The sequence below is a fragment of the Peromyscus maniculatus genome, chromosome 10 (genome assembly GCF_049852395.1).
Source record: "Peromyscus maniculatus bairdii isolate BWxNUB_F1_BW_parent chromosome 10, HU_Pman_BW_mat_3.1, whole genome shotgun sequence".
In the NCBI taxonomy this organism is placed as follows: Eukaryota; Metazoa; Chordata; class Mammalia; order Rodentia; family Cricetidae; genus Peromyscus; species Peromyscus maniculatus.
The window spans coordinates 10976283-11048371 of record NC_134861.1 but is presented as its reverse complement, the minus strand read 5'-3'; positions in this window follow the sequence as shown (position 1 = coordinate 11048371).

The window sequence follows — 72089 nt, the reverse complement described above, 5'->3', positions numbered from 1 at the left end:
ACTGCCCTAATAATTCCACAATCTGTTGATCCAAGTTTACTTTTATTTAATTTATTTTTCACAAATTTCAAATATTAAATTAGAAAAAGCAAAGAGTGAAAGATCTCTAAATTGGCCCATATTCTCATTACTCCACCAGAGATCATGACTGGGATCATGCATAATGTCTCCAGAGCCATATCATTAGCTCAGGTATCTCTGTACACAGTCTAAAACAGTTAATCAGCCAATGCCATGTCTATGTCCCTGTGTTTTCTTTCATTCATTATTCAAACATCTACCTTCTCTCTGTAATGTAAAATGAAAGCTGGAATCCATGTACTTCCATCTATAAACACACTTAGCTAGTAACATTTATCCAGAGGACTTTCTTTTCTCTGGTGGCTTGATTTGGTATGTTCATCAAAATTAAGTTGATTGCTTTGATTTCAGCTGAGACAGGAACAGGAAAGAAAAAAATAAAATTGAAACTATTCAAGCAAAAAAACAAAGAAAAAACAAAACAAACTGTTGCTAGAGGGCAGTCGGTAGAGCATGAGACTCTTAATCTCAGGGTCATGGGTTCGAGCCCCACGTTGGGCGCCACTTGTTGCTGGAGGGCTTCTCTCCAGCTTCCACCAAGCCCCACAGTCCCACAATCTACATATAAAATAATCACTCAGATGCTTATAATACTTATAATCTGTATGGCCATGGCAGGCTTCTTGCTAACTGTTCTTTTATCTTAAATTAACCCATTTCTATAAATCTATACCTTGCCATGTGGCTGGTGGCTTACCGGCATCTTTACATGCTGCTTGTCCTGTCGGTGGCTGCAGTGTCTCTCCCCCTTCTTCCTGTTTCCCCAATTCTTCTCTCTCCTTGTCCCGCCTATACTTCCTGTCTGGTCACTGGCCATCAGTGTTTTATTTATATAGAATGATATCCACAGCAACAAACAGAACATCTGAGCACCATAGTAAAGTATTTAAAGGATCATCATACATGCATTAAAAGACAAGGAAGAATAACTAAACTCAAAGCAAGTCAACAGAAACTATCCAAACAAAAATGCAGAGAAACAAGAACAGAATGCCCAAGCGCTGAGACAAAGCCTTAGAATGACCAATACACACTCAACAGAAATGTAAGGATGGAGCAAAAGAGAAAACAGGACAAAAGACAGATTGGAAAATAATAATGACCACAATGTTTCTTGTATTACTGACAAACACCAGACTGCATATTCAAAAAGTTTACTAAGAGAAATGAAAAGTAAATAAATAAATGAACAAATGTTAAAATTGGTGGGTAAAACAATCAGAAGAAATGTAGTACTTTTATGGTCTCTCCTGTATGCCCCAAATTTTTATGAATATGAAGTGGGAGACTAAAACTTTACAATAAGGTTTATACAAGTACTTCTATATCCCACCTCACCTCAATGATTAATGCTCTCAGTCCCAATCATGAGACATATAACCAATGTATATCCTCATGTGAGACACAGGTAAAGATACACTATTCCCATGCTAATCTCCCACAAATGGACGCTTTAGTCTGAGGAATGACTATGGTAAAGAGAGCAAATCAAACACAGTGTGGTTATCAGCTGGGTTATAGTGAGACATGCCTGGGAGATGGGCCAAGCTCACTTAGAGTGTGTCTTTGAAGATGTTTCCAGAAAGGACTATCTAAAGAAAAAAGATCTACCTTGGATGTTGGCTGCACCAACCACAGGCTATAGGGCTCAGAGAGAATAAAAGGGTAGATAGAATAAAGTCCACTAAAGAGGCACACTTTTCTCTGCTTCCTGACTATCATGGGGTGAGCTGCTGTACTCTGCCATGAATTCTCACCTCAAGGAACTACAACTCAGAGTCAAGATAAACCATCCCTCCTTTGACTCTTTCTGTTAGATGTTGGAAGTGATGGGAACTGAGGAACACCTCCAGAATGCAGAGCACATAACACATAACATGTTGCAAAGGTCATAGAAGACAAGAAAAGTATCAGAAGCCTTTCCAGGAAGCAAGAGAGTCAGGAGGCCAGAGCACTAAATGCAGCCTTGGAACCTGAACAAGACCCTGAGCCAGAAAAGGGCTATTCGTAGAAAAGTCACAGAAATTCTCAAGATGAAAAAAATCTGCATCTGGTTAATGATATTGAATGAGCATTAATGTCTTCATTTTGAACTGTGTTAAGGACATACACATTATTAGCAGCTGGTGGAATGTGCACACCACATCTTGTGGTCAACTTTTAGGTAAGTCAACTTTGGCCAAAATAACGATAATAAAATATTTCCTTTGTAAACACTAAAATGACTTGATGAAAGGAAGAAATAAAAGAAGAAAGGACAGGAGTGACATAGGAAAGGAGGGAGAGTAAAACAAAGAAGAGAGGAGGAGAAGAGAAGAAGGAAGAGAAAAGGGAGCATGGAGGAGAGAAGGAAATAAATAAAACAGTTCTTACATATTGCACAGAAACTAACTCAGAAAGAATAGCAGTAAGAAATACAAAATGCAGCAGTACAACTTCCAGAAGTTAATGTAAGCAAAACCAACGTGAACTTCAATGATTTTTTTTTTGGACACAAAACCAAAAGAACATTCATTCCCTGAAATAAAACCTGATTAGTTCATCTTCAGTTAGTTTTAAAAGAGCAGAAGACACTATTATGAGAATAAGAAGACCACATGCCGAATAAAGGACTTGTATCCAAACCATGGAAATAATTTTTAAAGCATAGCACTAAGGGAGCAGCTCAATTAGGAAGAATATCAACCAAAGATTTGAACAAACATCTCAGCAAAGAAAATCTACAGGTAGTAAATGAAACTACATTTAACATTACACAGCCTGAGAGAATTTCAGATGAAAACAAGGAACTCCCTCTCCTCTGCTCGGAACACTATCTTAGTCAGAGTTTTTGTTGCTGTGATGAAACACCATGACCAAAAGCAATTTGGAGAGGAAATGGCCTGTTTCATCTTACAGCTTGGAGTCAGTCTTTCTAACTTCTAAAGTTAGAGCAGAAACTCAAGGCAGGAGCTGATGCACAGACCATGGTGGAGTGTTGGTTCCCCACAACTTGCTCAGCATATTTTCTTGTAGCACCCAGGACCAAAAGCCTGGGGGTAGCACCAACCTCAGTGAGGGGCCCCTCCCACATTAATCTTCAATGGAGAAAATATATCACAGGCCAATCTGATGGAGACAATTTCTTAGCTAAGGTTCCCTCTTCAAATATCTTTAGCTTGTGTCAAGTTTATATACAACTAGCCAGCACAATTACTAAAACCCAACACATCAGTGATAACTAATGACAGACAGGATGTAGAGCAACGAGGACTCTCATTCACTGGGCATACAAAATGTTGCAGCTACTTGGGAAGACATCCAGACAGTTCCTCCTAAACTAAGCATGCAATTATCACAAAATCCAACAGTCACACTCTTGTATTAATACAAATGTGTTCAAAATGTATGTACACACAAAAACTTGTGTATAAATATTTATTACAGATTTCATGCACAAACTCCAAAGTTGAAATCAACCAAGATATCTTTCAACAAATGAATAAACAGTGGTGTAGTCAAGTTATGTGACAGTATGCAATGATGAAAAGAAGACCCATACTTGGATAGGAAAAGGGATGAAGGCTATCTGAATGCATAGCACTAAGTGAAATAAACCAGTCTGGAAAATGCTGTTGACTGAAAAGAGCCTAACTACATAATGTTCTGTAGGGGACAGCAGAAAGAGTTTGGGTCTATGACATCTAAGATGCATCTTCTTGCCAGTGGTTCTGGAGAAGGTCTTCTCATTGTGTCAACACGGCCTAAGAAGCTGAGTTTTCTGATATCTCTTATTGTAAAGACACTAATAATATTGGATCAAGGTCCCACCCTTAAGACTTCATCTTTCTAGAAATATCTCCGTACTCCAAATGCAGTCACACAAGGCAGTAGGGCTTCGATGTAAAAATATTGGAGGATGGGCAAAATTCAGGCTATTGTACTTGAATGCCTACTCTATCATTTTATTGAAAGTAAATTATGCCAAGATGAGGTCCAGAGAGAAAAGGGAAATACTGAGTAAGTGGATTCTGGCAGTCCAGGCATAAATAGCACATAGGACCATCACAGAGACTGAAGTAGCACTAAGCTGTCTTTAACTCCCAAAGGAAAAATATGGGAGATCATGAGAATAGTACGTCAATGAGCAACAAAATTATCCTCTTGACTTGGCTATTAGATTGCCACACAGTGCTGAGATGGAAGGGAGAAAACCCAACATAAAAAGGCACCACAGAAAGTAAAGTGAGACCAAGAGTCGGTGCCACAGGGTCACCAATTGTCACTTGGAAGTTTCCTCCCAGGAAGATCAGCCTGAGACCCCAGCACGGGTTCTGAAATAGTGCCATCAGAAGCCCCAGGCATGCCCAGCTACATGAACCCAGATGACACCTGGCTTGATGAACCCTGAGTTCTAGAAGTGCAGGTCAAAAGTCAAAGGGCAAAAGGCTTCAGTGAGCCTGTTCCCAAGGGCACCCATCCAAGGCTCCACTCTACTTTCCTTAAAAAAAAAAAAAAAAGAGCCACTGGACCTGGCCCAAGCTCAGAACACTTTATTATTTTATTTTGTAAATAAACCCATAATTATATCTGAATTTGAGTGGATAAACATTGTGAATTCTTTCTCTTCCTGGCTTTTTGTTGTTGTTGTTGTTATCTTTGGCTGCTGGACTGTAACTCAGCACAGATGACTATCACACTTGTAAGCGTGGGCTTCCTCCTCACCATAAGCCAGACAGCTTTAGAGTAAACACCAAGTCAGAAAAATAAGAAACGGACTTTATTTTTTTCTCTTCATAGTCCCCCAGGGGTCCATTTCCCAGTTTTACTCATCTAATGACTACATTGTAATCACTGATTTCTCAAGCTGAAAATCCATTACCTGGGACATAAGCAGAAAGACACATATGGTTTGGGGAAAAACAGAGTGTTAAAAAAAATTAAAAACAACCATTAATAAAGCACATTTGATAAGAGCCTAAGAAACTAAGCAAACTACTGTAGTGATTTTGGGTTACTAGATCCGGTTATTCCAGACCAGGTTTATCATCCCAGGAAACCCACTCTATCTCTTCTAGAAACTCTAAGTCTGAGGTCAGGGTGCTGGTGCAGTAAAGTTTAAGACAGGCTTTTCCTGGTTTATAGACATCCCTTCTTTCTCATTGTCCACATGCTATCAAGATAGTGAGCCAATGTAATACCTTATAGAAGCGGTAAGACAATAGTTCTCAATCTGTGTGTGTGTTTGTGGGGGTGACATATCAGATATTTACATTATAATTCATAACAGTAGCAAAATCACAGTTATGAAGTAGCAACAAAATAATTTCATGGTTGGGGGGTCACCACAATGTGAGGAACTGTGTTGAAGGGTCTCAGCATTAGGAAGGTTGAGAACCACTGAGGTAAGAGATCAACATCCTTCTTGTATGACACAAGACTAGAGAGTTAATATACCCTGTAAGTACAATGGTAAAGGTATACTTTTGGCCTTGCTGGATGAAAAGAAATTGTGTCCAGTGGTCGTGTGAACAGATAAAAAGAAAAATAAAACAAACATTCCCCAGATCAATGGATAGTCCATACCGTGTACCAGGAGACATGCCAATCTGTTCAAGAAAGGATGCCACATCTGGCACAACAGCTGTACATGGAGTCATTGCTTGATTCTATTTGTGAGTCAGCTGTCATTCTCCATAACTCGCCTGTCTTCTATGCAGGCCAAACAGAAGAGCTCAAGGGAGAGGGAGGAGCAGTTACCTCTGCAACTCTTCAAGTCCTTGATGGTGGCTCTGTTTCTTTAATCCCCTCAGGAATGTGACATTGTTTTAGGGTTTCAATTTTCTCTGGTAGAGGCAACTTGAATGATGTCTGTTTTACCTTTCCAATTCTGTTGCTGGAGTTTTCCTGTGCCCACCAGGCTCCTGCAGCCACTCAGACCCAAGTAAACACACAGAGGCTTATATTACTTATAAACTGTATGGCTGTGGCAGGCTTCTTGCTATGTAGTTCTTATATCTTAAATTAACCCAGTTCTATAAATCTATACCTTGTCACGTGGCTCATGGCTTACCAGTATCTTTACACCTTACCTCTTATGGAGGTAGTGGCTGGCAGTGTCTCCCTGATTCAGCCTTCCACCTCCCAGAATTCTCTTTCCTGCTTGTCCTACCTATATTATACTTCCTGCCTGGCTACCGGCCAATCAGTGTTTTATTTATCCATCAGTCAGAGCAACACATTCACAGCACACAGAAAGACATCCCCAGCACAACTCTGTAACTGTTGGATGTTTTTCAGTTTTATGCTTTAAACCAGGGCATCTCAGCCTGAGCATTACTATCATACAGGACAAATAATTCTGTCTTTACAGTAGCTATTCAATACCTTTCAAGTAACATCAAACCCCACTTCATTTTGAGCAATATCAATTTTCTTTCTCAGAGTGGAGATTGACATAATTGCATTCTCCCAGAATTTGCCACTTACCCACCTGACACATTCTCCATGACAACCATGGCTGAGGCTACATAGCCATGCTGCTTTGCTCCTTGGACCCCACCCATGTGACTCCCATTCTCTGAATCAGAGTCAGTTAACATGTTATGCATGAAGTTTTGAAACAGTCCTTTGCCAGTTTTCTATGCAATGTTACTAGGTACAGCAACAATTTTTTGGGTAAATGCAACAGAATATAGGGTCTCACAGTTCTGAGTGCTGAAACAAAGATGAAGGTTTCAGTGGGACTGATTCCTTCTGAAGGCTGTAAGTGAGAATCTGCCCAAGGTGTCTCCTTAGTTTCAGATGGTTAGCAACCTTTCTTCTGCCTTCCTTGGCCTCTCCATGTAACCTCTTGTTCTCTGTTTTTGTCTTCCCTGGTGTCTCCTCTCTCTCTCTCTCTCTCTCTCTCTCTCTCTCTCTCTCTCTCTCTCTCTCTCTCTCTCTCTCCTTTTCTGTAACAGTCATGATGAATTCAGCTCACTCTAATTCTGCATTACCTCATCCCAATTTTATTTCAACTATAAAGTCCAAATTTCGAAATAAAGTCATATTCACAGGCCATACTCTCATAAGTAGGGCTTTTCCCTCATGACAAGTTCATGAATAAGTTAAAGCCAATTTCAGATGCAAATAGATTTGCACAGCTACCCTAGTATCTCCAAACTGGCAAAGCTGACATGATGTGGTTATAACCTGGGCAGAGACCAGGCCCCACCAGCCAAAAAGAGGTCTGAAGACCTAAATGCCCATGGGATTTTGGCATAACATCAGGTGATCCAGAACACACCGTTTATTTACAGTATTTTGCATGATGGTGCTTGTGAAATATTGGCAGCCCTTCAGCATTTGCCTGTCATAATTCTAGTCAATAGTCAAGCTTTTATCCAATCCCTGCTCTCCTACTCAATATAAAATACATGAGCTATGCAGACAAGATGGATCTGTAAATACACAGGACAGCAGCCCTCAGAATGTCTCTGGAACTGGCTGATAACTAAGCATGGATTGTAGCTAAGCCTAGTCTCTAGAATGAAACTTCCCCTTGGACAAGAATCTAGGAAAATTGCACATTCAACAAAAGACCCCAAAGGGTTTTTGTGCTCTAGGGATCCAGGGACTCAAAACATTTACAGAATGCGTGGCCTATCCCAAAAATTCTGTGCTCTCCTTCGGGCCCTTCCTATGGATTACTAACTTCACCCAGATCAACTTGCTGTTTTGACAAGTAAATCCAAATGATTACTAAAGAAATTGTAGATTAGGAAGAATTTAAAAGAGAATAGCAAGCCTCTGCATATTGCAGGGTAAAATGAGAGGGACCTGCTGTCTTTTTTTTTCTTTTAAATTCTAGACATTTCCTCTTACTTTTCTGTTATTTTATTGTTTTATTTTTGCTCACCAACTTCCTAAGTGGAAGAATGTCTTTCCTTTTAAATCTTTATTATTTCAATTCACAATATGGAAGAGTCATTGTTATAATAAGTTTTGAACATTTTAATTCCTCCATTTACAAATTTATTTTGCTCATTTCCTAGTGATGGATGAAAACTTTTCAATTTCTGTAGTAATGAATTTGAACTTATTAATAAGATTGTTGAAGCTGATGCTGGAGATTTGCTCAGCAAGAGGATTTGCTGCTCTTTGAAAGGACATGGGTTTGATTCCTAGCACCCAAATGCTGGGGCTCACAACCATCTGTAACTCCATTTCTGGGAGATCTGTAACCCTCATCTGGCTTCTGAGGGCACCAGGAATGCATGTGCTGAACAAACAAAACACCCATACACAAAATATTTTTTGGAAAAAAAATTAAAGATCACTTAAGATATGGGTTTATTTTGCATCCCACAAATGAGGGCTTTTTTGTTTTGTCTTGTGGTTTTGTTTGTTTGTAACTAGATAGATGTAAGCCCAGTGGTGCTCCCTTGAGGCTTCTTGGGCACATCTTACGAATCTTCTTTTTGCATCCTCACATTCTCATGTCCCCAGAGGAAGCAGCAGATGTCGACAGTGTACAAGTTGTGATGCTAGAGTTGGAAGAGCAATAAATGCCAACTGGTCCATGGGCCAAACCCCAACCACTCCACCCCAGGGAGGCACATCCAGGCCTGCAGACAGGAGCTTGCCTTCCAGTGAACTGCTGTGTTCATGACCTCACTCTGCTTTGTCATGGCTTGCCTAGAGAAAATTCCCTAGTCACTGAATCTCATCAGTGGGCCTGAAATTAACCCTTACACACAAATGCCCCGCACATCATGACAAAAAATTAAGACATTATGCTGTTAGCAAGGAATACTCTTGCTCCCCTGAACTTACCTGAAAAATATCAGAATATATTTCAAAGTGACTGTGTGTTTATTTTAACTTAAACCAGCAGCACAAGGGACTTAAGGTTGTACTCTAACTTTTTGTCTGTTAACTTTCTTCATTTATTTATTCCTTATAGTGTGCTCTAGAAACACAGTAAAACAGAAAATGCTCACATATCTCTGCAGTTAAAGAACTTTCACTCGTATACTATTTTGGGAAGAAATAGAAACTACTGACTTTCTGTTGGTAGACATCCACTGCCCCTCTTCAGTGGAAATCAAAATTTCAGCTGTGTAGGGATTCCATTTCTGAGCCTTCTTTGTGGGCAAGTGGGGTACACTGGTCAATATGGGAAGACTGTAGGTAGTGAAGATGCTACCTAGTCTGGGCCTTTAAAGGAAAGAGAATGAAGGACTTCCATCCTACTGTCAGAGGATGGAGGACAGTAGCTGAAACAGCATCAGAGACCACAACAGATATTTGCAGAAAGAACTAAAGCCAGATACAATGGACATCTCCTGCATGGGTTCAAACCCCACTCCCAGTACCAGTAACTCTCTTAGTTGGGGTTTCTATTGACATGGTAAGACACTACAATCAAAAGCAGCTTGTGAAGGAAAAGGTTTATTTTATTTATATTTCCAGGAAATAGTCTATCACTGAGGAAAGTTAAGGCAGAACCTAGAGGCAGGAACTGAAGCAGAGGTCATGGAGGAGTGTTGCTTACTGGCTTTCTCTTCATAACTTGCTCAGCCTGCTTTCCTATAGCACCCAGAACCACCAGCCCAGTGGGATCTTGGTTCTTTTTCATCAATCATCAATCAAGAAAATGCACCACAGGCTTGCCCACAGACCAGTCTGGTAGAGGCATGTCCTCAAGTGATATTACTTCTTCCCAAATGACTCTGTATCTAGTTGACATAAAAATAGATAATCTCTGGCTGTAGCTTATACTACATGAACAGCTTCATGTTAGTTTTGGCAATATCTGAGACAACTTTATTAAATCCTGTTTCTATCACCTGCCAGCAATGTGGTCAAGGCCACCACACAACTGTGTGTGGGTCTCAAACTCTTCATAAGTTTGGACATCCACATTTGTCTCATGCTCATGTGGCATGGATTAGAGAGAATGAACCCTGAAATTTTGTTTTATATCCTTAAAGTGAACTAATAAGGATTTGACTAGGGGTGTAGTGTGAGTCATACTTTGTGACTTATTCATGTGACTGGAAATTCAAAGAGGAGCAGGAAGAGTCAGCTATGAGGCTGGGGTTCATCATCCTCTTAAGTATATGAAATTCAAAACCTCTGCATCAATTTCTACAAGTGTATATGAATTTAGAAGATGAAGTATGTTATCTTGCGACAGCTGATGTTTCTCTAGAGGATCTGAAGTGCTCTCCTTCTGGCTTCTCCAGGGCAAATGCTGGAAGTTCTTTGAAGCAGGCAGGAAAGACTTGCATGCTGTGCACTTTCTCTTCTGAGAGCCTTCATCCCACTCTCCCTGGGAACAGTCCTTAGCACAGAGCCAGGATGGGGACTCCTGAGTCAGTTTCTGGTCCCAGCAATAATTAACTCACATACTTTGAAATTTTATTTCAGTTCTGATACTTAGACTCAACTTGTTCAAGGAAAAACTGTGCAGTAGACTGTCACTTTGCAGATAATGATGAAACCTAAGCCCACCCAGTGCATTTTAGACAAGTAGGGGCATCCTCTTTGTCTCCCTCATGATTCTGCTAGGGGCACTTTGCTTTGTTCTAGCCTCCTTTCTCACCTACACTGTGGCTGGGGAGGCTCCAGCTTCCCTCAGGTGTAGCCCATTCTAAAGTCCTTCTTAGTGCTCAAGTGGCCACCAAATTGTTCCAATACTTCAGGGTACAGTCCCTCCCAGCACAGCATGACCTATATCACCTCAAAAGCTCCCCCAATTTTTTTGCAATCACTTTTATGGACCAACCTCCACCTTCCTCCAGCCACACAAATCAAACAGATGAATACAAGTTTGATGATGACCTCATTCTACAGGAATCTGGAATCCAGAGTCAGCCACATTCTCTTTCTCCTCCTTCTGCCTTCTCTCCTTTATTTTTATGCCACCTGTAGTTCATGATGCTTTGATTTCTTCTTCACGGTCCTTATCCTAATATTGTATCTGCCACTGCCATCCTAATGACTACCCAGCCATAGATGCACATAAGTCTACACCATAAGTTCTATTCCGCAGCCTGTGGGTCCCTCCAGGGAATCCAATCATTTGGCCCCAATCTTCTTGTTGGTAAGAACTTTTACCTTGTGTATCACATTGAGGTTGTTATAAAATGCCTCAGTCTTCTCTGAGTCCAGAATCCATCAGTCCATGTCTCTGACAAACAGGACACCAGGCAAGACTGTCACCGATCTGTAGTCTAGCTCTTGACCATGGAAATTCCAACAAGTTTGGGGCATGTCTTCCTAACATGGAGCTTGTCAGACTCATCCTTAACTATCCTACTCTGTGTTCCTGTAGACATAGCAAAGGGTAATGGGAAATGCCCAAAGGCCCCTAGCTTAGAGATGCTTCTTGGATTCATCTATTAACATGAAAACTGTATATTTATATATTTCTACATGTTGCTAAAGGGTGTGGCAAATCCGAGCGCATGGAAACACTTCATGAAAAGGAAAGAAGATCTCATAAATTGTTAAATTTCCTATGCTGTAACTAGTTCATTCAGGATGCCAAAGCATTAATTTTTTAATTAAAGGTATTAATTTTAAAGATCAAGCAATAAATTCAACACAAGAACTAATTGAATTGTTTTTAAAATGAACAACTGAAAAGATAAAGAGAGAGAAAGACAAGAAAGAAAGAAAGAAAGAAAGAGAGAGAGAGAGAAAAGAAAAGAAAAGAAAAGAAAAGAAAAGAAAAGAAAAGAAAAGAAAAGAAAAGAAAAGAAAAGAAAAGAAAAGCTTCTAAAGCAGCACAAAAGAAGAGAGATTCAGAGTCCATTCTGGGGACTCAGCCCCAGTCAGGGAGCACTCTGTTCCCAGTATGGCTTGCAATTAGAGGACAGGAGATAGCAGAGAAAGCATAAGAAAATTCACACCCAGTTCTTTAGGATACCAGACAAATTACAGAGGTTGGGGTAAAGATCTGGAGTAGGAAGAGGAAGGAAAATGTGAAAAATAAGGGAAAAAGCAATACTAAAAACATAAGGAACTGGACACACCACTGAGCAGACTTACAGTGTTAGCAACTAGGAATCCTGGCATGCACATGCCCCACAATCCTCTTCTTTTGAATTGGACTAGGACAATGGCAAGGGGTTATTTTAGGAAGAACCCTGCTGCTGGGTGGCCAGGTAGCTCTAAAGGCAAATTACATCTCAGTGTGGCCCATGTGGCAAACCAAAGGCAAACATCACAGGACTACTCTCCAAGTTCTGGCATGAAGAAAACCTCTAGCTAAAAAGCAAAAACTGAGTCAGAACTGTGAGTCAGTATTAAACCCAGCAGGAATCTGGTCTGAGCCACAGACATCAGTGAGACTAACTAGCCCTTCCAATGAGGGGTGAGCAGTGGCAAGAACTTGAAGGTGCCAGGTACTGAGTCATGGTGGTAGAGAGCATGCCCACAGACCTTTCCAGGACCTAGAATCTGAGAGACACCTCTAGTTATTGTACACACTGCCTGGCCTACAAACCACACCCACTGTTCACAGGGAAAAAAATTCAGAGGTCATCCCAAACAGGTTATTCTCTCATTGGAAGACACCAACTCAAATAGCCAGAGAAGGAAAACCAAGATGTTTTAGAGACAGGATATGATTGCTTCAAAAATTAGTAATTTCATAATAATGAATTCCAATGAGCATGAATTAGGTTAAATCCTAGACAAAGAAGTCAAAAGAATGACCATAAGAATATTCAGTATGATCAAAAGGGGACAGAAAGAAACTACTAAATGAATTCAAAGAGAATAAAAATTCAAAGCTGGATGAAATAATGAAGTCAATACAGTATATAAAAGAGAAATTCGCTGAAGAGTAATTTTAAAAAATCAGATTTAAAATTTTGAAATGTAAAATTCAAGAAATGAAATAATAAGCTCAATTCAAAGCCTTACTAGTAGAATAGATCAAGTAAAGATGGAATATCAAAACTAAAAGACAAGGTAGAAGAATTGCAACATTCATACACTAACACATAAAATCTTAAAATATGAACAGAATGTGGAATCTAATGGACTTTATGAAAAGAACAGATTTATAAATCATAGACATAGAAGAAAGGAAGAACAAGACAAAGTTATAGAATATGTATTTAATAAAATAATGGCAGAAATTTACCAAATCTAGGGTAAGAGATGATTGATTATCCAGATAAGAGGCATTCAGCAAGACAAGACCAGAGAAGAAACTTCCATCCCACTCTACAGTCAAAGCATGGAGCAGACATAATAAAACCATACTGAAAGCTGCAAGAGAGAAGTACCAGGTCACATACAAAGGCAAACCCACCAAAATTACAGCAGATTTCTAAAAAGAAATTGAAAGCTAGAAGGCCATGGAGTAATGAACTTAAAATTATAAAAAACAACTGTCAAACCATAGTACAATATTCAGCAAAGCTAGCTTTCATAATTGAGGAAAAGGAAAACAGGTTTCCATGACACATAAACCAAAGAAGGCATGGCTGTGAACCCACAACATATATGAAGAAGTTTTACATACTAAAAGAGAGGAAACACATCCATGAGGTCACAGGAAAAATTAAACTGCGTCTGGGAGTAGGTCATCAGCTATATTATATTTTGTCATTCATTGTTTTTAAGTATATAAGCAAATAGAATGAGGGAAATAAAAACATAACAAAACCAAAAATTGGCAGGAATGAGTGTATGGCTTGTACTAACTCTTAATGGTGAGAGACACAATTCTTCAATCAGATGACATAAATGAGAAGATTGGATTTCAAACACAAGGTGCATCTATTTGTTGCCTACAAGCAACACTGCTTGCTGAAGAAAAGCACAACCCTTGTATAAACAGATAAAGAAAGATTTTCCATGCAAATAGAACTAGAAAACTAGCAAGCATAGCAATCTTGATATCTAAAAATAATACATTTCAAACCAAAATTAGTTAGGAAACATAAAAGAGAGTTCACTTCATATTAATTAAGGGAATAATCTAACAAGTATGTATATACACATCAACTATCAACACATAAAATTTTATAAAACAGCATTAATGGATATATATATATATATATATATATATATATATATATATATATATATATCCCAAGATAGTAACAATGGGTGACTTAAAAATCCTGTCCTCACTGATATATAGATCACCCAGATAAAAAATAAAGAAATATCAGAATTAAATGACATTAGAGATAAATAAACTTAACAGGCATCTACAGAATATTCCACACAAACACTTCATTGTTTAAATTCTCCTCAACAGTCCATATAACTTTCTCTAAATTAAGGCTCATTTTAGGACAGAAGGTTTAACAAGTATGAAAAAGTAAAAATAATTTCTTAAGTTCTACTCATTAAAATGGAATAAAAGTAGAAATCAAGAGCTGGAGAAATTCCAGAATATATACAAACTCATGGATATGACTAGCACACTATTATATAATGGTTGTAGAAGAAATCAGAAGAGAAATGTAAAATTTTCTGAAATTTAATGTAAATAAAAACACAACATACCAGAATGTGGGATAAAATGAAAGCAATTTTAATCAGGAAATTTTATAGTTATAAAAGCCAAATCAGAGAGATCTTCAATAAATGACTTAATGGTGTACTTCAGAAAATCAGTAGAAGCAAAGGAACAGAAATGACTGAGGCTCAAATAAAATAGAACATCACAAAGAGTTAGTGAAACAAAGAGTTTGTTCTTTGAAAAGATAAGAATGACAAAACTTTGGCCAAACTAACCAATAGAAAGAACAAATACCCTAATAAAAAACTAGAGATGAAAAGGAAAACATCAGATACCAATGAAATTCAAAGGAAAATTAGGCCATATTTTGAAAAACCTATATGATGTAATTCTTTGTTTAGGGCTGAGACCCTATGAGACTTTCAGCCTTCCCATGTTAACATGTCTTTTGCTATTGTCCTTATTTGGGTCTTAGGTAGCTATGTTGATGAGATATCACAAGTGCAGTGTCTCTGGAAATTCTAGGAGACAAAATCTCACAGCAAACTTTCTGTTCTTCGGGCTCTTGCAATCTTTCTTACCCTCTTCTGCTATGATCCTTTAGCTTTAGGTGGAAGAGTTGGGTTGTAGGTATATTAGTTGGAGCTGTGCACCACATAGTTTCTAGTTTTCTGCATTTTTATCAGTTTTCTATAATAGTCTCATTCAGTTGCAAAGAGACATATTGACTTGGTGAGGGGTGAGACCTATACTTACCTGTAGGTATAAAGAAAAATATTGAGAACATAGTAATTATGCTGATTAAGTAAAGTGTTAGTTGCAGGTTCTCCTCCAAATCCCATGACTTCAGTACTCCTGGGTAGTTGTTTTAGTTTCCAGTACCAGGCATGATTTCCCTCTTGTTGAATGGACCTTATGTCCAATTAGAGAGCTATTGGTTACCACTAAACTATCAAGCAGTAAACTAATGCTGATAGTTCAAGAAACAGTCTTCCCCAGAGAAGAGCTCTCAAGTTGGTTATCTAATACCAAGTGGTCAGCCCTAAAATTATATACATACAAGTAACACTATACAGACTAAGCAGGTTGCATTTATATGTTTAGGTGCACACATGCATGCACACATGCACATACACCAAAACTAATTCCTGAGGACATAAAAACTTAAAGTTATAAAAGCAGCATACTGAAAAGGTAATAACTTCTCCTAAGGTGGAAGATGCCAGGCCCAGTTAGACAGACTATGGAATTCTATCAGACCATTAAAGAAGAATCAATATCAGTGCTCCTCAAACATAAAACAGAAAGGGCAGGCACTCTACCATGCTAATTCTATAAAGTCAGACACAGAAACTTGGTAGGGACAAAACAACAAAGAACATTGTAGACCCATCTCTTTGACAAGCATGGACATAGAAATACTCAGTAAAATTCTTATAAATAAAATTACACAATGCATTAAAATTGTAATTCATCATAATCAAGTTGGTTTCTTTATAGGAATTAGAGATGGTCCAAAATTTTAAAATTAATACATGTTACATAGAATATGAATCATTCAGAACAGAAGTCACATGGTTATCTCAATAGATGCAAGAAAGTTCTCTAGAAATGCCCAACATGTCTTCATGATGGGAACCCTGAAGAAATTGGGTATGTTTGGAAGAAATATTAACATAATGCTACCTGTGACAAACCAATGCCCAACAGTGTCTAAAAGGAGAAAAACTAAGAGTGTTTTCATTACAATCAGGAATAAGGCAAAGGTGTTCAGTTTCTCAGCTCATGTTCTATGTAGTGTATGAAACCTTAACTAGATCAACAGGGTAATAGAAAGAAATGCAATCAATACCAATAGGAAAGAAAAGTTAAGCTATTCCTACTGCAGACAATATGTTCTTATATATAAGATCCTGAAGACTTCGCCAGAAAAGTCATGGAGTTGATAACTATTTTCACTTTCAGCAAAGTAGCAGGATAAAATAATTAATATAAAAAACCAAAAAAAAAAACCCAAAAGACCACAATCAAACAAACAAAAATCTACTTCATTCCGAGTCCCTCTCAAGTCACTCAGAATGACTGACTCAAGTAAACAACAACAAATGCTAACCAGAATGCAGGGTGAAGGGAGGAGGTGAGTAGACCCTTTTACACTGATGGTGGACACGTAAATTGGTTCAGCCACAGTGTGAAGGTTCCTCAAAAATACTAACAGAGCACTACCATATATCATTTCTGAGTATAAACCGAAGGACTGTATATCAACATACCACAAACATATTTATACAGGCATGCCTGCTGAAGCATGTTTAGTCATTATGGTTATACTATATCATACTATATGTGTTTTAGAACATAGGGGGAAGCAAATGGAGCAGAGTGAAGTCCCATCAAATCCTACTCGTCTGGGAAATTATTCAAAGTAGCTCATTCCCTTCACTTCCATACTATGGTCTACTTTCCAGGGAGATCTTGAACCCCCCATACTCCTAGGCCAGAAAGTAGGGTGTGTTACTCAGAACAGAGCAGAGAGTGTGGGAATTGCTGCACTTGCATTGGATTCCAGGCCCCACATCCCAGGGCAAGATGTGGGCTCTCTCCATTGCTGCCCTGATGTACTACCTCTCTCCTTATCACCCCTGGCACACTGCCTCTCTCCATTACTGCCCCTGGTGCACTGTCTCTCTGGAAGCCACTGCTCTGAAAGTGAGAATGTGCATCAGATGAAGCACCTGGCTGTGGGATGTCCTCCTGCTTTCTCACCCTTGAAGGAACCAACTTCAGGGGCTCAGGGCAAAGAACTGAAAAGCCAGGGCACCTCTGGCTCACTTGGCAAGACATACAAGGTGCAAGGGGTCTCTGCAGGGAGCCCTCTGACCTGGCTTGGGAAATTTTTCAGGTAATTTGTCTTCAGGTATCATGATTGTGTTCATTTTGTGAGATAGTTGTTCTTTCACTTGTTCTGAGTAAGACACCATTGTCTGGCTTCTCTGACTGCTGACCTCTACTCCTTTGACAAACAAGCTTCAGTCCTTCCAGATACGGTGGAGCTGAGTAGTATCTAGTCTCTGTCTCTCCCTAGACTCTACTCACAGCCATGCAGGAACCAGGAAAGCACCACTGAGCAGAGCAGAGCAGAAGGAAGGAAAAGTGGTGGCATCAGACAGGGGGGACACATTACTGAGCTGAAAATGCAAACACAATTCACATGGCTTCAGAAAAGGGCAGGGCAACACAAACTTTGTTATTTTCTTTTGTTGTTGTTTTTTTCTGGTTTTTTTTTTTTTTTTTTTTTTTTTTTGAGACACAGGGTTTCACTGTGTAGCCCTTGCTGTCCTGGAACTGTCTCTACAGACCAGCCTGGCCTCGAACCCACAGAGATTCATCTGCCTCTGTCTCCTGAGTGCTGGGATTAAAGGCGTGTGCCACCATCACCTTTCTTGGGTTTTTTGTTTGTTTGTTTTTTTGTTCATTTTATTTATTCATTTTATTTATATATTTATTCCTGGGTTTTTTTGAGACAGGATTTCTCTGTGTAGTTTTGGTGCCTGTCCTGGATCTCACTCTGTAGATCAGGCTGAACTTGAACTCACAGAGATCCACCTGGCTCTGCCTCCTGAGTGCTGGGATTAAAGGTGTGCATTACCACCGCCTGGCCATTTTTATTTTTATGTGCATTGATTGGTGTTTTGTTGGCATGAATATCTGTGGGGGTATCAGATCCTATGGAGACAGAGTTACAGACATTTGTGAGCTGCCATGTGGGGGCTGGGAATTGAAACTGGGTCCTCTTGAAAAACAGTCAATGCTCTTAACTGCTAAGCCGTCTCTCTGGTCCCTATTTTCTTGTTTTTAATCCTTAAGGATGTTTTAGATGAGGAAACCAAGGGCCAGAAACATGGCTTCACTTGGGATTACAGTCTGCAAACCAAGCATAGAACCCTTTTAGAAAGCCCAGAAGGGACATCTTTGTGTTCTAGCCAACTTTGTGATCACTGGGAAAATTGACCATGGAAAGACTTAGCTCCTGGAGGCCTCTAATCATGTGACAACCAGCTTTGAGCCCAAGGAAGTGCATGGCCAAGACACTAAACAGACCCAATCACCTATAGTTTACCATCAGCTTCCTCATGTTTAACTTAAGTATCCATTCTTCCTTCAGATGAGCTAAACACACATAACCGTTGGGAAGTGGGAGACAGGTAACTGGCCTTCTCACTATGTATTTCCCCTGTAATATCATCCTCTTACTCAGCTCCCTCTCTCCCACATCCTTGCAGCTAAGTTCTGATTGTGTTTAGTCTTTGCAGTCAACAATTCTGCTCCTCAGAAATCTCTTAGGACAAATGACAAACACTTCCACTCTGAGGAGGAAAGCCAGTACACATATTACAGAGGAACTGCTTTAATGTGTTTATTTGGTGTTGCTGACTTTCTTTCCTATCTGAAACACTTCCTTACAATACAGGCTACTCAATGGAGTTCAAGGGGCTAAGTAATCATGAAAGGGTGATGATACAACACTGAACCACAATAAGGGTCTTGCTAAGAACAACAGCTTCTTGGGAATACCGTGGTCTGGGCTGAGGTGGTAAGTACACTTGAACAGGCAGTGTTTCACTAAAGACTCACAGATGCTGATGCAAGCCTGCGTGAACTATAGCTACACACCATGTATTTTACTATGGAAGAAACTAAATCTCGATAAGTAAATAAGCTTTGCAGCTGCATAAAGCCACTGACTAGTCCATAAACTAGGAGCAGAATGCAGGGCTCATCCAAATGTGATCTTGGGATTCTGACAAAGGATCCATGTGGTAGCTAGGCAGGCCATGAATTCTCATGATTCCCCAGAGTTCTCAGTGTTCAGCTATCCCTCTACCCCCTAAAATGGTCTGCATATTAATCACACCATTACCCATAGTTTTAATCCCATTAAGAACATCTGTGGCAGAGGAATCAAGGAATGAAACCCCATTCTTTACAAATGTCCTGTTAAGCTCAGGATAATTTCACAGGACACAGATAAGGGCTAAGTACCCTATGCTGAAGATCTCAGTACAAACTTCCCAATGGAAGAAAAATAACGCTTGTTCACCCAGGAGGGACACTGGAAATAAATTAGTTAGTTATGTTGTATCATGTTGTCCTTTCCTATAAGATCAAACTCAGGTATGATCCTTTGGGGAGACAATTTGTGATATTAAATTTCACTAACTCCCTACTGGTGTGAGGGAAAAAGCTACTCACTGATTCTTTACTAATATTCATCATTCATTCACTTGTGCATTCACAAACCCTTACTGAGTAGATGGGAGCAGGGTTCTCTAGCCTTCATCAGGCTCAGTTTCTTAACTAGCACTGGAATGTACTCTGGCAGTTGATTGCTGCCAGTGTGGGGGATGACAGCCCATCATATGCTTTCCATATGGCAATATTCCATCAGTTCAGTTCTGCTGGAGAAATGCATGCTAAGGTCCTTTGTTAGAAAAATATATGCAAATGGCCTTTGAGACAAGTTATAAACCTGAACAATAGACATGCAGATGTTGTCCAACTATGATGCTTTCCACAGTCAACTAAACCCTGGTCCCTACAGTCATTATTCCACTTCATTTTACTCTAAGCATTTCCATATGTCAGTGATGGTCCATCCAAACCTCGCTGTCACTCTGGTGGGAGATCTGGAATCTTGCTTCAAAAAGAAAATAGAAGTTACAGAAATAAATTGAATAAGCAAACTGATCTACATATAGGGAAATATTAAGATTCCCTCAAGAATTGTGTCATTGAGGAACATGCTAATGGAATAATAAACAAGGAAGACTCAAAATGCTTACTTAGGTGGGTGGTAACAACTTAAGAATGAGATTTACTTCATGTGTGCATACAGTTTCCCTAGTTCATCTTCTGAATCATATCTATCAGCACTAGAGGCCTGGAGTAAGAGAGCATATCTAGTGTTTAGATTGAAGAAAAATAGCTGATCCTGTGTCTGGGGAGAGAAAAGTTCAGGTCAAGGCAAAAAGCATCCTATACAGAAAGGGAAGGAAATGCCCAAAGAAACAGGGGCCTTTGAAGTGGGCTCCCCTGCTGCCCATAAGAAAATTGTAAGAGAAATAATGACTGTAAGGAAAATCTGAGTTTTATAAAAGTAGACTCCACAGTGAAAATTAACAGAGGAGGAGAAAGACCCTCTCTAATGCATGGATGTCAGGTGATAAACATAATAGAAAGGTACATCTTGAAAATCAGAACTGTGGACCATGAGTGGAGTGATTGGTCAAAGGAAGAGTTTTTCAACTTACACTGAAAATCACCCTAGGGGTTTTGGGGAAAGACAGTCTGCATTCTCTCAGAATCAAGGGGCACACTAAGTATCACAAGCCATCAAAAGGGAACAGAACTGTCTCATGATATGAGGCAAGGAGGGGCAGTGCTAGATCATTTACGTAAGAAATGTAACTGTGATTCAATATTGATTGGGGAGAATGGACACATCCAGATGTTAACACGTTCTGCAGAATACCTGACCTAAATGAAACACGAGGTGACATTCTTGATCTAATTCTGGTGAAATAATTGGTGACAATTAATGGATGTTTTCCTTCTTTTTCTTCTCTTCCTCTCTACTTCTCCCTTTCTTGGGCAGCCCAGGCTAGCCTTGAACTCACAGAGTACTCTTCCTGCATAGCCTTCCAAGTGCTGGGATTACAGGTGTGGCTAATTAGTAGCTCAGGACTGGGCGCATATAAGCAGGTATTCTGGCAGTCTTTGGAGTCTTCTGAAGAACATGTGTTTCTTAAATAAAATTTAGATGGAGGGAAGGGTGAAATCAAAGACAAGGAACACAATTTTCCACTGAGTGCCAGCTTTTGAGAGATTAAAATAGGCACCAAGCATAGACGTATTAAGTCAGTGAAAACAAGAAAAATTGAGTGCTTTACCAGATGTTACTTAGTTGGGGGAGGGTGTAGAATACCAAGGAAGGCTAAGAAAGTACCTTGCTTTTCTTTGGAATTCTGCCTTTGCTTCCTTCTGGCTAGATGATCCTGTGAGAGCTGTTCTGCTTTCATTTAGCCTTGCCTACTCCCTGACAATATCAACCATTTGAAGTTCAGGGACGACCATGATTAAAGCACAGAGATTTGTAAGAGTGTTGAGACATTCCAGTGTGTAAAGTTCAAACTTAGTGGACCAGTGGTGCAGGGGCGAGGTGGTGAGATAAGATGGTAGACTATTACCAATGGACAGATCACTGGCTTTCCATACCTAATCATGCTATTACTTTATATCAGCATTTGGGGAATCCAAGCATTTATGTAGTGGTTATAAACAGAAATATAAAAATATTTGTCAACCTGTCTCTATATAAAAAAGAAAGATGGTAGACTAAGAAAAGCAGCACAGATTTAGCCAGGGTCAAAGTTGCGAGGAATGAAGGCCATTTGGACAACTGTCAAATTATCTTTTGTTTATTCCATGTTCCTGACTACTCATCTTTACTCCTCTTCAGTTGATATGTAATTGGATAAATTTATTGTGGATAAATTGTTGAGCCTTGGCTCTTCAAATGAGAGTGCCCAATGGACTCATACACATATTAAATAGGTACAGTTCCTTTATCAACCCAGAAAATCAGCTCAGAACCACACATATCTAAAGATCCAGCATGAAAAAGGCAGACGACACAAGAACTGAAGACATGGATTAAGAAGGGCTATGAAGACCATGGGTGGGCATGTGATGGCCACGGCAGTTGTATGTTACCTATTTGGCTTGAATATACACAAATTCTGTGCTCAAGCCTCTGGCTTTAGTTGTATACCTAATGGAAATGCAATTTCTATGAACAAAAGATGTACTCCGTGAATTCTCAAGGCTGCCATCAATGTAAACAACCCACATGTCCAGAGAAGGCAGAATAGACAAGGGAATATAGTATTTTGAACCCCACACTGGAATCCCGTAAGAGGATAAAAGTGTGTGAAATAGAGTTTTCATAGTTCTGATGTACTTTGGAGACATGGTACCAAGTGAAAGATGCTACAGAGAACACACCGGAGGACTTGATCCATGGAAAGCTTCTAAATAAGCAAACTCATAGAAAGAATAGCTATCTATGATGTTGGAGGCAAAGGTCCTTATACACTCAGATCACTATGTAAACCAGGGATGTTAGACACACAGGCCTTTTCCCAACGGAGAAGATAAAATACCTGTTTCCCTGCCCAGAAGGCTGGGAGTGGATATTGTCAATGACCTTGTGATCCTTTTGCTATCCGTGGAAGCAGACCTCACCACCTTTTGTTATACAGACAAACCTCACCCAAATCCCCTAGAATGTTTATCCCAGACTCTCTAAGTTCTGTGGAGAGGGAATTACAGAGTGACAAGGGAACCAGCAAAGTTATTGCAGGGTAGTGTCAGCTAGTCACAGAGGAGATGTCAAGGGAGCTGTGAGCAGTGCATACATGGAAGTAGCATTCCAGAGGCAGGATTAATAAAGATGTCAGCCATGGAATGGAAGGTAGTGCCAGACACCCACCACCTCCTTACCTGGGTGCTCACACAAAACTCTCAGGGCACCTGCCAGGTGCACCCTCATAGAAGTACAGACCCAATCCTGAAAATGGCAATGCACAGTCAGTCCTGGACCCCACCCAGACCCCACCCAATCCACCCCTTCCTTGAGTTATCTCGAGTCACCTTGTCAGCAGCATCCACTGTACTGCACTGGACTGGAGAGAAAAGCAGGAGGACACATGTCCCTTATGTCCCTACTGAATAGGACACTACATAAGGCCCCCTGGAACTGTACACTTGCAATGAGAAACCACCACACAGCTTTCCATTGATCTCCTCTCCCTGGCGACCCACCCAAATCTCCATGAATCTGCTCCCCACGTGTATTACCAGGTGGTTTCAAAGACAACATCAAGTACCTGGCTTTTTCTTAAGGATAACATCATTGCTTCAGAAGGAAGCTAGCCATGCCTTTCCCAGTTCTAGGACTCTCTTCCATGTAGACACAGGAGCCCTGTTCTTAGACCCAGTGGAAGTAGATGTGGCTTCTCCCTGTCTCTTCAAGACAACTTTGCCCGCACTGTCTCAGCACTGTCATGACCATCCAGCAGATCACCTTCCTAGCTTGGTTGCCCTCTGTAACTGTTTAATTGCCTTCTGCATTTCTATGACTTAAGAAGAAGCTACCCTCCTGTTCACACTATACCCCTAGCTCCACAACCTCTAACTCACAACAGCCAGGACATCCTTACATGGCTTCCCTGGAACCATCTCTGGCTATTCTTCGCAGCTCAGGGTGTTCACTCTCGTGAACAAAGCTTGCTTGGGTCACCTCTTTCACCCACAGCCCATCATTGTTCCCAGAACTAGATTGATCTTTCTAGGAAACACTGTTATGACAGCACATGGCCCTTCCCCAACAGACAACATTCTCTCGAGTTAGGAGCAGTATTTCATGTCATCAGACTTGCATTCACAGGATCTGATCACAAGACAGATGTTGGATGTTGCTGTTCCCAGAACCAGAAGTGCCAAATGGAGTCTCTCTTCCCATACAGGAGAAGTCATCATGGAGGCAGAGGAGTCTGGGAAAATTGAGAGGTCGACAGACTCAGGAGTGCCTTAGTAACCATACTTGTGCTGGCTGCCACACCTCCTACCCAACCTGGGGCCCTTCCCACTTCATTCACTCCCACCCACTACAAGGTGTTCCCATGCATTTCCTGAACCACAGTTGGTAAAAGTGACCCGAGGCTCCTTCCAGGAGCCTCTAATATTCTCTGACTCGGAGGCTGTAATCCTCTAACAGCCTCCATTCTTGCTCCCCCTTTCACCTGCCCATCCACATTGAGCGGGTTTGGTTTGAATTTTGGAATGTTTGGAGTTTTTTGTTTGTTTATAAGGGAGGTTAATTGGAAATCTCCATTTATTCCAGGCTGGGCTGGAACTCATAATCCTCCTGCTTCGGCCTCTCTAGTGCTGGGAGTACATGAGTGAAATAAGTTACATGAATCAGTTCGATCAACCATTTGCAACCCAATCGGGGTTTCTCTCTGACGTTCAGAGGGTTGTTTCTGCATTTCTTACCCACAGCTGTATGCTTGCTTCTTAAGGATAGAGGCATGCTATTAGACTCACTTCTGCTGGGGGACTGCATACAACCAGCTAGTCTGCTTCTTTCCCACCTCGGGCACCTCACCTAGGAACCAGGGAATCATTCACATTTCCACTTTGTAGTTTGTATTTGTAATTGTGTGTGTATGTATGTGTGTGTGCACATGATGTGTGTGTATGGGAGGGAGGCAAGCATGCCGCATGTTGGGTAAGCATGCCGCACTGTATATGTGGAGTTCAGAAAACAACTTTGTCCAGCTGATTCTTTCTAGTCACCTTCATGTGGGTTCTGGGGATCAAACTCAGGTCACCAGGCTTGAACAAGTGTCTTGGCCTCCTGAGTTACCCTACCAGCTATGGTTTATACTTCTAAACATATGGATGAAGAAATGAAAGTCCCTTCTGCTCAACTAGGTCATACTTTTCTCTAAGATGGTGAATAGATGTTGCTTGCTTGATTTTGAGTTTTTCTTGTCCTGTTTTTTGAGCATATTAGACAGGATGACTTTGACCATTGATGGAGTCATTGGACTTTTTTCTATGATCAACCACTCTGCAAAAGCTAATACTTATAAACTGGTACTTGTGTTCTTATGAGGCAGTGTAGCATATGTGCTGCTCTCCTACCATTTTGAGAACTTGTGCAATTAAAACGCATCCTATCAATGCAGTCCACCAAGGCCTGAAGTTTGGGTGATGCATCTATTCGGCTTTGCACTCTTGCATGAGTCTGCAACCAGCAATATTTCCTTTGGGGACACGTGCCACTAGGTGCCAGTGTTGTTCTACCAAAATGACCCTCCAAAGCACCGGTGGTCCCCACTTTTAGATGTCCACTCTTCTTCAAAGATCTGGCTTTAGAAAGATATTAGAGGATCAGGCCCTATGGGGGAATAGATGATTGTAACTTCCTTACGCACAGGTGTTTGCAAAAGTCGAGGAAGGGAAGTACAGTGCTTGTCAGCCTGGATTAAATCAACTCAGAGGCAAGGAAAGAGATGCTCTGGATGTTGCAGACTAGGTACTATCAGTTGTTCATTGCCAAGTGAGCTAAAAGTTAACGTCCAGTAATCTCGCTGTAAAAACACCGTGCTCTCCCCCATCTCTCCCCTTCTTCACTCATCCTTTCCTCCCTCCCTTCCATCCTCTTTCTGTGCCTCCCACACTTCTCCCTCTTTATTCCTCTTTCTCTCGCTCCTTCATTTCTCTCTTTCTTGTTTATATTCCATTTTGAGCTTTCCAGTAAAAATGTCCATATATGGCAACTTAGAGTGCAAGTGTGCTTGTTTCAACATATCTTGTACCTGAATGCACACATTAAAACGCATGGTCCAATTATAATCAATTAGAGGCAAGTTGATACCAAACTTACTTGTGTTTCTAATAAATTCTTTGGCTGTGTGTCAAGCTTGTGTTGTGGTATGTATGGGACAGCATGTGATCACAGCCTCAGAACATTCAGTAACAGTATTGGTCACAGGAGATTTATAGCTCATGATCAGTGCTATATGATGCCTTCCAGAAGAGGTGAATGAAGATTTCACACATAGCACAAAAAAAGAGACCAGACAACACATACCAAAATGATTTTGCATATGTATGTGAGCATATGTATAAGAAACTACATGTCCTCAGTATTGTCCCCCTGGCTGGGAGATGAGACAGCAACTATCCTCTTCCTCATAAGGTCCCAATGGCAAGTGAAAGCTGGATTCCACCAAAGTTCATCCTGGGGAACTAATGAGTTTATTAACTTACTTGAAGAGTGTGGGTGAGTGGTTACAGTCATGGGTGTCTCTAAAGCAATGACCCAGAATGGATAATGGCTTCCCCATATACTCCTATATATACTCTAGCCTCTCTCCAAGGTGGCCCTGTGTAGTCAGAGAAGAACTGCATGCAACTGGTTGGGAGGAGTGACTGGATACACAGGTGAGGTTCCCACGGCCCTCCCCAGCCCTCCTTTGCTAAGGGAACACTAACAGTTGACAAGCCTAGATGAGATGATCTTCTGCAAGCAGCCACAGCTGACCTCATGAAGATGGTGGTAGTTTGGCTCGGAGCACACTCCGACACACTGCTGCCGTTCTTTCAGAAAAGCAGAACAGCAGGTGAGTGTGGGTTCTATAGAGAGTTAGGTGCCAGGGAATGCTACAGGACAGAATGGCTGTTCGTAGACACCGTTGCTCCTCACGAGGCCAAATGCAGCAACTGACGAGGACTTTGCTTCCGTGGCAACAGCGAGGCATCTGGCTTTGGACGCTCAGGGAGATCATGTTTCTTGTACTGAAGAACAGCAACAATGAAGAGTAAGAAACTGTTCAGTCTCCTAGGTGAATAGACCCTGAAGAGCAGAGCTGTTTGGGTGGTGTCTCTTCCCAAGAAGCAAAGGCTTAGGGGCTACAAAACAGAAAGGAGCCACTTTTTCCAACAGCTCAGTGGAAGACTTAAATTCCTGGTTGTGAATTTTGTCAATTAAGGAAAACTACATTTAAAACAGTTATCTCTACCAAACCCCTTTATTTACTTCGGTATAATAAAATTAAATGTATATTAAATGCCTTCCTTTTATCCTTTCTTTGTGCTCTTTCCCTTAACAATATTAAACTATTTTTGCTTATTCTATAGGTGAGTATAGATAAAAATTGTATACTTATGTCAGAACTTTATTGAAGTTTTCTGTATAAATAAAATCACCAGTGATTACAATGACTAAGTTTGTGGAGAGCACAGTGAGAAAGCAGAGTTAGGATGCAGCTTAGTGGAGGGACATTTGCTTAGCACACAGGAGCCCCTTGTCTTGAGTGCGAGGAATACAAGATGAGGGGGGAGAAGCAGAAGGGGAGGAAGGAAAGAAGAAACAGAGAAAGGAAAGAAAAATGTTGAACTAAGAGGGTGTGAGAGAAGTGAGAATTGCAACCCACAGCCTCACTGGTCTGAGCTGTGACATAGGCCAGCAGTGTAAGTGACTTGGAACACCATATTGTCTCTTCATGAATGCACCAACTTGCTTAGCTGTTCAATTAGGTGTTGAAGGTCATGTCAGCATTTTCCAGTTTGAGATGGGGTCCTTTGGGACATACCCCCCTATAACTCCAGGTCTCTGTATTTAGAAAGAGTCTCTCAGTGGCTGGCCTCTGTGCTGAGCTTCCCAACAGCCCCCTCATTTCTGGACCTAAGGGGGAGATCTAAAGGATGGGCAGTAAACTTCATAAGCTGTGTCCTCCTGTTGGAATCCTTCTCTTATCTTCTCTGTTGTTACCATGGCATTCCTTGATGCCAATCATCCATCAGTAACAGAACCAGAGGAGGAGAGCAAGTCCCTGGCTGCTGCTGTGAGTGGGGTCCTCTCAGCAGAAGTTTCAATGACCTCAGTTTACTGGAAGGGCAGGGTGGAGACTTGAGTCGCCTTCTGTACAGAACCGGGGTCTGAAAACACAGTTTTGGGAGTGCTTGCTGATACTGGATTCAAAGAATGATTGGCTTCTGGTGGCTGGCTTTCTCTGCTTAGGCCCAGAGAATGGTAAGTGTTCTGGCCAGGGTTTACAATTGCATGAAAGAAGATAGTTAGCTTTATTTTGTTTTTAATTGACAGAGTAGTTGTACAAGTTTGCTGGTCTAGTGTGATGTTTGGATATGTTTATGAAATGTATAATGACACCATTGCATTTGGCAGGGAGGAGCATGGAGGAAAATGATTCTGCTTTCTTCTTTAAACTAATGACAGCCACTAATGCATTTTCAACAAATAAATTAGACAATTTCCCTGAAAAAGCACCACTTTCCAAAACTCATTAGAAGACACATTAAACCTCCATAGACCCTTGGCCACTATGATGTTAACTAAAATAATGCTTAAGATATCTATGCAAAACAAGGAGGCTTGCATTTACTAGGTGATTTGTGAATAGCAGGGGGACATAGACATGTAATCTTTTAAGCCTTCTGAAGAGAATGGAAAACAAGGAATTTGAGCAATTTAAAAAATGAAGCAATCAGAACACAAGCTCCAAATTTAGTGAAAAGACAAACTCCAGACGAAAATTACTTATGGGAATGAGGATAAATATCCTAATAGAATTGTAGAAATCCCAACCACAAACATTAAAAAAAAAAAAAAAAGGAAGATGCAAGTTGAGTTCTTGCTGAGAATGTAAGGTTGATTCCAGAGCACTCTCTTCACGTGATTCACTATCCTAAAAATTCAGGTGGAAACACACTTGACTGTTACACTCCATGCCAAAAGGTGCTTTCTCTATAATTACAGAAAGCAACATAAGATGTCATCATGGGTCATAAGATATCAGCTCGTGGAGCTTCTTCATTTCAAGGTGGAAACGAAGCCACGGGTGAGTTTTTCAAGGAGCACTCATGATAGTGACAGCAGTCTCCAGTGTCTCCATCCACAACGGGTGAAAACAGAGGTCCAGAGTGCAGCCCTCCATGTGCCCAGAACAGAGGGAAAGCAGTCTCTTCTACTCATACGACTAATCTTGGTAATAATTCAGAAGCAGGAATTCTGACCTCATGTGACACTACTTCATAACACGAAAGCCAAAGTAAGAAATTCTTCAAGAAGAAACAGCTCTAACACAAAGCAAGGAAATAGTAACACTGCAGACAGTTCTGGAAGCTGAAGAAGAATGTAATAGAACTCATTAAGTCAGAAAATACACCTTTGATTCAACCCAGCAATTTCACTCACCAACACTATCCCAGCACAGTATCTGAAGAAAAGTTTAGCAAATGAGCATGCTTTCCTTCTGGGAACACTATAAGCAGGAAAAATTAGTGTCCTCAAAATCCATATATTCATACGAAAAGGAATGAAAACATGAGAAAACTAGAAAGAAGTTAGAAAACAATTCATACAGTAAGCTGAAAGAATGTGTGGACCTCAGGATGGAGAGAATAATGACAGAAACAAAACTTACAAAAGCATATGTAGATCACACTATTGAACAAATACAAAAGCATGCAAAATGTTTGCTTGTGTTTACAGATTCACATGTACAGCATGTCTGCATCCCCTCCAGACTTGGCTACTAACCATGTCTACAGGGCATGCTTCAGGCTTCCTGCACCACAGCTGGACACCCTCCACTTGTAAGGACACCTTCTGACCCTGTATAAGGACGCACATAGAACACACACATCAGTTCAGAGCAGGGGCTTCCACTAGAAAAGAAGGATGCAGCAGGTTTTAGCCACACAGTGCAAACTGTTTGTCACGTTTTAGTTTGTAAGGAGTTACAGGGAGGGATGATATTTATAATAGGATGTCTTTTAACAATATGTCTTCATTTGAAATAGGATTCTCTCAGCAGTCATTAGCTGCCTATAGCTGTCTAGGGGCTGGACCCCCTTGAGATTTTACCCCCTTCTGCATCAGCACATCTGTTGATATTCCCATTGTTCTGGTCTTGTTTATGAAGCCATTTCTAGGTGAGATTATTTCACAGCAGACTTCCTAGTATTCTAGCTCTTATGATCTTTCTGACCCTTCTTCCTAAATATTCCCTGAGCCATAGATGTAGGAACCATTGCAATATAGATGCACCCATTGGATTTGGGCTCACCGTGATATCTGAAGTATTTCATAATGTATATACTGTAATTGTCAGTCTTCAGCTGACATTAAATTCATAGTTCTCTTGCCTATGCTCTATCTGCAATTCTCAGTGGGCTGTCTTGACACATACATCCTCAGACAGTTCCATTAACTTGACATTCTAGCTCTACCTTTACCATGACTTAGCCTTATTCTTATCTGCCACTGACTCTTGCTCTTTTTTCATACTTAAAAATATTTTGGAGAGGGGACTGGAGAGCCGGAGTTATGCTCTCAGCACCTATTTTCTACCGGCTCACAACTTCAAGTGACCCAACACCATCTTCTGGCCGCTGAGGGTCTCACACACATATATTATATATACCCACACAGATACTCACACACACACACACACACACACACACACACACACACACACACACACACACTGCTACAAGCAAATCTAAATACATATGTGAATATGTGTGTGTGATCCATTCTAGATGATGCTTTAGCAAACATTTAAACAATTCCTCAGTATTGTTCCTCTGCCAGCTCATGTCCACACGTTTCATTCTTGCTAATATTTTCATGGGCTGTCATAGATGTTATAGACATTCCTCCCTCCCACTGTTTCCTGAAAAAGTAACTATTATCCTGAACATGTGACCATGTATTTTACCTGAAGGTGGGTAACGGATATCAGTTACAAAAAAGGATAAAAGGCTAGTGGATTTTCTATTCTAACTGTGTCATAGGTTTTTCATTTTCAGTGTTTGGTATGTGCATAAAAAGACACTTGAAAATTAAAGTATAAAATCCAATGTAAAGTTACCCAGTTTAAATTCTAAATGGATATTTGAACTGGCTAGAAGTTCATTGAGATGAATGGTCTTTGGGTCTGGTTAATTTGGGCATGTAATTTCAGTGGAGGTGTATTTTCTTGTAAGTTTTATTCTAATACTCTCATGAAAGTGGGTCTCATGCTTAGTTAGGAGAAAGTATGAAGGCTGCCAGTGTGGTCTTGAGAATGTGGTTCCTGCCATTACTCATTTACTTGTACACAGCCAAGCAGGTCATTACTCCACTTCCCTACAGACATTGTGTTTTCCTCCCACTCAGCAGACTGAGCTTTTCTAGAATAAACTACAGCCTAACTTTCAGGACCAGTGCTGGCTCTCTCCCCTGCTCTTGGTTTTCTTCTCACTCGCAAGTGCATTTCTGAAGGAAAGGCTCATGGCCTGCTCATCTCTGACAGATACACACAGCCACCACAAGAGATACCCAGTGCAGGACATTCCAGTATCGCGTGTTCCACAAAAGAAGACTAGCAGTTAACCCCTGCCTTACTGTTCCTCAGTTAAAGACAAATACTTTCAAGGTTCACGCAGTAATAGAGAAAAAGTTAGGAGAGCAATACCATCAGCATATGCCATCTCTACCATCAGAGAATATAGACAAGGTGGAAAATTTACTCTGGACTTGACAGACGAGCGTTGCATCTGTCCTAAAAGTTCATTTTCATCTCTCTCACCGGGGTTTAGCCCACTGTGCAGGCCTCACCACCCGTTTTCTTCCTGGATGACCTCAGACATTACTCAATGCTTCTTGAGTCTATAATTCTCTGCGGAAGATCTAGACTTTTTTTTTTTTTTTTTTTTTTTTTGGTTTTTTGAGACAGGGTTTCTCTGTGTAGCTTTGTGCCTTTCCTGTAACTCACTCTGCGGTGGTGTTACACGCCTTTAATCCCAGCCTCAGGAAGCAGAGCCAGGCAGATCTCTGCGAGATCTAGATGTTCTTGTAAAGATGCAGCATATATTTTGGGGGCACATCTTAAGGACTCAGAGCATGTTTGCTAACTAATATTTTTTAAATTAGTATTGAATTAAAGACTTTTGTACAATGCTGATGAGGCATTATACTTTGCTGCTCAGAACTCAGTACCAAAGCAAGTGGTTGATATTTTAATCATCTTGACTCAAACATCCCACACTATATGTATACATCACAATATTATATTATAAATAATAGTTATACAAATATGTTTACCCAATTAAAAAAATCTCATGTTTTTACTTCACTGCCTAGGAATAATCTAAGCTCTTTGGTCTATCACACACACACACACACACACACACACACACACACACACACACACAATTTCATTATTCGATAATCTGTTGAATGAATTCAGCCCAATTAATTTTTCCTGACTGTTATATTGCTAGTGGTAAATCCATATAAAATTCTGCAATCTAGAACACCATAGTGGTATTATCTTAAGACTGTGGTGCATCCAGAATCCAGGTACAGTTTAACCAGGTTCTCTGTATGTGAACAATTCATTTCAATCTAGGACTTTTCCTTTTTTTAACACAGGAAAACCTTCCCGCGAGGAAATTCCTCAAGTCCTAGGATAGCTTCAGTCCAGAGCCCACAAGGATGTTGAGATACCCACTCAATGCCACCCGCAGAGCTGATGTTGTAAGAGGGCATCCCAGAGAAGTGTCTGTATCCCAGGCAGCACACTGGGTCTGAGATTCATTTCTGATGGCTCTTGACTACACTCAGGATGTAAGCTCCTCTAGTACAGCAATTGCTTCATCAAATCACTAACTGAGAAGACCATAGAGAGCCTGGAGCAGGACAGAGCCATCATCTACACACTATAACTTTGCCAATATAATGTTAGTTGGATATGTAAGTCATTAGGGAGCAAACCCCAGAGGATGAATGAGAATCAAGAGGTAGGAATCTTTGGAGAAATTTTTAAAAGACTACCTGAGACAGCCCTCCACTAGGACCTCCATTACAGATCTTCACTGTGACATGAATCTCCCCAGAAGCCTCTTAGAATTTTTAGTATGTTGATTCTCTACTGATTCCAATAACCTCTTTCATTCTCCATATCTACTCAAAATATAGCTTTCCCAAGTAATCAGATCCAGTTTTAGCTCCACTTGTAAATATTCATAATGTATTAGTCACTTTGCTTATGCTTTAATAAAACACCATGATCAAAGGCAACTCAAGGAAGAGAGCATTTACAGTTCTAGGGGGATAAGAGTCCATGGAGCTCAGGCGAACTAGCAAGGAACAGCCTTGACAGCTGGAGCAGGGAGCTGAGTCCTCACATCTTAAGCCATAGGCGAAGTGAAGCAGAGGGAAAAGGAGGGAGGGGAGAGAGAGAAGGAGAGGGAGAGGGAAACTGGAACTGGCAGAGTCATTAAACTCTCAAAGCCTACCCTGAGTTACATCCTTTCTCCAACAAGGCTGCATGCATCTCCTAAACCTCCCCCAAGAGCACCACCAAGTATTCAAACAGCTGAGCCTGTGGTGAACATTCTCATTCAACCCACTATACCTGATCTTGTTTTCTTTCTGTCTGTTCTCTATCCATCATTCATTATCTGACCCCTTTGTGCCCATTCCATTGGAGATACCAATTTAGTGTTTGTTATACATGATAATTGTTTAGAGATTTTTCTTCTCTAGATGGTCAAGTCTCCAAGGAACAGTCTTTGTTTTGTTTTGTTTTGTTTTAAAAGAAATCTGTGTCCAGAACACTTTTTCACATCATGCCTAGTCCATAAGCACTCCCCACAAACCTGCAAACAAAACACAGGGCCTTGATTGCCATGTATCCTGTATCCTGCTGACATGTTAGGTCAGGAGTGTCTTCTGGGATTGCTCCCTTAGAGGCATACATAATTTAGAGGACCTCTCAGAAGTCGGAGGATTACGTCAGAGCAGGTGATTTAACGCTGAGTCATCTGTGCTGACAGACTGTCACACCCTACTAGTTCACCTGCTCTCAAAGTTCCTGGGGGGAAATCTCGAGAACTGGTATAGCCCGGAGAATGTTTCTGAGTAACTCATCACCACAGCTAGACTCACCACTGGCAGGGTGGGGAGCTTGGCTGGTCCTGATGGGATATTTGTCAATCAACATGTCCATTACTTGTGGCTTTGTTGAAACCTGCAGGGGACTCACAGAAGCACAGAAAGACTTGAAAGTAATGGTGCTGGGCTGGGGCGGGGGTGAGGGTTGTGTGTTTTGTTTTTCTTACTGAAGATAGGACGCCACGACTGTCTAATTAAAGAAATATATTGTCTATCTGCAAACATATCATAGACTAAGATCCATAAAGACCTAGAGTCTCACAGCAAACTCCCATTTGAGAGTGTTTATTTCTTAACAGTTAGCCCTAATGAAGGTATAAAGATAGTGATCATCTTTCTTGCTATCTCTGGATGCATGAGAGAATATGCCACTTTTGTGAATTGGTAATTATCATACAAAAGTGTATATAGTTATTACATTTGTATGTAGAAGCTGTATTTGAGAAGCTTATTAGCAACGAAGCATTAAAAATAAGATTCTCTAATTATAACTTAAAGCCCATTTTCTGTCTGGTCAGTGGACTATGATATATTGAGAGATGCCAAAGCAAGTAGGTGCACCATCTGGGTATTCATGGGAACTGTGAAGACTCAACTGTGATCTTTTGTGTGTCTTCTAAAGGCCTTCCTGATGGAGGCTTGTCAGATGCCTTTCTGTACAGGGAATACCAGCTTCACTTTCAAAGGCAACGTAGGGTGGCTGACTTGATGTTCCGATGTGGTTTCATGTGAGAAAATGGAGAGATTTGCCAAACACACACTCCTTGCTTGCCAATGTACCATCAGGCTGGATGAAGTCACCCAACTAAGACTAATACCTTCTGTGTGGGGGAGGTGGTACCGACTTTAGAGAGATTTAGGAACATCAGAAAATACACAAAGCATATCTCCTTGACATGTTAAGTTGGTCAAAGTTGAACATCACCAATTGGAACAAGAGTTATACTTCCACCAAGTGAGTTGAGGGAGAGTGCTCTCCACATGGGTTCTTCCTGAAGGAAGACCCCAGTCTCCTGAAGACACTGCTGATATTGACAGTGTGCAAATGCGGACTCTGTGACTTTATGCTCTGAACTTAATCCTGAGACACCAGAGAGAATGTGTATGGAGCTGATCAGTTTACTCACACTCAAGTATCCTATTTGCACAAATACATCATGGGAAACCAAGAAACTACTGAAAAACAGTGAAGAAGGGCTAGCAAGGTACATGCAAGGCTCTGGCTTCTATCCCCAGCATGAAAGAAGGGGGGCAGAGAGAAAAAGACAGGGAGAGGAGAGGGGGGATTTCTCTAATATAATGAGTCTATTAGCAATGCTAATGTCAAGTATTTAATGTAACATGTAGGTTCATAGTGCTGCTTTTATTTATAAATGTGTAAGGGCATTGAAACAACAGTAACTCTACAGCGTGAATTTCTACTGACATTTCTAACACCTGCCATTCACTGACATTTTAATGCTTAATTTTAACTTCTTTCCTTGCTAATGAGAAATCCGAATCTTATAATCCACCGTGTAGTTGTTTACTTAAGTATTCTACTCTAGTGCTCACGTTTAGCTGCCTCCAAACTTCTAATCCGTATTCTTATAAGGAACAAACAGGCGAAGCAAAATGTACTTATGTAGCATCTTTCTTCTTTTTCCCTCAGTATTCCATCAACACATGGTTTTGCAAAGTCACGTGGTCTTTGCTTATCAGCCAGGGCAAAATTCCAAGATCCGCAGCAGTGGTCTACAGCTCTGCATGCTACTGAACCCTGTACATTGCTTCTCTGCAATCATGCTAAGGTTGAACTAAGCACATTAAGAAGTAAACAGTGTAAGTAAAGAGAAATTTTACCAGTATTCGATAATCAGTGTTTGTCTTTGAGGGCCACTTGTAAGTAAAATAGGGGCTAGTTAAACATAATCAAGGAATTGACCCCTCAGTCAATTTGAAAACCTACACGGTGGCTAAGTGGCTAATGGGCCAGTACCACATACACTACAGATACATTGAACAAATGTTCAATTCTCTTCCAGTTGAAGTGGAGAACAACAGTGAGAGATTTTGATCACACTTGTTGTAATAATGAATTATTTAAAATATGTAAAGTGTTTTTTGAGACTGGATTTATTAATTTTTTGGAGACAGCTCAAACTTATCATGTGGCCCAGGCTGGCTTCCAACTCACCATCCTCCCACTTCAGCCTCCTGGGCACCAAGATTTATAGGTAAGTACCATCATGTCTCAGTGTAGGCATGGTTTTTTTCTTCTTCTTTTTTGAACATCCACATAGTAATTTAGTGCTGAAATTCATAGCAAGTATGCTGGTTAGTTTGTTTTTGTTTTTGTTTTGTTGACAACTTGACACAAGCTGGGGTCATTTGAGAAGAGGGACCCTCAGATGAGAAAATCCCTCCATCTGACAGGCCTACAGACAAGTGTGTGCAGCATTTTATTGATTAAGGATTAATACAAAAGGACTGAGAGAGACTGTGAGGGGTGGGGGTGCTATCCCTGGGCAGGTGGTCCTGAAATCCAAATGTGAGCCTGACAAACAAACCAGTAAGCAGCATTCTATCATGGTCTTTGCTTCAGGTCCCACCTTCTTGAGTTCTTGTGTTCAATTCTCTTAGTGATGGGTTGTAATTAGGACATATAAGCCAAAGAAAGCCTTTTCTCCCCAAGCCTCTTGGTTATGGCCTTTATCAAACAATAGAAAGCAAAGTAAGACAGTAATTGACTCCACAGATAAGGATGGGGGAGGTTCAAGACTTATGTGAACCTTTATTTCCTACTCCATCCATTTTAGATGCAATAAAGGTTATACTTTGTCATCCATTCTGTGGAATTTAGCAAATGCCTACCATTTGTAAATATCACATCAAAGTACCCTGTAGAACACATACATCATCTCAGAACTTGCCATGGGCAGCCTTCCTTTCCATAATCCTTCCTCTCTCCCCCAAATCCTGACAACTGCTCATGTTTTTTGTCTCTTCATTGTTTTACAGGGAGTCATGTGTATAGAATTATGCAATAGTACATCCTGGTCTGGATTCTTTAATTTCAAACTCAAAATTAATGATTCATATTGTTGTGTGAATGAGGCCTTCCTTCTTTTCATGCTGAGCACCACTGTGTTGTATGAATGCACAATTGGTTAATCCCATATATTATTGGAGGACAACTTAGTTGTTTGGGCAGTTATGAATAGAGCACCGAAGAACTAATGTGTAGGACTCTGTGTGGAGAGTTTTGCTTTCTACAGGCATGAACATGTTAGGTCTCATAAGAACTGTACATACTTAACACCAGGAGACTCCCAGGTGACTATGCAGAGTAATCTATATTGCATTTCACTTGTAAAATAAGAAAATGTCACCACTCTTCTTCTTCTTAAATGGATAGTCAACTCTTAGCATTGGTTTAAAAGAATCTCTCTTCTCCATTGATCTTTACAACTTCGCAAACAGCAGGCTACTCTTTTGCCATTCATTTCTGAGCACATTGCTCTCTTTTATCTAGCTATGGCTGCATCCTTTAGGTTACTAGGAAATCAGATAATCCTCCTCTCCTTCCTCCTCCTTCCCCCTTGCACTGAACTTAACCAAAAAAAAGTTTCAAGTTTATTTCAGTCATTTTCTTGATTTGTGACACCAGAAGGGTAGGTATAATTCTGAAAAGCTTGATTCCTTCTTCAAAAAAATTCATTACGGTCTTTCAGTTGCAAGGCAGAAAGCAAGCAGAAGCTTTTCCACATTCTCCCACTCATTTGCTTCTCTACACTCCCCTAGGGTAGGGAGACCATCTAATCCTCCCATTCTGTCAGGCAGAGGTCAAGTCAGGACTCATTCCAGAAGATGAGGCTTTAGATGGAGAGACTGTTTCCAACATCCACATTCAGGCTTCCTGACTTTATAACTCAGCAGCATGTTAATTCATTGGACTTATAACAAGGAACAAATTAGTTTCTAATTTAATTTGGACATCACTTAGGAAAATTAGCCTAAGAATGGCTTCCAGACATAAAAACAGGAAGTAACACATCCACTATGAGTGCCCTAGTCTGTGTTCGGGTGTTCTACTAAACACTATGACCAAAGGCACCTGGGGGAAGAAAGGGTTTCTTTTGCTTATAGGTTACACAGTCCATCGGAGAGAGAAGGCAAGGCAGGAACTCAGGGCAGGAAAATAGAGGCAGGAACTGAAGCAGAAACCACAGAGGAAAGGGGCTTATTGTCTGGCCCCCATGTTCTTGTTCAGTTAGGTTTCATATATACCCCAGGACCACCTACCCAAAAGAGGCTTTAAACTCATATCTCACCACAGAGTATGAATTATATGTCAGAATTTAAGTGATAGTCACACAGTTGGTTAGGGGACATAAATCAATCTGGAACTATGCTGGACGCTTCCTCCCTGCTAATTATATTTCATAATAACAGAAGTAGCTGGGAGTGAAAGGTCAGCAATGGTCTTCTCTAGCTGCAGATCTTGCATTCTATAATACCAACTTGTCAGGCAAGTTGCTTGCTGATGAAGTAGTGACATGACTGTTTTAGGCATAACCCACTGATATCTGATTGGATCTAAGGCCCAATTTCTAGGAAAGAGTTCACACCTGGTACTGTAGACTTGATGGTCATTGGCACTAGAACTTTTATTTGTTGAATAAGATATATTGTCAAGTTGCCTTGTACCAGGCTTTTTCTTAAGGCCACCAACCAGCTCCCAAATCATGACACAGAGACTTTTCATTATTTTTGAGTGCTCAGCCTAGCTTAGGCTCATTTCTGACTAGCTCTTTTTAACTTAAATTAACCTGTTTCTCTTTATCTGCTTTTTGTCTCTGGGCTTATTACCTTTCTCACTTCTGTATAACCTACTTTTACTGCTTCTCTATATCTGGCTGGCTGGTGGCTGGCTGCTTGGCTTCTGGCCCCAGGCAACTTCCTCATTCTCTCCTCCTCCTTCTCTCATTCTTCTTGAGTCTAGATTTCTCCTCCTAGTTATTCTCTATGCCCTCAAGCTCTGCCTATCCTTTCTTTGCCTAGCTATTGGCCACTCAACTCTTTCTTAGACCAATCAGGTACCTTAGGCAGGCACGGTGAAACAAATGCAACACATCTTTACATAATTAAACAAATGCAGTATGCACAAAATTAACACACCTTTACACAGTTAATATACTCCTCAGCATAAACAAATGCAACATATCTTTACCCTGCTACAAGCAGGAAAATGTAATGGAATTCAGCTACTATCACAAAAGCTACCACTTGGAAAAGTCAAGGACTTTTCTGAAGGTCAAGCCATAGTTTAAGAAGTCTTGATGATATTTTAGCTTTTGTATATATGTTAACGAATTCCTGCAATGATTTCCTTATATGCTATGTACACCTCCAATAACTCATTACAGTGTGTTTTATCTGAAATACATATCAAGCATCCTAGGCCAAATGATCTCCTGAATTAAGGTAAATTAAGTTCAGATCCTCCTTTCTTGTACATCCTTATTGGTATTTATATTAACATTATAGATTCCTAGCATTTACCTAACCATCTCTAGAAATGTGGTTTGAGTACATAAATTCCCTTTTTGATATATTAACTGATCTTAGCTCTCAGTTGACCTCCTCCTTTACCACTCACCTTTTGGGTTGTAAAAAAAAGCCTGATGATCACTGCCTGAGGACAACCTTTGTCTGCCTTTATGACCCTGTAAGAATTCAAGCCTGGTGACCTTGCTTTAGCTTGGGTATTACTATTGCATGGGTGTATAACTGTAAACCTCAGAGACTTAGAGAGGATTTTGAGGAGTTTAACTGGAGAATGAGATGGAGAACTAGAAGAATGAGATGGAAGATGAGGAAGAACTAGGTGGGTAAGAACAAGATGAGAAAGACCAAGATGGGGCAGAACTAAGATGAGAGAATTAAGATAGAACTTAGAGGGGACAGCAGATAAGTGTAGAGGGAAATCAGGCAAGAAAGGAGCTAGGCATGAGAACAGAACTGAAGCTGTGCAGATAGGATTTTCATCCTAGAGGAATAAAATAGACAGACTAAGAGCTTGGTGTACTTAGATTATTTTCCCAAAAATAATTATCTGCATTTGTAGTTTCTCTTCTGGGTCCCTGGGAAGAATATTATTAAGGCTGGCCCTTAATAATATTTGAGATTACCCAGTTAAATTAAAATAATATTCCACAACATTTCCCCCTTTGTCTTAATGAAAAGAAGAGTTTTAACTTTAACATAGTAATACTATATACAATAAGAACAGTTATCAAGTAATAATTATATTTACAATATTTAGTACATTTGTATTTGACAAATTCAGAGAAAATACTCCATTGTTATTCCTATCTTGGTGTGTCCAAAAATCCGTACCTAATTTACCTTCTGTCACAACTAAGAAAAACTGCAACTATCCAGTATTCAACTCATCAAAGACCCTAGAAGGATATATTATCCAAGTAAAATGAAAGTGCAGTGCAAGCTACTTCCAAGACTATAGAATCAACAGAGATATCTGGTTGCCTGAACAGTCATCCAAAGTTCCTCTGTAACAATTGGACATCCAGCCAGGCGGTGGTGGCACACACCTTTAATCCCAGCACTTGGGAGGCAGAGGCAGGTGGATCTCTGTGAGTCTGAGGCCAGCCTGTGCTACAGAGTGAGTTCCAGGAAAGATGCAAAGCTACACAGAGAAACCGTGTCTTGAAAAACAAAAACAAAACAAAACAAAAAAATTGGGGCATCCATCTTTGGCCTACAGGCCTAAAATATCTGTCAGACTCTTCTATGGAGCAGCAATTTTGAAAGACTGTCCTGCCCATTCTTGGCAAAGTCCAGCAGTCACTTTCCTGTGTGTCCTGCAGAATGACTGGCAGACTTTTCTATGAAGCAAGAATTTTGAGGGACTGTCTAGCTTGTTTTGGCAAAGTTTGGCAGTCTTTTCTTTGTTTCCTACTTATCCAATTTGTACAGCATACTGTCAACAGTAAAGGGAAGGGCTGTTTCTTACCCAAATGGCTAGCTTTGACATAATGAAAGCAAATCCATGGAGGTTCTTCAATATCCATCATCCTTTTATGAAGTAGATTGGTGCTGCCATGAGCAGACATGTCTTGTTGTCATGAAAAGCCTCAAGTTATTAAACATCTTAATTGCTATATTCTGTAGGTCTTTGAAGTGTTTGAAGATCACCTGTCTATCTAAAATACATTTGTTTAATTTTGAAAATGTACCTAATATGACTACAAGTTTGATTATTACAGAGAACAAACTACTAACTTGCATTTCTTAATTATACATTGCATTTTTTAAATGAGCTGCACGAGCACAATACCTTAAACAAGAATAGAAATGTACATACAGTATAAAAAAATAAATTTAAATTTGTATCAATATACCAAAATCCATACCAATGTAAAATATTTGAAGTTAATAGTTGTCTTTTTATTCAATATTCCTATATTTCACTAAATGATAACAAACATCCATAACCCACCTAATGACAAAAATACCACCCACTCTACCTCTTGGGAATGTGGGTTTTGTGTTCTCCAGACTGCTTCCTGTTGCCTGGGGATGAAGACATCTTTTTAGGGAGCCTAAGAAAATTGAAATAATGGTCAAGTCCTGGGGAAGCTAGTTATAATGTGGGGCCCCACAGAGGCTTCCTAGTGAGAACTTATTCAGGGTCAGAGAATCTGAGCTTGCTTTACCCAGTAGGGCTGTGTAAGGAGATGATTTGGCCACAGGTCTGTTTGCCAGGTGTTTGGAAGGGTCTACACTTGGCTGTATGATGTGTTTTGATCTTACAAGGGGGAGGTCTTTTGCCTCTCCCACTGGCATCTTATAAAAAGCCCTTTTCAATAAAGCACAAGGCTGCTGTTAGGTATTGGTTCAGGCCTTCCCAAAGCTATCTTGTGTCTCTGTCTTTCTACTCATTGTCTCTTTCTATCTTTCTACCTAATATTTTCTTATCCCTCTCTCCTCCCCGTAAGAACCCTTCAATACATGGGAGCAGGTCAGAGCTAGACTCCCACGGACTCCCACACTATAACATTTATTGTCCAGTCTCTGTGCAATGAGGAAGTACAAGGCTTATCTGCAGTCCTGGCTCGAATAGTCTGTGAGGCTGGACCATCTTAGCCAGAAGTCTTGAAGCTGTTCTGGATGCAGAACTCTGAGGAAACCACAACAGAGGTCCTCTGAGAGGCTGGATCATCTGGGCCACTGTTTTCATTGGTGCCTGGTCCCTTGCTCTGAAAACATATAAACATATAAACATATAAACATACATCTGCATTACTACAAGTATGTACTGTATGTTGTTCACAAGCCAGCAAAAGATGTTTTTGTTTTTGTTTTATGTTAGAGCAGGTAAAATACATGTTACCTCTCTTGTAGTTTTTCTAGGTTTATTTCTTTATATCTTTATCCAAGATTTTCAGGGAGTCTTCCCAATCAAACCTGATCACTATTAACCTTGCGTAAAACCACAGCTTTTCATTTTCCTGTGGAAACAAAAGCACAACCTCTTCCCCAAAGCAAGACATTTCTGACTTCCATTTTAAAGTTAAGGCATTCCTAAAGTATATAGACTGGTTTAATTCAGCAATTTCTTTCAAAATCTCATGTCTCCCAGAAGCTGCCCTTTTCTTATCAACAATCAAAAAAATTCAAATGCAACATAATGCCATACAAGATCCAGTCTCCCTGTATATTTCCTATCTACAGAGCTTACTTTTTATTATTTATAAGCTATTTATTTTTTCTATGACTATCTATACCCATTTTCTTTTCTTTCTTAAGCCTACTCACACTTTTAAATACACTGTAACCTGTTTAGAGCCCCCCCCCCGCCACAAACATGCTTCATATGTATCTCTAGTCTTTTTATGTCTGCATGAGCAAAATCTTAAACTGCTAAGCTACCGCTGAGTCCTCTACTGTGACATTGGAGGTTGGCTCCTCCACTGCCTCAGGTCCCTCAGAGCCAACTCTTAAGCCTGCTGACTAGTCCAGAAGTATGTGATCAGGAACTGCATTCAACCCCCCAACTCTAGGAAGTGGGTGCCCTGCACTGTGGCAGTTGTTTTTACTTAGCTTTCTGTTTCTACTTAACACAGTGGCTGTTTAAGTGTTCTGCTGTATGAATGAGCATATATTCTCTCTCTCTCTCTCTCTCTCTCTCTCTCTCTCTCTCTCTCTCTCACTCACTCTCACTCTCTCTCTCTTTCTCTTTCTCATGCTTTATGTGGAAAATCAAGTCTCACATTGGAATGCCAAATATACCAAGCTGTTTCTTTTGAACCACCAACCAGCTCCAAAAATCATGACACAGAGACGATTTTATTAGTTTTAAATGCTCAGCCTAGCTTAGGCACATTTCTGGCTAGCTCTTTTAACTTAAATTAAACTATTTTTCTTTATCTACCTTTTGCCTCAGTGCTTTTTACTTTTGTATATATTACTTTCACTGCTTCTCTATGTCTGGCTGGCTGGCTGGTGGCTGCTTGGCTTCTGGCCCCAGGTATCTCCCTCATTCTTTCCTCCTCTTCTAATAAGATACATAATTATTTAGGTTTTAGAAATAACTTACTATTTCCATGGAGAGTTTCACTTAACTTCTGTAAAATGTGCCACTCCATGACCCCTGGCAGGCTTTCTCACTGAGTGTATCCTGGCCCTCTTTACTCCTCTTGGTTCCCTTTAGACAATCTTGCTTCTACCTCCATGTGCTACATATGTACATGACTTTACACAACTATAGGAACTAACACATGTGGACAAAAGAAGTACCCTTGTCCACTGCTTGTAGAGCTATAATTCAACCTTAATGGAAATCAGGATGGAGGTTTGGCAAAAATACCTATAAATCTATCTAGCAATGACTGAGCTATACAGCTCCTGGGTGTTTACCCAAAGGCCTCGAGGTTGACATACCAAAGAGACATGGAGATACCTGCATTTCCGCACATATTCCAGCCTTGGTTTAGTGCAGCAAGCACACACTGTTCTCCTGTCCTGACTTGCTGTTTCCCAGGATATCTGTGATGGAGATCCAAGTTTGGTGTTTGGGGTTTTATCTTTGGTTTATTTTATTAATTTCCAATTTGATCTGGGCAATTCTTTTAAAAGATACAATTTCAGGGGGATGGAGAGATGGTTCAGCAGTAAAGAGCACTTGTTGCTCTTGCAGAGGACCCAAGTTCAATACCCAGGATCCACATGGTAGCTTTAAGGCCACTCACAACTCCAGCTCCAGGGGATCTTATGTCCTCTTTTGACTTCTGTGGGCTCTAGGCATGCACAGTACACATACATACATGCAGGCAAAACACTAATTTACATAAAGCAGAATAAATTAGTCTAAAGAAAAAATTAAAGGTACAATTTCAAATTGCTTGGAAGTTTCTAAGTACTTTGTATTTCTGGCTTTGTCTTATCACTGAAAATATGAAAAAAAAAAAAAAAAAACCAGTTGGCACTAAGCAGCCAGGCCCAGCCCAATAGCACAGTCGTCTCTGGCCCAACCGTGGCCTCTTGGAAGTCTTGTGATGGACCAGAATCCTGTATACTCATTCCCTCATGCACAGATAAACAAGTAAAATTCAGTGAAGAAAATGAGAACACACTGTACACGGTGAGGGAAGGTCTCCTTACACTTCTAGAAACATTTCACTTCACATCATCAAACTGTGGTTCCCCTGTGTCCTGACATTCCTAGAACGCAGGAAGCTGGAAGCACACGTCCAGATTGCCGTGCTGTCTTGTGCTCATTAGCTCATTTCACCACAACCAAAACACATGGAAGTTGGCAGGGAAATGTGTGTTATCCCCACGGCACAGACACTAAAACTGATTCTCAAAATAGCAGGCTCAGGTTTTCAGACGAGACCCTTACTAGTTTGATTTCTCTGCTACAAATCAGACTAATGGTGGTAATTTGCCCTAAAGAAGACAAGAAGAGGAGGGGGAGAAAGAGGAGGGGGAGGAAGAGGAGGAGGAGGGGGAGGAGGAGGACAAAGTCAAGGAAGAGTGGAGGCATGGTGAACTCCTCTCTCCTGGCTACATAACGACACAATTCTTCACTCCCTTTCTAAGCCTGTCACCAGGCATTGCGCTTTCAGAGTCAGATGCTTTCAATAACCACATAAATTTGGTTCTGTGACTTGGATAGATGACATAGTGGGGACATTCGCCAAAAGTTCTCCAGCACTTATGAGGCAGATTTATCAGTTGTCTTAGCTTTTGAGCACCAACGGACCAAGCTGCAGGGGCTGATGGTGCGTGCAGAGTGGTTCTGAGGATCTTAAGCCTCCTGCAGGAGCTCCTGGAATTCCTCACAGCAACCCCCTGCGGCTGTCCCTTTCTCAGCCCTCTGCCCAGGGATCCTTCTCCCTCTCAATGGCTGCCTGCTTTCCCTCAGTGTGACACTGCTCTGCAGCTCTCCTGGCTCTCTGCCCTTCTCTGGCTCATTCCTAGCCAGGCTCCTCTCTGGGTTCTAATCTTTTCATGTTCCTCCTCTTTTGTCGGTGCCTCCCTATGGAGGATATGTGTCTCTTTGCTTGTATCTTCTATGAACCTTGTGTCTAACTTTAGCATGATCTTGACCAGCATGCTAGGCACTCTATCTGAGTTTTATCCAGTCTCTAACTTTCTGCCACCCGGGAACCATAACTACCTCCCATTGCCCACAGGTATTTCTACATGGACCTCCACCCACAAATGGGCTCAGTATGTTTGCCAACATCCTTACTTCCCATGGGGGACTTCTTTGTCATTAGCCTAAGATCTGACCTCCTTCTTCTGCCTCCAAGAAGCATCCAGCTCTGTTTCCACACATGGAAAACTTCATCTAAACAATGCCCAATGTTGAGCTAGAGGACAGACAGCATCCCAGGAAAGAACTGGAAAGTTTCAAAGCTGGGTTCCCATGCATGCAGCAGGTAGGGTGTCTTGCAGCTCAAGTATGAGCAATGGTTTCTGAAGACAGTTGGGTAAGAAACAGAAGTGAAAACTTTGAGAACGGAAATTTCAGCAGGAGGAAAGTTAAGAACAAAGATCAAGTTTTATTAGGTTAAGTCATGAAGGAAATAGGAGACAGAAATAAAATAATTAGAAAATGTAATATGAAACCTGTTTTGCAACCACTCATGATTTTACTCCTTAAAAGGGCCCTAAGAAATGGGCTCAGTGCTGCTCTCTCTCTAACCTGACTTAGGAGGAAGTTGTTGGCCAGCTCTTGGGCAATGAAAAACTAAGAGATGAGAGTGAGCAAGTGTGTGGGAGGGGGTGGGAGGAGATGGAGAGAGATAATTCATTCAGAGTACAACAGTGCCATATTGAAATATTTTTAACCACATTTTCACAGAAGTTACAAAAATAGAAACTGTACACCACCGCCATGATGACATAGTTGATGATTTCTAAAGAGTGATTAGAAGGAATATCACATGTTATTAAATAGAGCAGTTAAAACAAGTAACCAATGGCTGATGAACTTTCTCGTTCTTCTCATTCCCTGGATAATATCTGTGGTCTCACAGCTCTAATATATCTCTAGGGTCTGTAACAAAAGCAAAATTGCTGTGGAAGAGGACACAATCACCAGGAAAGCTTGCTGATCAAAGTTGCCCCTCTCAGTCAGAGCCCCACAGTCTTTCTAGTCTGGAATTCATCAGTTGAGCATGCATTTTCACACTTTATTCAAGACATAGAGATGCTTTCAATGGAATTAAAGCACCTTGTGTGGGGTTTTGCCATTCGTAATCCCTACACTGTTTTTGGCAAACCCTTATCTTACTTAACACATTGATTTATCTCTTTCCTTTTCTTTGGTTGCTAATGCAAATTTCTTAAGGAGACTAACCCACTATATCAGTAATCTTCTCTGTGCATGTCATAAAAAAAATCATGAGTGGACTGACTCAAAATAAAACTTCTCTATCAAGTAAAAGGATTCTGAGAGAAGGAAGCTGAATGGTTCAACTGGAGGCTCCTGGGGCCCCAGCGTCTTCCTCTCTGTACCACTGTCCCAGCGCCTGACTTCTACATTTAAAAGTTCCTCATGGACCCACGCAGTTGCCAGGGTCTAGCCAGGACATCCACTGAGACGTGGAGGGAGGAGAGAGGAGAACCAGAGGAGCCTGCTCCTTCTTTTAAGGATGAGGTGTTTGGTTTTTTGTTTTTTGTTTTTTGTTTTTTGTTTTTTTCCTGGAATTCCTTCCAGCTGCTCTTGACAGACAGAGCAGAGTCCCTGAACTCCTCACTACCCAAACAGTGGGAGTGGTGTCTCCCAGGGGGCTGTATCGACTGGAATTCTGCCACCTAAGAGAGGAGAGAGGATGATGGGAAGTCACATGGTATCTGTCATTCTGTGATTTTTTTCACACGCATGTAGATTTACTTCACTCGTGCTTGAAATGTACCCTGTCCTGGTTTACATTTACTTATGGGACAATTTCACTTTAAGACATGGAATCCTGCAGTTCATTTCATATTCTCTGATAGAGAGCAACACGTAATTCTATGTGAAGATTTTGTTCATATGCATTCTCTCTTACAGTTTTATGATTAATCCTTCAAATTTGCAATCTTCCACCCACTGAGAGTTTTGTATAATGTTTAGTATATAGTAGAGTGCTGAAATAAATAGGTAAATATGCAGAGGCTAGCCTGCCTTCCCAGCACGTTGGTGCTGCGGCCCGGTTTGTGAGCATTCATTCTTCCTGCATGCTAGCACCCTGTTCCACACCCCCCACCTCCTGTGCTGGCCTCCCAAATGTCCTTCCTGCTCCTTTCTTGTTCCTCCAGCAAATCCCACACCCAAACCACAGACTCACTCTAAACAGAACTCAGACACGATGGCTCCATGAGAACCACACTGTTTTATTTCTTATAGTGAAGGAAACAATTGCCCCAACACAATTCACAAGACCCTCTGAGATGAGGGTATCCACTGGATTCCTTCCCAAGGCCACCCTGGCCCCCTTGCCACACACCTGTACTGTTGTGGTGCCAACCTCAGGCCTTGGCCCAGAGCCAGTATCCCACATTGCTCTTACCTGGAAGGCTGGCTGCTTCAAAAAAACTTCCAAATCTTTTAGACTTTTTTTCTGTTACACACACCACACACACACACACACACACACACACACACACACACACACACACACACTCACTCACAAAATGTTTAGTTGTTTTATGGCTTTCTGCTCCTGTGAAAAGAATTCTTCCTTTGCCCTGTTTAGAAATAACTACTCTTTCTACATAGGAAATGTACGTGTCTGTGCATTTATTCTTACCTATCCATACTTTACTGTATTCAGGTATTAACCACAGTAGCTTCTGGATTATTCCTCCCAGTCTTCCAAATGACCTGCAAATGATGATGGTTTTATCTTTTTTCTTTTTCATAATTCAATGGGTTTCATTATTGCTTCTGTGTTTGATTTCATTCCCTCATTCATTCATTCATTTTCAGAGTGATGTTGAAAATGTTGTTGACAGGAAGGGACTGGAAGAAGTCCACTGTGTCTCTGCTGCTGTAGGGAGCTGAGGCATGGTGCTGCTACAGTATAACACTGAGGGGAACATGCCTTGAGTCACATACAGTACACATGGGCCAGCCTCAGGTGGAAGTATCAGTTTCCAATGCGATGTTCCTTCCTTTGCTATTTCGGGTAACCTATTCTCCAACCTCTGTGCAGTGTTCAAAGGTGTCCACCCCCACCCGCCTGTGTGCAAGCATTCCCTGGCTGTCCAGTCCAGCGGCTGCTTACCCATTGATAAGAATGGTTTTCTTCATTCATGAAGACTGTCAGGGGCAGTAGCTCTTTACACAATGAAGCACGTCATAGGAAGTTCAAAGGTGCTTCCTGAAAATAAAACGCAGTGGCAAAATAAATTCCAGAAGTGCTAGGATACACAGCATCTAATTGTTCTTTTGTAAGTTGGGGATATCCTTAGGGGCTGGCATTGTGGACACTCATGGTGAGTCATTCATTGAGAAGGAAGTGGTGCACACGTACCTTCCCACACTCTGTGAGATAATGAGGAGCGTCCCACACCCACTGCCAGCCTCTGTTACTAAACAATGTGCTGGAAGACATTAATAAAAGGTGGGAAGAAGGCAATTGACTGGCATTTATGAGCCTATGGGTTCCAAAGCGCAGCTGGGAATGACTTCCTACACCTTCCCTTCCAGTGACCCTGCAGCACTACATGATGGGCCCACTTGGCTGATGCCCATAGAGAAGACACTCAGTTATGACAGAATTCATGGAGGGTTGCAGGGCAGCCCAGCCCAACCCAGCCTCTGCCCCTGGTTGCCACACCTGCCTGGTGAACACAGTGAGACACCTGCTTGTGTATCTGTCTCCATGGCTATGCTAACTGCGAGCTATCCCAAGGAAATGGAATTCAAGGTGTCCTCTCCTCTCTCCATCAGCCTAGTGCAAAAAGCCTAGTGTGCAAAAGCCTAGTGCAGGGCAGCTTCTATGCTACCTAACTTGGAGCTCTGCAGGGACCCATTATGTCTTCAGCATTACCCTTAAGATACAGAGACACTTTTTTTTCACCCACTCATTAAATTTTCTTGTTTGCTTTAGGAAATAGAGAACAGAGAGCTGGCATTTCCAACTGCTTCTAGGCTATCCCTGGGCACTCTACATAATGAGAGAAATGAGCCTGGAATGAGGGGGATCGTCTTACAAATCCAAAAAGCCTTCAGATCAATAGCACAAACTCAGCATGCTCCCAGGGTGCTTGATCTCTGCCAGATGTGTGGTTCTCTTCTATGAGACTTGCCCTCACAGATACATACTGTCTCCAGAATCTACTGCATTTTCCCAAGGCCACCTGCTACTTCTTCATGAATCACTACAGAACTCAGTACAGAAAGCAATGCTCAATTACCATACCTCATAGTTGTCTTCTAATTTATTCATACCCTCTATGTTTTCAAGTTATGAAAATTAAAACAATTGCAGGACTGGGGAGATGGCTTAGGAGTTAAGACCTCTTGCAGCTCTCACAGAGGATCCAGGTTCAGTTTCCAGTGTGCACATGGCAGTTTACAACATTCTGTTACTCCAGTTCTAAGGGACCTAGCACCTTCTTCTGGCTTCTGCAGGTACCAAGCCCTCATGTGGTGCATTAACTTACATTTAGACAAAACATTCGTACGTATAAAACAAAAACAAATCGATGTAAAAGAACCCATACAAAACCTGCAACACCAGAGCATGAAGGGTCCAGTCAGTATCCAGATAGAGACTAAATGCCTGTGTGGATTTAGACTCAAGAGCAGTGACATGGGTAACTGGTGAGCAAAGGAAACTCTCATGGCAGAATCCCCTGGGATATGTCTAGCAAAGTTTCCAGATTGGGTGTGGTGGAGAAGTGAAGGGGAGCCTCGCAAGCCGGGATGACATCAGTCCTGCCATGTCAATCAAACTTGTTCCTTTCCTCTTTTCTTTTCTTTCCTTCCTTTCTTCCTTCCTTCACCCTTCCTTTCATCTTATCTGTCTACAAAACAATAGTGCTTCATCATCAACAGTGACTTGAACAGTTCGCTGCACCCTCATAGCCTTCTCTCTGTGGAAACCAAGGCCTGTCTTGCTGCCTCGTGGAGACATTGCTACTAGAATGTGATATGGGCCACAAAAAATGGCAGATTGTGGTGTTTCTTTGCAAGTAGACCTGATTCTGGCAGATCCTGCCAGCAAGCATGCTTTGCGCACTGCTTTAGGAGAAGCCTCAGTCATGGCAACAAAACTGTCGCCTCAGGATCCTGGGCAATTTGATGTGGAAAATGAAGTTTTGAGCCATCTTCATTTCTATAAACATGTTAGGAAAATGCCAGATAAACATAAAGGAACAGAATGTTTGTATCTTGTCCAAATACAAAGCTGACTTTTCTCGTGGGTGTAAGCATTTGGCAGGAAGCACAATGCATACTCAGGCAAATCTAACCCACCATGCCATCTTCTTACCCAGTAAAAGGAAAATCTCTTACCACTTTATGTGCAACCCATGGCTAAATGGCAAGTGATTTGGAATCTTCTGTCCCCTCTGGAAAGTGTGAGTTAACAGGAAGGTTGTGATAGAGCACATTCCCCAGAGGAGCTGACCAGGCCGGTAGCATTGCTCAGCTGTGCCAGCATGGGGTACAGAGAAGTACACATTTCATCTCACCAAACTCTAACAATGCCTGAAAGGGGGTTCCTGAGGTCCAAGGACCTAAGTGCACAAATAAACTGTCAGCTCTTGGAAACACCCTTTCCCACAGCTCAGCTGGGTTCCATGTTCACAGCCATCAGCCTGCAAGAATGAAAGACTCTGAACCTCCATGGAGAGCCTCCCTCCATTCTCCCAAATAAAATCAAACACCCTCATTAAAGGAAGATAAGAGAAAGTTTAGAGCTATTGAGACCTGACAGTATTTGGAAGACTTCTAAGGCTCAGTTATTATGAAACATTTATTTAAATGTATAGTCATTGATTTCATTAACTCATCAATTGTCAATTAGAATAAAATAAAGGCAAATCCTTGGAAGGAAATGACATTTTCCTCATTGTCTTAGTTAGGGTTTCCACTGCTTGGAAAAGACACCATGACCACAGCAACTCTTATAAAGGAAAACATTTAATTAGGATGGCTCACTTACAGTTTCAGAGGTTCAGTCCATTATCATCATGGCAGGGAGCATGGTGGTGTGCAGACAGACATAGTGTTGAAGAAGTAACTGTGAGTCCTACATCTTGTAGGCAACAGGAAGTCCACTGAGATACTGGGCAGTGGTATCCTGAGCATAAGAAATCTCAAAGCCCATCCCCACAGTGACATACTTCCTCTAACAAGGCTATACCCACTCCAATAAAGCCACATCTCCCCAATAATGCCACTCCTATGAGCTTCTGGGGGCCAATTACATTCAAACTACCACATTAAACCTAATAATAAAGGCAGAAATAGTTACAAAGTAGATGTACATGGATTGGGATGTAGCTCAGGAGTAGAGTACTTGTCTCACAGACACAGGCTTCATTCCCAGACTAAGAGTACGTGGATGAATGAATAAATGAAGAAAACTATACTTGTGTATCCCAAATTCACTACAAACAAAGACAAAAATTAAGAGCCAAACTGCACAAAGTCCAAGTATCACACTGAGGGAAAGGTGGGCATCTCTGGTCTTTTAAAAGTTCTTATGGAACCCGTGATATGACTCATCAGGTAAAGGCACCAGCCCCCAAGCTTTATGATCCACATTTGATCCCCAAGACTCAACATGGAGGAAGGAGCAAACCAACTCATACAAAGCATCCTCTGCCCTCTACATGTACCTTCATGACATGCATAGCCTATGACACACACTGAGAGTGAATGTGCACACACATACAGAGAAAATAAATAAATGAATGTTTTAAAAAAGAAAACTTTCTATAAAATTAAGAGAGAAAGAATAACACATGGAAATAAAAAATAGGAAATATGTAATACAGCCCCTAGGAAACAATGGCATTTAAGTGAAAAAAAATACATATATATACTTCAACTGCACAAACTCACAGCTTGGGGGTGTCTTCTCTTCTGAAATCCAGTTTTCTCACCTAAAATGTGGCACTGCACTGCCTGCAAAGCAGGTTGCTTGATTTTCACATAGTAAGACCCACATGAGGAGAGTAACGCATCCTCTGTGAACAAAATGAATCAAAAGATTTTTTTTTTAAATTTTAGAATGCTGCAAAAAGCAAAGTTTGAATTTACTCCATATTGTGTGTTTCACAGAATCTGTGTGAAGTGATAAATAGGCATTCTGCTCGTGTTATAACTAACATAACAATGAAACACAGAATTTCAGAGCATTATGTGCAAAGACAGTGCCATTTTTATGCAAAATATTCAAACACCTCAGATTTGGGGACTTACGAGGCCCTAGAACACATTCCTGGTGGTACTGAGGGCTGATGCTATTAGATGACTATGTTCCTCAGTGGCATTCGGGTCCCCGCTATTATTTCTAGAATATTCCTTCACTTCCCAACCACTGGTGCGTCTCTTGTTTGATGACCTCCATGTTGCACAGAGGCTGGATGTGTCTCTGACTCAACAGTCCTCTCTAGGAAAACATCAGAGAAGCCCAGACCTTGTGCCTGTAACAGCCAGGCCTGCCTGTCATCAAGACCCATGGCTGTGTAGCAGAACGTGATGGTTTTGACAGTGTGGATCACCCCCCCCTCCAATGACAGCTCCACAGATGGACAGAGTACTGCCATGGAAATGATGAGCAGAGGGTAAAGGTGCCAAGAGAAATGAGCAGAAATATGTGAGCCAGATGTGTGTCTAGACACTCGAAGATCATGACCAGAATCCAGGTCCACGCATCCCATTGTCTTCAGCCCTCCATCCCACATCTGCGTGCCATCCCATTTGGTGCACGGCAAAGTCCAACTGTGGACACATGTTGAAAGGAAGACTCAGACTCATCCTTGAATGAGGTCCTAGAAGGAATGACTGGCATTCCTAAAAGGGGGGAGAGAGGAAAGATCTCTCATTCACAGTTCCTCAGAGGCTGCAGGAACCAGGCATTCGGCATAGGAACTCCCCATGTCCCAAATATGGACTTAGGGGATTGGTTTGAGCTAAATCACATCATAATAGGATAGCTCTGGGATATGTGGGACCCTGCTGTTGGCAAGCAGGCAGGGCTTTGTGTCCTGTGTGCCTGGGGACTAGCCATACATTGTCTGCTGGGAAAGCTGGAGGCTGCTACACTACAGCAGGAGAGATCACTGTACCAGGTCTTCTCTGCCGTGGGAACTTCAATGATCATTTCCTGCCTGGAGATGGACACGTGGGAACGATGTTTCTAACAAAGCTGAAAAGTTACAGCTTTTTTTTTTTTTTGGCCTTTCTTCCATTAACATCCCAACTACCCACCTTTCCTGTTGTGACTAACTGTCCAGAGAGCCTACCGCAAAGGGTTTGAGTTCAAAGATAAGAAAGGGACTCGCTGAAATGAACTACAAAATAATTACACACTCGTCAACTCTGCGGGCATTCTTGGGTTGGGAAACATATTAATGAGGTCTTCCTGTGTCACACAAGGATCCAGAGAGGAAGGGGACAAGTGGAGGACCTTTCCTGACTCTTTCCATTAGCCTTTTCCTGAAGTGTTTGACACAGATGATATTTTTTTGTCCAAAGAAATAGAAAAACCCCAGTTTGGGAAACATGATGGTTAATTTCTCTTTCAAATAAAAGGCACCTGGGAATATAGTGTCTAAAGATCAGGGGACAGTTTCACAATTTCATCCAAACACTAAGTCTTCCTATCTTGAGAATATGGCCTCTGTCTTCTAATGTGCCTTATTACCCAAAATGGCTACTGAGCTTAGAGGTCATGCCCTCTGAGAAAAGGCCCCAGTGCCATCTGCCCTACACTTAGCTGGATGGAGGCATGGAAAATGACTTTATAACTGGGATACTGTAGCCCCAAATAAAACATTCGTTAAGAAGAGGACAACTTGAAATCCAGCAGGTATAGATCCTCACCACAGAGTGTAGGCTGAAATACAGAGCTCTGTCCATCGGAGATGTTCTATCTAGGGAGCCTAAAAGGCATTCCTACATCCACTTGAAGATGGCCTCGCAGAGTGTTGTCTTATGCAGCAGTGAGCACACTAAACATCTACCAGATAGTGAGATGCAGGTGAGGCCTGGGCAATGAAGCAGTGGCCCTACCATCCAGCAGCCATCTGTGGTGGTTTGAATGAGAATGGCCCCCCATGGACTCATAGATTTGCATTCTCAGTTACCAGGGAGTGGCACTAATTGAAAGGATGTGGCCTTATTGGAAGAAGTGGGTCACTAGGGTTGAAATCCAAAACCCGAGCCAGGCCCAGTGTGTCTCTCTCTTCCTGCTGCCTGTGGATCCAGATGTAGAACTCTGAGCTCCTTCTCCAACACCATGTCTCTGCCTGCATGCTGCCATGCTCTCTGTCATGATGGTAATGGACTAAACCTCTGAAACTGTAAGGAAGCCCTAATTAAATGCTTTCTCTTATAAGAGCTGCTGTGGTCATGGTGTCTCTTCACAGCAATAGAACACTGACTAAAACACCATCATACCTCTGACGGGGCCACATTTCCCCTGTTCATGAAGAGAAAAGATGCAATAGCTTAGGATGACCAATATCTATCCCAGGCTCTGCAAACATGATGATGTGGCCTGGAATCCTTTGCTGCTCAGCCCACACTCAGCACCATTCTCCGCGGAGGATTCCATCTGTAGCCACTGGCTGCAGGCTAGGCAGTGTTTTTAGGATTTGACACAGACTTGGTTGATTTTTTTTTTCACAGAAACCTCAGGGGTAGGTAATTATTGCCCCTATTTAAATGAGGAGATTGAGCAGAAAAAAAAAACATTAAATATCACATAGAGGAATGTCACAAAGCTAAGTTTCACCCAGAGATGCTGGTACACTCTGCCTGCACATATGAAACCCTCCAGCACCCCCTCGTATGGTCCTGGGAGACACAGTCGTGTGCTGTGGGATGTTCTGTATGTCAAATTGCTCTGATTGGTCAATAAATAAAACACTGATTGGCCAGTGGCTAGGCAGGAAGTATAGGCAGGACTAACAGAGATGAGAAAAGAAAGAACAGGAAGGCAGAAGTAGACACTGCCAGCCCTGCCAGGACAAGCAGCATGTGAAGATGCCGGTAAGCCACAAGCCACGTGGCAGGGTATAGATTTGTGGAAATGGATTAATTTAAGCTATAAGAACAGTTAGCAAGAAGCCTGCCACAGCCATACAGTTTGTAAGCAATATAAGTCTCTGTGTTTACTTGGTTGGTTCTGAGTGGCTGTGGGACTGTCGGGTGACAAAGATTTGTCCTGACTGTGGGCAAGGCAGGAAAACTCTAGCTACAGTCATGCCTAATGCTATGCTCTGGGATTCTATAGCTGAGTGACCTTTGCAATGATGGCAGGGGGTGGGGGGGACTGCTATTCATGGCCATTGCTGCTCATAAATTTCTCTTCACATGCACAGATATCTACTGATACCCTCATAGCCCATGGGTGGCACATACACATCACACTTTGTAACTGTGAGAGGGATTTCTTAATTGGTACAGTGTGTAGCTTGTATGGCCCTCTCTTTAGAAGATTGCCATCATGAATAGTACACTTCCTCAGAAGTTGTATCAAGTCTTGGGGAGCTGTCAGAACCCCAAATTCATTGCTCAGAGACTGTGAGTGGTGTCTCTCACGAGAGCAGCCTCCTTCACTGGGCCCAAACTGAGCACATTTTCCTTAGGGGAAATGGAAGTGGGATCCATCCATCATCTGTCCCCTCAACCTGTGGCCTTTCCTCAGTTAGCCCCACTGTGTGTCACATTCAAAGGCACATCCTGCCCCTCTGTCCCTTTGTTTCTTCCTGTGTTGAATTTTGTTTCTTTTTCTACACTTATTTCTTTACACAATTACACCCATACCTTCTAAGGACCCCTGGGACTGGAAGGATTTTGGCCTCCATTCTAGTTCTTCCTACTAACTCCTTCTAAGACTGGCAGAAGCTGAGGAATCCTCCTCACTCCCCAGGTACTTCTGCCCTATCAGCCCTGCCTTGCCTCTATCTATCTATCTATCTATCTATCTATCTATCTATCTATCTATCTATCTATCTATCTATCTATCTATCTCTTCTTTCCTCCTTTCCTTCCTTCCTTCCTCTTTTCCTTTCCTTTCATTCTTTTTTTTTTATTGAGAAAGCCACTAGAACATGTGGGTGAAGAGCATGGACGGACCTCATCTAAGTGGACTTCAGTGGGGGACCAGCCCTGTGTCAGCCAAGATTTCTAGAGGAACAGAACCAATTGGACACATTTATAATTGTGTGTGTATATGTATATAAATAATTTATGAAATAGCAACAGCATCCATCTCTATCCTGAGAGGCTGAGAACCCTGTAATTGCTCAGCTCTAGGGCCTGGATGCTCGGTAGTGAGAGCAATCCTACAGTGGTTGTTTCTCACTGGAGAGGCCCACAACCTGTCAGTTTGCTCAGTCCGAAAGGCTGGCACCTCAGCAGTCTGGCACCAACAACCTATGGAGTTTCCAGAGATCCACTGGTCCCTAGTCCAGAAACAAAGCCTGAAAAATGCTGGTTCTGACATCAGCAAAGGAGGCAGTGAGCAGATAAATGAATGTAGTGACAAGTGGAAAGGCTAAATGAAAAAGACAAATAATCAACCTTTCTTCTGACATCTTTTATTTTATTATTTAATTTGGCCTGCTATTAGAAGGTTCCACCCACACTTGGGGTGGGTCCTCCCACATCCACTAAGGCAACCAGGACAATTTTCCAGGAGTAGCTCTCAGGTGATTCTGACCTGTGGCAAACAGACTTTAAAGCCGACCATCACAGCACTTGTTACAGACTTAGAGGGTGATTGTGGCCAAGGCACTCATGATGTCTTGTAGATGTAACCAACCGTCTTATTAAATAAGAAACACAGAAACAATGTAAAAGAGAAAGCCGAGAAGTCAGAGCTCAGAGCTAAAATCTCACCCTTCCTCCTGCTGTCCCAGCTTCGCGAAAAGAGACCTACTTCCTGTCGGTTCGTTTTTTTTTTAAAGTATGTTGTTCTGCCTTCTCATTGGTTGTAAACCCAAACACATGACTGCCTCATCACTGTCTGAATGTACAGCCCCCTAGGTCTTAAAGGCATATGTCTCCAATGCTGGCTGTATCCCTGAACACACAGAGATCTTATGGGATTAAAGGCGTGTGCCACCACCGCCACACTCTTGCTATGGCTCTAATAGCTCTGACCCTGAACACACAGATATCTATGGGATTAAAGGCGTGTGCCACCACCGCCACACTCTTGCTATGGCTCTAATAGCTCTGACTCCCAGACAACTTTATTTATTAACATACAATCAAAATAATAATTCAGTACAATTAGATTATCACCACATTTCCCCTTTTCTATTTTAATAAAAAGAAAAAGAAAGCAAAAGGTTATAACTAACAAAAGAAAAACTATATACAAAAGTACAATAACTATATACAATATATACAAGTAATAAATACCTAAACAGGTATTTGACAAATCAGAGAAAATAATTCCATTATCTATCCTATTTTGGTAATTCCAAGATGTATCTAATGTACTTTCTATCCTAATTAATGTTCAACTATAACTAACTAATCTTCAACCATAACTAACTAATCTTCAACTCCCTCAGAGACCCAAGAAGGGAATAATATTAGCTAACAAAAATAAAAACAGGAAGTGCATGCAAGCAACTTCCAAAAAATTTTGTGAGTTGACAGAAACAGCCAGCTGCCTGGGCAGTCACCTGAGGTTTCTCCGCAGTGTTGGGGCATCATCTTCAGCCTATAGGCTTAGTGTATCTGACAGACTCATTTGTGAAGTAGGATGTACACAAGGTCAACAGTTCAACCTCACATTGGGTGAGAGCAGTCCACGTACCAGAAACACCTGAATTCCACTAGTGTCCTGTCATGATTCAGGATTTTAAATTCTGGAAATTGTTGACAGTTTTTTAATTCAGCTGTCCATTCTTCTTGGCTGTGTATATATGGCTTCATCTCAGCATCCCCTTCTTCTCCACATCCCTCTATTAAATGCCAGTCTACTTTTGAGAGGCATGAGCTTTCAGCTGCTGTTCCATTGTACAACAGAATCCATCGGCCCTCTGCCTGTTAAGCTGCCTTCGAAGAAAAGGGCACCGTACCTTTTCCGGATGCGAAGGCCACTTCAGGGATGGGGCCATATTGTCCTGGCCTTAGAAGATGCCTTTTGATAAAGCCATAACCACACTTGTTTTGGCAAGAATCAGTAGTCCCTTGTTTCGTGATCTGTCTGTCCATTTTGTCCTGTTGATTCGAGGATACTTTGTTGTCCAGTGGCTAACTTTTGCCAGAATGAAAGTTGACTCCATATGCAGTTTCTTCAATGCCAATATTTTCTCTAAAGTAGATTGGTACTGCCAGGAGCCGACATGTCTCAAAAAAGAAAAATTTTCTAAGTTATTAAAACATTTTAAATGCCATATTCTGTAGATCTCTGAAGGGTTTGAAGATGACCTGTCTAAAACATCTCTGCTCAATTTTTAAAACATATCTAATATGACTACAAGTTCTATGATAATGTCTAACTACTAGCTTTCATTTCTTTATATCCTAATAGTTGATAATAATAACATTCAAGGATCAGAAATTTGCATTACATTGTTAAATGGATGGAATAAATACAATTAGAAATATACATATAGCATTTTCTAACAATATCAGTTTCAAATTTGTGTACAATATAAAACAATTCAATCCAATGTAAAGTATTTAAAACTAGTAATTGTCTTTTTCTTTTCTTTCTTTCTTTCTTCTTTTTTTTTTTAAACAAGAACCTTAAATCTAATCTCCTTTGCTTAGCCTTTTTCCTAACCCTTGACAGTAACTTGTAACCAACCCCCCTAAATACTGAAAATTATCCCAGACCCAAAACCCATTAAAAAGACCAAAAAACCACCCGCCCCACACCACCTCTTTGGGAATGTGGGCGTCGTATTCTTAAAATTGCTTCCTGCTGGGTATGGGCGAAGTTTTCTTTATCCTGAAAGAAAAATTTTAGGTTAATTGTCAAATTCTAAGAGAGGTAACTATATCCTTCATTATCCAGTCTGTGTATAATGCCAAAGTTCAGGGTTTATCTCAAGTCCTTATTCAAGTAGTCTTTGAGACTGGATCATCTCAGCTAGTCATCTCAAAATTGCTCTGAGCATCTTATAGTTCAAAGCTGATCTATGGATGATGTTTGTCAGCTTAATGATATTATTATTGTCCACGTGGAATTGTTGTTGTTGTGGGGCCCCATCTTCTTTCTGGAGACTTCAGTTGATGTTAGGCCTGGCCATGATTTCCTGCAGAAAACTGATAAGAGACTCGAACACAAAAACATATATATGCAGCTAGCCTTTTTTCTAGAATTAGTTAGTACTCTATGTGACCATTCATATCTTAACAAAGTTTAAAATGTATATATATATATATATATATTAATCTTGTAAATTTTGATATAAAATTTATAATTTGAGAAAAGTTTAAAGAATCAGAATAGAATCAAAGAGTTGAGATTAGTAATAGAATCGTCCCTTAATTAATTTTGCTTTTGTCCTGTACCATAGCAGAAGATGGCTCTTATTCTGGCATGATACAGGGAGTTTGCATTTACCTTTTAACAACATGCTTGATTTTAAAGAAGGAGAGAGCCATTCTCCAACTCCAAAGTCAGCTTTAAATTTTAATTGAACTGGGACTATTAGAAAACCAATAGTGTTAAATCTTTAGAGAAAAGCAGAAACAAACATTTAGGAAGACATAAAATTTTTTTAGATAATATATACCCATACACCGTTTCACTCTGTTTCTTGGGATAGATGATTTGTCCCTTTTCTTCAGTTGTCTCATTTGTCCAGTGTTCTTCAGATTCCTTAACCTTCATTCTCCTAAAAGACAAAAACAAAAACCTTTCCCCAAGACTAATTTTGGGGATGTTTCCTTTTGACAAGTTATTATCTGATTAAATGAAAAGGCATGTGTTATTGATACAAGTTAGTTTAAATTGGATGTTCATGCTGGTTGATGAACTATCACCTCCTCAATTAAGAGGTCTCTCTTGTTCAAATCGAACCTTTATCAATTTTGACGGTACCCACAGCTTATCTTCTCCTGTAGAAACAAAAGCAAAACCTCGTCCCCAATGTAATACATACCCTGGTTTCCATTCTGAGGTCAGCACATCCTTAAAGTATATAGGCTGATTTAATTCTGTAGTTTTTTCTATTATCCAATGTCTCTCTGCAGCTGTTGTTCCTTTCTCATTGGCATTCAGAAAATTCAAAGTTAGAAGAGCATTATGCAGTCTATTTCTGGGGGTTTTTGTTACCCATTTCTGTTTATTTAGCATATCCTTTAGAGTTCTGTTTGATCTTTCTATAACTGCTTGACCTGTAGGATTATGTGGTATGCCTGTAATATGCTTTATATTGTAATAAGCAAAAAACTGTTTCATTTTAACAGAGACATATGATGGAGCATTGTCAGTTTTGATTTGTGCAGGTATAGCCATGATGGCCATAACTTCTAGCAAATGAGTGATTACAGAATCAGCTTTTTCAGAACTCAAAGCAGTTGCCCATTGAAATCCTGAATAAGTATCGATAGTGTGGTGTACATATTTCAATTTTCCAAATTCTGCAAAGTGAAACACGTCCATCTGCCAGATCTCATTTCTCTGAGTACCCTTTGGGTTACATCCTGCTGGTAATGGCGTTTGATTGTAGAAGGAACAAGTAGGACATTTCTTTACTATTTCTTTGGCTTGTTGCCAGGTTATGGAAAAATCCTTTTTTAAACCTTTACTATTAACGTGATGGTTTTTATGAAATTCTGAGGCCTCCAGCACATTTCCTATCAATAATTTATCAATTTCATCATTGCCTTGTGCTAGAGGGCCTGGCAGACCAGTATGGGATCGAATGTGAGTTATATATAAAGGATGATTCCTTTTCCTGATTGTATCTTGTAATTGAATAAATAGTGAAGTTAATTCTGAAGCATCAGGGATAAATTCTGCAGTCTCAATATGTAACACCACTCTTTCAGCATACTGAGAGTCAGTTACTATGTTGAGAGGTTCTGAAAAATCCATTAATACCAACAGAATAGCATACAATTCTGATTTTTGAACTGAATTATACGGACTTTGAACCACTTTACTTAAATTTTCTGATTTGTAACCTGCCTTTCCTTCTTTGTTGGCATCTGTATAAAATGTACGAACTCCAGATATGGGTTTTTGCCGTACAATTCGAGGCAAGATCCAATCAGCTCTCTTTATAAGATCAATTCTATTGCTTTTGGGATATTTGCTGTTAATTTCTCCCAAAAAATTACTGCAAGCTCTTTGCCAAGGTTCACTTTCTGTCCATAATTTTTCAATGTCCTCCTTAGTTAATGGTACGACAATTTCTGCTGGGTCTGTGCCTGCTAATTGACGAAGTCTCATTTTTCCTTTGTAAATCAAGTCAGAGATTTTTTCCACATAAGTTTTTAATTTTTTATTTGGTTTATTTGGTAAAAATATCCATTCCAATATAATATCTTCCCTCTGCATTAATATTCCAGTAGGAGAACGCCTAGAAGGTAAGATAACCAAAATGCAATCCAGCTTTGGATCAATACGATTCACGTGTCCTTCATGCACTTTCTTTTCTACCAAGGCTAATTCTTTCTCAGCTTCAGGTGATAATTCTCTTGGACTATTTAAGTCCTTGTCACCTTCTAAGGTTTTGAACAAATTAGTCAGTTCATCATTTTTTACCCCAACAATAGTTCGTAGATGAGAAATATCTCCAAATAATCTTTGAAAGTCATTAAGAGTCTGTAGTCTATCTCTCCGAATTTGCACCTTTTGGGGTCTAATTTTTTGTAGCTCTATTTTATATCCTAAATAATTAATAGAATCTCCTCTTTGTATCTTTTCAGGAGCAATTTGTAATCCCCAGCGAGGCAAAATTTTCTTTACTTCTTCAAACATTATTTCTAAAGTATCTGCATTTGAGTCAGCTAGTAAAATATCGTCCATATAATGATAAATTATAGATTTAGGAAATTTTTTACGTATCACTTCCAATGGCTGTTGTACAAAATATTGGCACAGAGTTGGGCTATTCAACATTCCCTGTGGGAGGACCCTCCATTGAAATCTTTTAACCGGTTGAGAATTATTATAAGTAGGCACTGTAAAAGCAAATCTTTCTTTGTCTTTTTCTTGTAAGGGTATTGAAAAGAAACAGTCTTTTAAATCAATAACTATGAGAGGCCATCCTTTTGGTAACAGAGTAGGCAAAGGCATTCCAGATTGTAGAGAGCCCATTGGCTGAATTACTTTGTTAATTGCTCTAAGGTCTGTTACCATTCTCCATTTACCAGATTTCTTTTTAATAACAAATACAGGAGAATTCCAAGGGCTGGTTGATTCTTCAATATGCTGAGCATTTAACTGTTCTTCTACCAGCTCTTCTAAAGCCTGGAGTTTCTCTGTTGTTAAAGGCCATTGCTGGACCCATACAGGCTTGTCTGTTAACCATTTTAAAGGTAGAGCTGTTGGTGTCTTTGGAAGATCATCAGTTATTGTGCCCTGTTCTTGTATAATATGGATGGCTGGTGACCACTCATTAGAACAATATCTTCTAATATTTCTCTCAGTAACATGTGCTAGTTTATGATTTGTTTCTGAGATTGGAGGGATGTTAATCTGAGTATTCCATTGTTGCAACAAGTCTCGACCCCACAGGTTCATAGTTATGTTAGCCACATATGGTTTTAATTTTCCTCTCTGTCCTTCTGGACCTATACATTCGAGCCATCTTGCACTCTGTTTCACCTGAGATAATGTCCCAATTCCTAACAGTTGAACGTTTACCTCCTGAAGAGGCCAAGTTGGATGCCAAAATTCTGGTGCTATTATGGTAACGTCCGCACCTGTGTCTACCAGACCAGACAACAAAACACCATTTATTTTTATCGTTAATTTTGGTCTTTGTTCATTAATAGAAGTTTGCCAAAAAATTTTCTTTATGTTTTCTCCTGAATTTTCTATTCTCTCTGTTTCATCATTCTGACCAGCATGATTTATTCCAATAGGCATTTGGTTATTTAATCGCTCTCCAGAGCAGGCATTTCCTCTATGGCTGCCGGAAAGGTTTGAACTGGATTTGCACTGGGGGCCTGCCTGAGGCCCCTCTGGGAGTTTCCCGAAGACTGAGGCAAAGGATTACCCTGTCTGTCCTTTGTTGATCTACATTCGTTGGTCCAGTGTTTTCCCTTACCACACCTTCTGCATACTCCAGAAGGAAGGGGAATTCTGTTGCCATTGTTCCTTGAAGAAACATTGTTTCTGGAAATGACCTGTCTACAGTCCCTTTTCAAATGTCCTTGCTTTCCACATCCAAAACATCTAACACTCCTCAAACCTTTTGAAATTACTTCTCCTACCCATGTATCATCATGCTCATCAGCTTCAACATTAATTGTTTCTCTAATCCAATCTTCCATAGGTGCAGATCTTGCCCTTAATGGCCTGATTATTCTTTTGCATGCTGCATTCGCATTCTCAAAGGCCAAAGATTCAATTATTGCCTTACCAGCTTCTGAATCCGAGACCATTCTCTTTACTGCTGAAGCCAGTCTTTGTAAAAAATCTGTAAAAGACTCTTTTGGGCCTTGCTTCACCTTTGTAAATGACTCAGATTTTTTTCCTGGTTCCTCAACTTTGTCCCATGCATTCAAGGCTGCCGTTCGACATAAAATTAGGGTTTGGACATCATATAAACATTGTGCTTGTGCTGAAGCATATTGGCCTTCGCCCATAAGCTGATCCTGGCAAACTTGTATTCCTTTATCCCTCCATTGTTTTTCTATGTTTTTAGCCTCCTCCTTAAACCAAGTCAGAAATTGAAGTCTCTGGCTGGGTTCCAGAACACCTTGTGCGAGGTCCCGCCAGTCCTGTGGTACTATCCTATTATATGTTGACCAAGTGTTTAACATTTGCTTTACATATGGGGAATGCATGCCATAAGATACTATTGCCTCCTTAAACCTTTTTAAATCCAACATTTCAATTGGAGCCCAAGTATTTTGTGTAGCCATTTGATCAGGCATCTGCTGTACAGTTACAGGATAAATTAAGGGTGACTGTGTGAAAACAGGCTTTCTTTCTGCAACCTTATGATCCCGACTTGAAACAACTTCACTGTTAATTTCTTCTGTCCGAATTTTTACAGGTTTAACAAGTTCTTCTAAAGCTGTTATCCTGGCACTTAAATTGACTATCTTTTTAAATATTAAAATGTGGATAATTATAGTGATAAGGTGCATAATTCCACCAATACTAATATTATATAGTTGTTCCATTGCCAGACTGCCTAAAATTTCGAACAAAAACCAATTTTCTTCCAATGTACACATAAAACCCATTTGTTTTTTAATGTGGAAAAAATTCTCTTTTAGATAGTTTCCTTTAAAATATCTGATATATTATGACTTACCAAATCTGCATAGAACAGTAGAAATCCGAGGGGATTTTCAAAGCAGCCACCTAGTGTCCCAGGTGTAAATCCAGAGAGAGAGAGAGAGAGAGAGAGAGAGAGAGAGAGAGAGAGAGAGAGAGGAAAGAGAGAACGCACAAGAAAGCGTAGCCGGCTAAAGCTTAAATGCAGCCACGTGTTCCCTCTTGTGCCGAGTCAAGGCTTGGGTCTGGCTTCCTTAAGCTCCGACCACGTGCGTTGGCTTTACAGGCAGGGCCCTGTTCGGCAGGGCAGGTCTGAGTTGTTTGTAGCACCGGCTTTAGGCAAAGCTGCTCACAGACCTAGGCCCGGGCTAGAAGTTGCTACCCGGACTAGGAAGCCGGCAGCTCAGACTAGGAAGCTGGCAGCTCGGACTAGGACACCGGCAGCTCGGACTAAGACGCCGGCCGCTTCCTGCCGCTTCCTCCGCCGCCTGCCACCGCCTGCCGCCCTTGCGGGAAAGCGGACCTGCCGTCAAGCCAAGCGGTTTTTAATGGATTCTTGTCACGTTGGGCGCCAGATGTAGATGTAACCAACCGTCTTATTAAATAAGAAACACAGAAACAATGTAAAAGAGAAAGCCGAGAAGTCAGAGCTCAGAGCTAAAATCTCACCCTTCCTCCTGCTGTCCCAGCTTCGCGAAAAGAGACCTACTTCCTGTCAGTTCGTTTTTTTTTAAAGTATGTTGTTCTGCCTTCTCATTGGTTGTAAACCCAAACACATGACTGCCTCGTCACTGTCTGAATGTACAGCCCCCTAGGTCTTAAAGGCATATGTCTCCAATGCTGGCTGTATCCCTGAACACACAGAGATCTTATGGGATTAAAGGCGTGTGCCACCACCGCCACACTCTTGCTATGGCTCTAATAGCTCTGACCCTGAACACACAGATATCTATGGGATTAAAGGCGTGTGCCACCACCGCCACACTCTTGCTATGGCTCTAATAGCTCTGACTCCCAGACAACTTTATTTATTAACATACAATCAAAATAATAATTCAGTACAATTAGATTATCACCACAATGTCTGGTCCTGAGAGTACACCCAGGGGGGCCAGCTGCAGCCCCTCCAATGAACCCATCAAAAAGTTGGGCTCTACAACCCCAATCCAGACCATTTTCTAAAAGAAAGCCCTGAGATTCACATGTTCCAAGTTAACACTAATATTGAAAGTGTCTTGGTCAGGGGGTGACTTGGTCAGGGAAGGTAAGAAGTCCGAGAGAACTGGAGAATTGTGGCCTCTGGTGCAGATTTTGCAGGCCATTATCTGCAAGGCAGGAAGTGAAACTGCTCTTCCAGAAATGAAACCTGGTCTCATTTCCAGCATCCACCCACATGGTTGGTAGCTAACAACTGTCTGGCTTCCAGTGCAAGAAAATCAGGCCTCTTCTGTACTCAGTGGGCATCGGGCATGCAAGTGGCACACAGACATTTGTGCAGGCAAAACATCCAAACATGTAAGAAAAAAATAAAAGATAAGGAAATGGGACCTTCCTAATCCACCCAGACAGGCTCATACACTTGGGAACATACTCCTGGTAAAATTACAGAGTTGTAGAATGACCTATAACCCCTTTGCATTATGCCACTTATAGCAAGGAACTAAGTCTTCTCTATGCACATTGTAACAGCTATTCCCAGACTTAGAGGGGAAAATCAAGTCAAAGCTTTAGGATGGACATATTTTCAGTGATAGTTACGAGAGAATATTTACATAGAAATAGAAGACACTTTAACAAGTCCGGAATGAGGCTTACAAAACAGAACAGACTCTTGGATTTCAGGTGACTTCCCACTAATTATGACTACAACTTCAGCCAAATGGAAACAGCTCCCTATCACAAAGGAGTCAGCCACAAGGTGATTTGGGCTGGATTACTACACTTCTGTGGGGTTGAGATTTCTGAAAATGTAGGGAAAAAAGGGAGAAGTTTGCTCGAGTGTAAGGCCTGTTTCTTTTGATTTGCTTCAAGATTTCTGAGCTTTCATTCCACTGTGAGGTGAAATTTTAAAAGAACTAGAGGTTCCACACCAGCTGTCAGAGAGAGTGTGGACAATCTAGTTCAACATTTTGCAAAAAGATGTCATATAATTATAGTACAACATCGCAACCAAAATAATGACATCAGTATGAGCCACCAACCATCCTTAAATGCTCCTGGTTGTGTCAGTTTCTTGTATATGTGTGTATTCAGTTCCATACAGCTTCACCAGAACGATGCTGTGGCTCCTTGGCTCCAGTCAAGGTACCGAACAGTTCTGAGACTATAAAGATGACTCAGGTTGGACCTCATGGTTTATCCCATGACTCTGTCTTCTGGCAAAAAAAATAAAAAAAAATAATCACCTGTTTTTAAATTTGACATTTCAAAAGTACTATGATAATATAGTAGTGGCAGGGTATGCAATCATTTTCAATTTTTTTAAGCTCGCTATAATCCTTTGGAAATTCTTCTAAGGAGTTGTTGGAGTATCCTTATCTGTTCCTTTATGTTGTAATATTACACATACAGATGTTGACTGCTTGCCTGCTCATGAACATCTGGATGGCTTTAACTTGGCCACCTACAATAAAGATGCTGTGAATGTTCCTTTTCAGGCTTTTGTGTTAACATGGATTCTCAGCCACCAGCTAATGATGCCTGCTCACATCTTTTCTTTGGCATTTGGATAGGTATATGGCTGACCCTTATTGTGTCTTTTTTATTATTATTATTTGCTTTGATCTGAGAGCAGTGATGTAAATCTCTCCAGGTGGAGGCTGGTCATCAGGTGCTCACACTTCTGGCAGCATTTGTCATTGTCCTTTGCCAATTTTTTAACTAGCTTATTTCTGTAACAGCTATTTTTTGTTTGTTGGTTGGTTGGTTGATTGAAGTTTTCTATGTGTCTTACAAATCAGTCCTTTGTGGATTTATAAACATGGTTTGCACATACATTCTCCTGGTCTATGGGTTGACTTTCAATTCTCTCTGCAGACTTTCCTAGAGAAGAATCTTAAATGAGACCTGATTTACGTGTGTTACTTTTATTACCTTTTATATCTCATGATTCATCCATCTCACTTTTATTACCTTTTATGTGTCATGCCTTTGGTATCCAGTCTTAAAATTCTTTCCTGACCTTAAACTTCCAATATTTCCTCATATCAACCTCCTAAAAGTTTTACAGTTCTACATTAAAGTTCCATAATTCAGTTTTTTAAAGTTGTTTTCTGATGAGGGCTATAAGGGGTGAGTGGCTGATGACATCACGCATATATATAGCTGTGGTATTTCCAGTGGGCATTTTCCAGCTTGGTCAGGAGTCAGTTGAACTGATGAGGGCACAAAGGCTCATCAGGTAAAGGCTTTTACCACCAAGTCTGACAACCAGAGTTCAATTCCCTGGACTGACACGTGGATTGTGAGAACCAACCTTTCCAAGCTGTCCTCTGACTGTCACTTACACTCTGTGGCACACAACCCACCTTCCAAATAAATAAATGTAGTTCATTTGTTTATATCAGCAGGACTTTCAACCATATTGACTGAAGCACGTGACCTCATCCATTACCCTCAGGACATGCCTCATGCTCTGCTATGCTGCCTTTTATTTTCATTTAGTATTGTGCACATTTTTTTTAGTTTTGTTGTATATATCAATATGTATTCAGTAGACATACCATAATACAATCCAGAAACAGAGCCAAATACATGTGGTAATTTAATTAATGATAGAATTAGCTTTTTTTTCCTTTTTTTATTTTTATTTTTATTTTATTTTACAATACTATTCAGTTCTACATAACAGCCACAGATTCCCTTGTTCTCTCCCTTCCTGCCCCCCTCCCCTTCCCCCCAGCCCACCCCCATTCCCACCTCCTTCAGATCAAGGTCTCCCCCGAGGACTGGGATCGACCTGATAGACCCAGTCCAGGCCGGTCCAGTCCCCTCCTCCCAGATTGAGCCAAGCGTCCAGAGGAGGTTTTATATGAGCAAGAATTGTTGAAACCAAGGTTGGATAAAGCACAGGGACAAATAACCAAACGAATGGAAACACATGAACTATGAACCAAAGGCTGAGGGGCCCCCAACTGGATCAGGCCCTCTGAATAGGTATTGTGCACATTTTTGTTCCTTTCGAGACCTTCTCCTGACTCACGAATTATTTGGAAATACATTGTTTAATTTCACACTATTTTCAATAGTCTTTCCTTGCTAGCTTCTAATTTGACTTCATTATGTTCAGAAGATGTTCTGTGTGTTATGCTGGCTCTTAAATTTGATGACTTTTAACAGCCCGACTTGTCATCCACGAGTATCCAAGAGCTGTTTGCAAAAGACTGCTCTTCAGGTGTCAGTTACATCCCGTGACTGACAGTGTTGTGGTCTTGCCCATCACCGTTCTTGAAGTTCTCCTAGGTGCTGAGAAAATGTACTGAAGCTGCAAACTATAGTTGCTGACTCATTGGCTCCTCTGTTAATTTTCATTTCTCTTGGGTTCTGCTCAGCACAATTTTAGGCTCTTCCCTTTCATGTGCAAATACTGTGGATTGATATGTCTCCCTAGTGCCGGATGCCTTCATCATTCATGACTACCAAATGCCACTCTTGGCCTCAAGTGATTTTGTTTGCTTTGAAGTCTGCCTTACCCGATATAGATAATGCCATTTGCGTTTTTTTACTCAATCATAGATGGATGTGTTCTCGTCATTCATATTTAGAATGTAACTCCTGTGATAATGCTTGTCTAGCATTTTATTATCGAGTTTCTGACTTTTTACAATGGTTCACTTTCCTTTATCTGATTTAGACTTGTACAGTCTGCTGCCATGGCTCTTCATCATTTTAAATGAAGTGCTGAAGCTCCATGTGCATTTAGGTCCTTTCATCCTCCCCACTTTTAGTAACACTGTCTCCTAGTAACAGACAGAATTATAATTGTTATTTAAACTACAAAATATCATTATAAAACAAGTGAGGAAAATGATAAGTCATGTACCAATATTTCTCTTCATTTGATACATCCCACATACCAATTTGGTTCTCAGCATATAGAAATAATGCAAAAGAACAGAGTCCAGACATAGGCTAATGTACACAGGAAATTTTACATGATCTTATACTCTAAATCAAAGGAGAATAAATCATTTTGTTATTGATGACAACACCTATATTTGTTATATGAAAGAAACCTTTACAGTATTCCATAAGCCAAAATAATCTATTCATGAGAAGCACAAAACCAGGAACAGTTTGAAACGTTTTAATCTGACGCTGAGGTTTCCATGTACCATTCCCCAATAAGCTGTAGATTGTATTTCCTCTTCTAGATATGGAAGAAAAGGGGACGTGGAGAGGGTGCATATGATCATGTGTGCTGCTGGCAAAGCTGCAAAAGGTGGGGGGAGATGGATACAGAATGAGCAAAGTGCACCAAACAGGCAGGATACAAAGGAAGAAACCCAAACGCCACTTAAAACTGAAATAAACGCCCTGCCCTCCCCATCGTACACTGCTGAAGATGAGACAAAACCATTCACAAAGGGGACCTGAAGGACTAGAATCTCCAAGCAGTTTCATAGTGGAGGTGAAGATAGGCCACCACAGATCCCCAGCACCAAAAAAGGGACCTGCCTTCCAGAAGAAACATGGCCTGGAAATGCATTGCCCTGGCTTTGGCTTCACCTTTTCCATAATTTGCAACATTCTTAACTGTAAGGCAGAGACAGATCAAGAATTTCTCTCTCTCTAGTCAAAACTCCTAATAAAGTTGCTTTACAACTCTGTCTCTATACGACATTGTTTTCTCTTATTCTGGACAGAGTTCAGACCCAGAGCCATGACTTATGGATGGGGGAGTACAGGAAGGCTGTTCTCAGGTCACAGACACTGGACTGTTGAGAGATATTCCTTATTTTTTCCAGTTTATATAAACTTGGAACCTCGGCAACAAATATTCACTCTGGGATGGAGAAAATCAACCACATTTGAGCTTCACAACAGCAGGCCATAACATCAGATATTGCATTTGATCTAATGGGAAGTGGGCCAAAATGTGCAAGAAATATTGGATGTACCTGTTCACCCAAACACTCATGCAAGTGCACAGAGATGTGTATGTGAACAGCAGGAGGTAGGGTAGTAGAAAATGATAGAGAAAGAAACTAAAACTTCAGCAGTAAGTTATAAACAAATTACACACAGCCTTGATGCAAGGGGAGGGGCTTGGACCTGCCTCAAATGAATGTACCAGGCTCTGCTGACTCCCCATGGGAGACCTTGCCTTGGAGGGAGTGGGAATGGGAGGTGGGGTGGGGGAGTTAATGCTGGGGGGATGAGAGGAGGGAAGAGGGGGTGTCTGTGGTTGGTATGTAAAATGAATAAAAACCTTCTTAATAAAGAGAAAAAGGGTATAAACAAATTGCACTTTGTTAAAATCATGAAACAACATAGTTGAATAATGGTTAGTATTAGTTGCCAACTTGATGAGCTTTAGAATTGTCACAGAAACACACATCTTGATGAGTCTGTTAGAATGCTCCCAGAAAAGCTTAAGCGAAGAGGGAAGACTCGACCTTCATGCCTCATTACAAATCTGTGCTATTTCATCTCAGATGCTGCTGTGAACTCACAAGGGAGGGTAGTTACTTAGCTCAATTTTAAGTTGAATTTGGATTTCTTTATCATGATGTCCACCTTGACCCCACCCTTTGAGGATTTGGAACTAGCTCATATGAGCACATGTACCCTTACCACAACAACATCATTAGTGGGGTGTGATCCC